This window comes from Perissodus microlepis, chromosome 3, assembly GCF_051167445.1.
Source record: "Perissodus microlepis isolate ML-2025 ecotype Zambia chromosome 3, ASM5116744v1, whole genome shotgun sequence".
Lineage (NCBI taxonomy): Eukaryota > Metazoa > Chordata > Actinopteri > Cichliformes > Cichlidae > Perissodus > Perissodus microlepis.
Window position 1 is genome coordinate 34,753,299 of NC_140463.1, and position 72,089 is coordinate 34,825,387.

A 72,089-nucleotide genomic window follows, 5' to 3' on the forward strand; every position below is an offset into this window, starting at 1 on the left:
CGTCAGTCCCCTGACCGTGGTCGGGAGACGCGAGGGGAGATGCTTCCTCCAGGGCCGAAGTTTGTCCTCCTTCGGGGTTAACTCCCTTCACTTTTGTGGAGTAGTGAGGCAGACAGAAATCAGCCGAGGCACCGGAGAGTACTGAAGAGATGAGGCTTTAATAACAGTACTGCACACTTCGAAAAACACACTGCCTAGGCTGTAGCCCGTTAGAACGCTGCTCCCGGTCGCCTTCTCTACCCATGACACACTCTCTCTCTCTTTTTCCTTCTTCGCTCCCCGCGTTTTCTTCACGCGCATGCTCACACACATCACATACACTCCTTACTGCACCCAGTCACACACAAGACGGCAATTCCCGCAACACGAATAATGCAGAAAACAGATTTTTAGACGGGAAACTGTTCTTGAAGTACGGAGAAAGAGAGAGAGAGAGAGCTGTACATGAAGTGTGATTTTATTGTGGTGGAAGCAAAACAGTAAACGTCAGAGGGAATACATGACGATGTTTATGTGAAGCTCAGTTTGGATCTTCTTTTGCTGCTGGTTCGGTCAATATTGTTTGGAGAGAGATAAAACTAACAGCTTTAGAATCGGCGCAAAAACGGCGTGAAAACAAAGCCGTACCCTCGACAGATCAGAATCAGCTAGCTGTCGGCTTTCAGCCCCGACCGTTTCCGTGCCGTCGGGGGAGAAAGGCGACATCTCACTGATTCTGATCCGCGGGTCCGCGCTGTGTGTTTACGTCTTTGTGCAGAATCCGTGTACCTGCTCTCATTTACTGTCTTAGCTGTTTGGTGGTTGTTGAAATTTTGTGAGGTTTCACCTGAGATTCTGGCATTTCGGGCAAAATAAATTTATATTAAAAAAATCGATTCAGGATTTTAATGAATCGATTTCACGTTATCCAAGCTAGAATCGATTTTAATCGATTATAAAAACCCACCCCTAACTAGCAGGTTGCTGAGTAGACATCTGTGTAGTGGTTTGTTTGAAATCTACCACTTTTTCCTTCAGTTTCCTTGTCAAGAATTAACTTCCTGTTCAACTGAAATGCCTTCCTGTTTAACTGAAACGCCTTCCTGTTCAACTGAAACGCCTTCCTGTTTAACTGAAATGCCTTGGTTTTTCAGTAGTGTGTGTGAGAGCGTTTCAGTAGTGTGTGTGAGAGCGTTTCAGTAGTGTGCGTGAGAGCGTTTCAGTTGTGTGTGTGAGAGCTAAAATTTCAGTAGTGTGTGTGAGAGCTAAAATTTCAGTAGTGTGTGTGAGAGCGTTTCAGTAGTGTGCGTGAGAGCTAAAATTTCAGTAGTGTGTGTGAGAGCTAAAATTTCAGTAGTGTGTGTGAGAGCGTTTCAGTAGTGTGTGTGAGAGCGTTTCAGTAGTGTGCGTGAGAGCGTTTCAGTTGTGTGTGTGAGAGCTAAAATTTCAGTAGTGTGTGTGAGAGCGTTTCAGTTGTGTGTGTGAGAGCTAAAATTTCAGTAGTGTGTGTGAGAGCGTTTCAGTAGTGTGCGTGAGAGCGTTTCAATTGTGTGTCTGAGAGCTAAAATTTCAGTAGTGTGTGTGAGAGCGTTTCAGTAGTGTGCGTGAGAGCGTTTCAGTTGTGTGTGTGAGAGCTAAAATTTCAGTAGTGTGTGTGAGAGCGTTTCAGTAGTGTGTGTGAGAGCGTTTCAGTTGTGTGCGTGAGAGCGTTTCAGTTGTGTGCGTGAGAGCGTTTCAGTTGTGTGCGTGAGAGCTAAAATTTCAGTAGTGTGTGTGAGAGCGTTTCAGTAGTGTGTGTGAGAGCGTTTCAGTAGTGTATGTGAGAGCGTTTCAGTAGTGTGTGTGAGAGCGTTTCAGTAGTGTATGTGAGAGCGTTTCAGTAGTGTGTGTGAGAGCGTTTCCGTAATAATGTCCCTTACGGCACCTCATATAATGCGCTCAAAAAATAACTCTTTGAATGAACATAAAAAAGATCATTCCACGTAATTAAATTGCTTTATTTTAGCGTTATGCAATTCTGTTATTCCAACTTAATGTGCTTGAGTTGGACTAACTTGATTAATTAATGATGAATTAACTGTTTTACTACAGTTGAGTCCAACTTAATTTAATTGAGTTGATCCAAACCATGCAAATTACGTTAGTGTGACAAAAAAGCTTAATCGTAATAGAAAGCCACGTGGAAATCCTTTCCATGATTATTTAAAGAGTTATTTTTTTTGGAGTGTTCAACAAAGTCTAGAGTCTGGTTAACATAAAATGTTAATGGATTTATAATAATTTCCAGAATATTCATCCTCTTATCTTTACCAGGGTTGCAGGGGCCTATCCCAAATGTGATAGGGTGAGAGCCAGAGTACTGGACAGGTCGCCAGTCTATCCCAGAGAGACAGACAACTTGCAGACATTGGCACTCATAGATATTCTGGAAACACCTATTAACCTAACCCTAATTACTGCATGACTTTTAACTGACTAGAGTACCCACAGAGAACCCACTGCAAACTTGGCCAGATTGGAGATTTGAACCCAAGACCTTCTTGCTGCGAGGCAACAGTGCTAACCACTGTGCCACCGAGCTGTCAATCTAGACTCCAAAAAAAAATGCAACTAACTACTCTTACTAGATTGTATCATGTCATCTCAACAAGAATAAATGAAGTTTCTGATTTTCATGAAGATCCTACATGATTTAATTACGTTCACCACAGAAACATGAAATTATTTTGTTCACGTTACAAGTTTGAATTTTGTAAATGTAACAACCACCCAATTTCATTTTTGAGTGTGCTAGAAGCTATAAGAAGTTATCTGTTCTAAAGGAGGAATAAATAGAGTAAGAGGGCAACAACGTGTATTTTAATTCATTCTTGGCCTAAGGAGCAGGAGTTATACAACTCAAGGTCCTCCCACAAACCTTTTTTTTATATTTTTATCTTTACCCATCCATAAATAGTCTGTATATAAGTAATGATTAAAACAGAAGGCATTAAAACTTATTATTGAGCTGTACATGAAAAATTATGTTTAGTACTGTAGGAGAGCAGTTTAACGGTGACCAAGTTCCCTGAAGATAAATTGTATAATGACACAGAAATTTTTTAAACACAACAAAAATGCATTTCTTTATTTCCTTACATGTTCAAACTGCTCACTTTATACAAGGGTCCGAATAGCTTAATCCTGTTGTTGCTCCACTGGTGAACTATGTGAATTATGTGAAATGTGTAAACAAACGGCCTTTCTTTGTTACGCTGAAGCGTAAAACTGATACTCTGCTACTTCACATATTTATATGTTTCTTATAGCTAAAGTAGTTTGTACGACGTCCATCAGCTCTGATTAATGAACTTAGAGATGGTGAAAGCAAACGACAGGACAGAGGGGAACACATTATCAGATAAAATGACTCGCCGTGCCCGAAATCTAGGGCAGAGAGAAGCGGCTGCATATCTTTGCCTAAGCCAACAACTTTCCCCGTGTTTCTCTCATGCTTTATTCATCGTGGCATCGTGGGACTCAATGTAATGCAACATCTCTGAGAGTGAACAGAAGCAAAAGTGAACCATATTGGACTGTGATGCTGACAGCTGTCACGGCGATGACTTCTTTTGTGTGTCTGTTTCCATTTTAGAAAGAAAACAAACCTTTCTACATGTTATTCTTCAAGTTTTCTTTTAAATAGAAGGTGTTTTTATACTATTATTTTTTCAGTATATATGAGCTTGTTTACGGCTCAGTCACACTTGAGTAAAAATAGGATGGTGACCAACTTGCAACAAGAGGAAAAAAATAAATAAATCAGTGGTTGCCTGGCGAAGGCATTTTTGACTTTGGTGATTTCAAGTAGCTGGATAAGTAACTGGTTTCCCAGCGATTGAGCATCCAGCCCTCTCAGTCTCTGTTTGACTGTTTCCATCTCCACACAGTCATGCTCTGATTTGGACTGACCTCAGTCGCTGTCGGACAGATTGTGACAATAAAAGCATATTTAATTTTACCAGAAGCTGCTCTAAACAGATAAATTGTCATTATACATGCACAAAATCACATATATATATATTAGTAAAACTTTGAAACTCACAATAATTTTCACTTACTAATGAATTGCATGGGATACAACAATGCTATATTCTTTGATTTGAGGCTTTACCTGACTTTGTTTCGTGTCTCAGACACATCTGGCTTCACCTGGACTTTTTCAACAGGCAGTTGAAAAGGTAAATATTTGCATCTGTTTCATATTTTCCAAACAGCAGCTCTTACTTTTAGTCTTGTTAAAGAAACAGCTTTTTAATACCCACAACCTTGAAATAGCTGTTAGTCAATAATAACTGCTGTAGGTTGTACAAATGAGTCACGTGACACACTAATGTGTGCATCCTACATTAGAGAAGACTCTATTTGTGTTACAGCTGTTTATGTATTACACCTTACAGAAGCTTTACTAGTAGCTTACAACCCCACCTGTTTTTCTTTAATGGATGGATTTAATGAATTAAACAAACATCAAATCTAAAGCTATTATTTGTTGAGTGGCTCCATTAATATTCTTTCATACTGAATTTCTTGGATGACTAAGTCGCCTGGCTCATCCCAGAAAAATGCAGACTTGTGAGTTTAAATTAACAAGATATCAGTGAGTCACTGGGTGATTCGTTGTGGTGATGTCATGTCATGTGTAATAATGTGTTGAAACCGAGGAATGCCACAAGGTATTTTTTCACACTCTGCTTTCATGGTTCGGTTGTGTTTTCCTCCACGTTCTTTCATTCTCAGTTCTTCTGGTTGTGTTTGTGATCTTGTCAGGGTGCTCGGTCTCTGACGCAGCATTTTGAGTTTATTTTTGAAGTCATGGTTTTTTCCTTTACTTTTGAAGTTGATTTAACTTCAAGTCTTGAGTTTGGTTCTCTTTATGTCTTTGAGTTTATTTGTATTTCTGGTTCATGGCTTCTTGTCTTTGTCTTATCCCTGTGTCTCTCATGTGCGAGTCTGTGTTTATTTGCTCTGTTTATTCCCTCTCCGTCTCACATTTCTTTTCCTGTTTGTGTCTCCCTTACCTGTTTCCTTGTTCCTCCTCAACCTGTTGTGTTTGCTTATTCCCATCCTAGTGTCAGTGCACGTGTTTGTGTTACTTCCCGCTTTATTTTGTTATCCTTGTCTCATGTGCATTGTGTCCAGTTTCGCTTCCCCTGTCATGTTATGCCTGATTTGTCCCTCCGGTGTTCTCATGCATCTCCACTTTCCATGCATGTCTCCTCATGTGTATATATTGTGTCTGTTCCCCTTTGTCCCTTGCCAGATCTTCTGTTTGTCTCCATCCTCCATGCTCTCTCTGTGCTAGTTTGAGATTTTCAGATTAGCTTCTTATAAGTGATCATCCAGTCTCCTTTTGCTTTTGTTTTGCATTTCCATGCAGCCCTAATAAACAGCTAGCTTTTTGTTAAAAAAAAATAATTTTTTGGATCCTCTCTGCAAACAGACGATCTGTGCCTGCAGATCTTGACAAGTCCAGAAAGAACATCAGAGCAAAACAAAATGACTAATGACCATCCAGCCAATGATTCTCTGAATTCAGCATCTTTTAGACGAGTGATTCTAGATACTGATTCTAAGCAAACTGGCAAATTCACTGAGGGGTGAGTTAAAATAAACAGCATAGTCAAACAACAGGTCTGATTCCCCTTGAAATTTTTTGTCAAACCTTGCTGCTGATAAGCTACAGCAGTAAAAGACCACACTGGGTGGCACTTTTGTCAGCCAGAACAGGAAACTGAGGCTTACAATTCAAACGGGCTCTGCAAAACTGGACATCAGTAGATGGAAAAATGCTGCCTGGTCTGGATGAGTCTCGATGTTGTCTTTGGTGTAGACACCGGGAAAACATGGATCAATCATGCTTTGAATCAGTGGCTCAGACTGGTGTAATTGTGTGGGGGATATTTGCTTGTACCCATCTTCTAATGGCTGCTTCCAACAGGATAACACAATCAAATAAAACAATTCAAACAGGCCCTCAAACAACCCTTAGTTATAAACAGACCCAATTATATACATAAAAAGGGGGTCTAACTCCCATAAACTGGCCTCTGTCACTATATTCTGTAACTGTTATCTTTGTCCAAACAGAGTAGAAAGTATAAATAAAAAGTACATTCCAAAATCTGAAGCATTTCCTGTTTAAGTTTAGTATAGAAAAAAGTTCCTAGGAGGATTTTCCAACAGGAAATCTCTCAAAATCTCTGCCACTTGAGCTTTCATGAATTGATCCAGGCACTCGATCAATATCTCAAAGCTACCGAGTGAATGGCCACGGTAGATGACTCAGATGCCGCTGTACACCTGAAGGAAACACTCCCACCTGCCTCAATTGTCCTCATCACATGAGCGGCACTCAGAGGCTTACCAATTCATACCTGGTGCTTCCTCAGTTTGGCATCGTGTAAACCTTCCTGCACCCCCACAGACAGAAAGAAATATGGAGGGAGGGTTTGTTTGGTAATATTTCCACATTCAACACGTTCTTTGTTTGAAATTCAAAAAGTTTCGCTTCGTGCCATCACCAGTGGAGAGCTGCCAAGCGCGGATGGCGCTTCTTCTCAACGCGGAGCTGGAAATACACAATAGACACATGGGCTGTGCAGTGGCATCTACCCAATTCACTCAGATTAACATGCAGTTAAAATTAGTACACTGTTTCCCTGCAGATACAAGGCTGCTGGATCCCATCCATATCAGTCCATCAGTTCATCACATTTATCACATCCAAACTGCTGAACAGAAGAAGAATATAAATATATATTGCATTACTTTAGATGAAGTGTTAATCTTATACTGGTTTCATCACAAAATGTGAAGCCTCACAGAGTGTGAATTCCCACTCTCTTGGTCCTTTCCTTCTCCCTTCGCTACTCATCAGATAAAAATATACATTTTCTTGCTTCCACATTGCATTTAAGTCACCTAATTTTGTGCAACTGAAACATCTTTTAGCGATTATATGAAACAGGCCAAGGCGTCATGACAGTCAGATGGTTTCTTTGCTGGTTTAGCTTCAGTGTCACAACAACAACACCAGGATTAAATAATCGGAGACTTGCTGCTGCTTTCACTCAGAATGCATCATGTTGTCACACGCCCACAGGTTCTGCGTCTCCAGGTTTTTGGTTAAAATTTATTTATTTTTTAATAAAGTCACCGCTTTAAAGTCAGTGGTGACAGCAGATGGGTACAGATACATGTAAAAAAATCCAGAATTTAATTTAAAATCCTTTTCCTCACATACAAGGCTTTGAATGTACAGGCCTTATCTTTTCTTAAAGGCCTTATAGTACCATAATATCACTTCAAGGAATGGGAGGCAGAGCCTTCAGCTTTCAGGTCTCTCTAGGATGGAACCAACTTTTAGTTTAGATTCACGAAACAGCCCCTCCTTTGGTGTACATACCTACCTATCCCTACCTCCTGATTTAAGAAATATCTCTTCCTTCTCTCTCTTTAAGTCCCAACTCAAAACTCACTTGTTCAAAATAGCTTATCCCACATAAACTCTCCACTCTGCTATTTTAAATTTGTTTTATGTCTTTTATGATTGTGTAAACTGCTTGCTTTTATGTTGCTACTGTGTACAGTGTCCTTGAGTGTTCTGAAAGGCGCTTTCAAATAAAATGTATTATTATCATTATTACATAAAATAGAATAGAATAGAATTCAACTTTATTGTCATTGCACATGTCACAGGTACAGGGCAACGAAATGCAGTATTAAATGTACACCGTACCCTCTACTTTTATGATCAGGCTCAGAAATATACTTTCTCATAAAGCCTTATAGTTAGGGATGGTTTCTTCCTGTTAAAAGGGAGTTTTTCCTTCTCACTGTCGCCAAGTGTTTGGGGGTTGTCTGATTGTTGGCGTTCTCTCTGTATTATTGTACGGTCTTTACCTTAGAATTAGTGCTGTCAGCGTTAATCTCGTTAAAATGACTTTAACTGGTTAACGTCAACGTGTTAGCACGGTTAGCTCGTTAATGTGTTAGCACCGTCCAGCCCCATGCGCAGGGCGATCCGCGTTAACTCGTTAACGGAGATTTGCCGCGTTAATGCAGTTATGGCGTTAACGTCATGTTAACGAGATTAACGCTGACAGCACAACTTACAATATAAAGCTCACAGAGGTGACTGTTGTTGTGATTTGGTGCTATATGAATCATGAAATGAGTTTTTTGCTTATGTTGAAATCCTCTCGTTTTATCATAAATTAACAATATTCTCTTTTGCCAAATACAAAGTGACATTTGGAAAACTTGATTTATAGCATACATTGTTGCTTGTTGTTGTTGTTTTTTTATGCTGTTCAAGCTTCAGCATATTTGTGTTAATTTATCAATTTCCCTTGAGTCTTTTAATCAGAATAAAATGTATTGGATCATCTACCCTCTGCTGTGGAAGTGCAACAATTCCCACAGGATAAACACACATCCAGTTTTCCTTTTCATTTACAGCAAACATGATGCAATGCACCATCAGAACCCCCCCCCCCCATTCTTTTGCTTTTAGTTTGACATCACACCTTTAGCTGATGATCACATGAAGGATGTTAAAGTGCTGTGAAAATCCACTATCCATTAGGTAAGTCTTCACAAACCTGCTAAAATGAAAAAAAAAGAAAAGAAAATGCATCTGACCAACATAAGAGCAGTGCAACGGCTCTGATGTGAAGTGAAAATGGGGTTACCACGGAGGCAGACCAGGGAGGGGGTGTTGTTACCATGGGCGACGGGCCTATGTGACCCAGATGGCACAAAAGCAGCTGAGACTATTGGACCACTGTGACAGCTACACCTAGTCTGTCTGCAGTGATTTAGAAAAGCCACCGATGCTACATTATCCACAACTTCAAATAAGGTCACACGTCTGAGTGAAGAGAAAGGCAGCATCCTTCTTTACTCATTTCCTGCTCCTGGATAATGGACTGTCAATAGTTTAATCAACAGCCATGAGTAAATGAAGATTTTAGACAAAAATAATTAAATAGATAAATGAAACCCATCAGTAGCGTGCTTTCATCAGTCACAGCTTTTCAAATACAGCTCATGTGTTTGCTTGAAGGTAGGTGGCCCTGGCAGCCAATGAGGAAAAGCCGACAGGTGATCAAATCCCACGGGTCTCTCAGGGTAGGCAAACATTGTCAAAATACAGCCTTCTGCTGTCCTGTTCAATTTATGAAAGCTGACCAACGTAGCATGTGCTTTATATGGATTTTATATCATCTATTTGTAAAAATTTAAGGGGAATAGTTATTGACAGAATTACAGGTTTAAGCTAATTTCCAAGAGGTAGCAATTGGGATAAGCTGGAGATATGTAGCTTGTCTTTGTCTGGAGCTATAAAGATTATAAAGATTATGCACCAAAACAAGTCAATTCTCTAAAGCTTTGACTCGCCATTTGTTTAAATGCTACTATTGCATGTCACTAAATTGTGTCTCATCTCCTACAGTGAGTATTTTCATTCCATCTGGCTTTGTTCTCCTTTTCCTCGTTCCCCTCACCCCCAACCCTTTGGTGCAGATTCCCCCTGTCACCAAGTACTTGTTTATAGAAGGTTATTTATATAAAAAAGCTGGAACAACTGATTGGATTAATCTTTTTTGTACTCATGCATTTCTTTTTAAAATGTAAAACTGACAGTTATTGTGGCTAACAACAGAGCGCCCTGCAGTTGCTCACCACAGTTTGCTGTTGATTTCCTGAAACTGTTAATTCACTGAGTACACATACTTGAGCTTGGAGTGGTATAACAGCCATTTAACATATTCTGTCATATGAATGTTTGGCAACATAGCTTTACCACATACTTTACCTCCTATGTCTGTCTGAATTTTAGCACATTTCCTACAAATACACATACAAGTAGCTTAACAAAATTGATTAGTGACTGAAAGCTAACACATTTGCCATATTTTCTGCACTCCTGTTGCTGCCCAGGCTGCTTGTTCAAGATCAGTTTTGGATTCAGGAAGTTATCATTTGTAGGTTTAGTAGCTCTGCTGTTTGTTTTTGAGCCTCCACACTGGTGAGACGAGAAAGTGGTACTCATTTTCACTGGGTGCTACACCTCAGTAAGGTTTCCAGAAGTTGACCTATCAGAGGAAAGTGGACTTTGTAGGGAAGTGGGAAGCTTAAAAGGACAGAAGGTAATATGGCCTCTTTCAAGCACATGCTCAACCGAGGTGCTGCAAAACAGGTGATATTAAATAAAGGGTTTAATAAGTATTTATTAAATGTTAAATGTGCACAGCTGTCTTAATGGAGTGCCTAATTGGAAATATAGAGCATATTAGATCCACTTTATATTTGGGTAGCGCCATGTTCATTCTCCTTACCTCTGCTGCCTGTATGCTAAACCAAATTACCTGCCTCCTGAGTCTTGCTCCTCACTTATTGAACTGATTTGAGATCGATCTTCTCATTTAACTCTTGGTTAGAAAGCCCATTTCCCAAAATCCCCAGCCAATCCTTTAGTGGTCACTCCATGCTGGTGCTTGATATTGGGCTTATAATACCACTAGCATTATTCCATAAGCCTATAGCTGATGCACACTCAGTATTTTCTAAATGATAGCAAATTTGGTGATAGAAATGGCCAGGAGATGGCTTCCAGCTACTTGAAGTAAGACCAGCTCCAGCTGAAATGGGCATCTTGTGATGTACAGTCCTAAAATATTCAGTGGTTATTCATTATTGTCTTCATCATGTCACAGTGAGAAATGCTGATATGCAATGACATTTCACTTGTTCTGGGTTCTTAGTGCACAATGTAAGCTTGATGGCAGGGCCAACATCAAGTGCCAAAGCACATGAATTATGAATCAAGAAGACTTTCTGTTCCGATAGGACGATCTGACATCTCTAATCATATTCCCTGAATCTCTAGAATGATATCAAGCACAAGAAGTCACATGCTGCAGACACCATGATTATTTTACAGCATTCATGTCACAATTCAAACAGACATATGCTTTGAAGTGGCCTTCCTCAATCCAATCACTCTTTGACAGGACTGTTGGGTAGCCTCTTCTTCGCTTTTAAAGGCTTCCCCTACCTCCCCAGAGAGGGGAGGAGTGGGCGACGCTGGCTAAAAATAGATCTCGTTGAGAAAGGATGAATCAACACTGCACCTTATGCTTAATTAAAGATTAAAGAGAAAGTGCTTGCTGGCGTGGAGGTTTCTCAAAGCTTCACTTTACTTCTCTGATTAAGGTTATGTAACACTTGTTAATAGTGCATGGGCCATACTAAAAAAAGCGATGACATATGCCAGTGAGGCAAAATCAATCCTGTGATGACAGGTTACAGAAGGTTTTGTATTAATTTGCTGCTCACAGCTCCTAAATCACTTAAATCATCCTGATTTGTGCAAAATGTATCTGAATTAATAATGAACCCGACATGAGAATGCCCGAGGATCTGGCCTAAATTTGTCATGTATCTGAAGCACTGAGAAATGGACTAACTTGCTCTACAGAATGATCCCAACACCTCACCGGTTAACATGAAGACGTGGTATGTTTTCAGCACAATACCTGTTGATGTGATGTTGGCTTCCTGTCGAGCTGTTTCCTGTTTTATTTTGTTGTTGCTGGCCTTTGTGTATTCTTGTAACTTCCTGTCTGTTTCAGTGTAAGCCCTGCCTTGATTCAATTTGCCCATCACAGTGTAAATACTTGTAGTTATTCACTTATCTACATGTCTATTTGGGGATTCTTCAAATCTCCTCACGATACCGGAGTTTTGGTCATTTAGTACCAGAGCCAAATTAGAGCAATTTTAATCCTCTAATGGAAAACAGTAGTTACTAAAAAAGTTAAAGGTTAACCTTTATTGAAATCTGCAAACATACATGGACTCTGGGGAATCCATGACTTCTGGCCCAGTGTGTTTCTCTATCCAGGTATGATTTTTACTGCTTTGGCAGTTTGGGCATCAGAGCAAACAACGAAGCTGATGCCAGTCAGATGTTTTCCAGGTGGCACTGATTGGTGGATCTAAATCTGGTGGTATTTTTCTGCATTCATAATTGTATAAATTTTGACAACCTCTCCAACACCACTGGCTGAAAACATGGCAGACCCCTCAACATGTTTTAGAGATGTCTGTAGACAATCCCTGTTGTACTTTTCTGCTTTCCTCCTGTGCACATACTGATGACCATTTGAACCAAAAATGTCAAAATAAGATTTATTACTTCATAAGACCTGTTGCTACTGATTTACAATCCAGTCTGTTTCCTTCTTTAAGAAAGTTTTCTTGACAGCTACGCTCCAGTGAGGCCATTTCTGATGAGGCTTCAGTGAACAGTAGATGGACCAGCTGAAGGGCCAGATGCATCTCTGAGGTCCTGTGTCTTTGCTGGATTTTGTTTAAGGCCATGGCTTTCTGATGCTGTTCATCTGCTGTAGATAGTTTCTTGGGCCCGACACCGACCACTTTCAAAAATCACTCTATAGAATCAAAATGTAAAGAAAATAGTGGAACTTTTTTGGGACAGTACATACCAGAGAACGTTATTTACAGTTCAACAACAGGTGGTAGCATTTTGTTTTTGGTCATTTTCTTCTGGTAAGTAAATTTTAGTTTAGCAGCTGGCCATTAGCTGATAACTCGTCAGGTCATTGATTCAAGTTTATCCAATTAAAACAACAATAACAGCAAAACAAAAAACAAACACAAAAACCAATGGTGATTGTTAGATGGTTACAGAGATTAAGATTAAGAGTAGTAGTCCTTGAACTTTTGGTTGACTTAACGATGGCTAGGCTAGTCTTTTTATAGTCAGAGCTTGCTATGTCTGTGAAGGTTCTCAGTCATCCAGGTCATCGTAGTCTAAGAAGCTTGAAAAGAAAATTATCTGGACTTCTTTAAGTTTGAAGACGTTTCACCTGTCATCCTAGAATCTTCTTTAGTTCTAAGAGCAATTGGTGGAGAGTCTCAGATTTTTAAGCGGAGCTAAAAAGAAAAAAAGCTAAGCTAGCTAGTTAGACCCCAACCTTTAAAGGTTAGGGTTTCTTAAGGGTTAGGGTTTCAGACAATCTGAGTTTGGTCAGCTGTAATATATCCAATTTATGCAGCAGATGACAAACAAGGGGGAGATGATCCAGAGGTAGCTGAAGCCAAAATCAAAATCACAGCTCCTCCATCTTGCTAAACTTAAGGCAAATACAGCATCCATTAGTTGGTGTTTATCTGGCCCCAGCTATGCAATTTCCCCTCAAATCTCATTTTTATACAAGAATCCTGAATGGCGATTAGGTGTAATGGGGTGCTGGCTGCCACACTCCCCTTTGTATCTTTAACTTTTTTCCGCTTTACTTTACCTTTGACAAAAACTGTGCAGAAATGAGGCATAAATAAATAAATAAAACAACCGACAAAACCATTTTCTATGAAAAATGTGACAGAATGATTGTTTGTCTGGATTTGATCTGAGGTGTCTCACCCACCACTTCTGCCTCGACTCCCTCCTGACCCGGAGCGTCCCCCTCGCTCCCTCTCCTTGTTTGTCTGTCTGTGTCGTGTCCTGATTATACGAGTGGGATCAGGTGCACAGGAGATGAGCAGCCGGCTGCCAATCATCTCCAATCATCTCTGCCATAAACCACACTGCCACATCATAGACTGGGATTCACAGTTAGCCTTGTTCTAGCCATTCTTTGAACACCGTTGCTTGTTAGCGCTTTTTGCCTACTCTGCTTTGCATCTGCGAGCTCTTCCTCCCCCTGCCCGACTCCTGCCAGTGCCAGAACAGTAGGGAAGTGGCACAGCCTCTGACCTGTTCTGCCATTTCCTCAAGCACGACTCGGCTCAGCTCCTAAAGCCTCTGGCCCTGCTGCTTCCTTCTTACAACTCAATTTGTTACTACATATATCCTTGCTCACCTGTGATTGTCTGTCAGGATTTTGGCTTCACGAAACAAGCACCATGACATAAAGCTGAAAGGATCTTTTATGGATCTATGTCGTCCGATTAGATTGCAGATAATGACTATTTTACAGCATAAATAATGCAGGCCGAACTTGGAGCTTGGACTATGGTTTTTAATAGATTTTGCAAAATGCACTTTTTCTACAGTTTGCATTAAAATATAGATGACTTCATTTCAGCGAGGAGCAGCTGGAGCTTATCACATCCTCCTTTAGGCAGAGCCCAAGCAATTACTCAACCGTAAACTTCACCCGTGTCTGCTGCTCTCCTCGGGTCATCAGGTGGATAAATGGAATAAAAGTTGCTTCATGAGAAAGCAGAGGAGATTAGCATGGATATTAACTATAATAAGTTGTAGAGAGTACAGGATTCTCAATGCTTTTCTCTGTTTGCTTTCTTCTCATCTCCAACAGTCTCTCTGTCATAAATGCGAGGTCTTCAAAGTCCTCCAGCTTTTACTCTAGGCTGTCTTTATACATGTGTTGTGGTTTTCAGTCCTTCCAGATGTCTATTGTTTTGGTGTGTGTGTGTGTGTGTGTGTTACAGGCAAGTCTTTGCATTTTTTTTTAACCCAAAAGAGGTGCCTGAATTAAGGCAATAACACTTTTTTAAGCATCCTTTCTCCCCAACTTTCTCCATGGCATCTAAAAAAAAAAAGAGGCTAACCCCCCCCCCCCTGCACAGTAGGCTTTAATGAAAAATTATATAATCTTCTTTCACCTAGATTGGCATCTTCATCTTCAGCTTTATTAAAAAACACAGTCTTATTCATGAACCCAGCCAGTGGGAGTAGTTGTTGAGCAAGGAAAAATTGCACACATACACCCACTTGGGAGCCACCTAGTACAAATACAATCTTGTACTTGTGGCAAGCGAGCCGTGAAGCCTGCTCACCGGTGCAGTCACAGTCGTTTTTGGAAAAGGGAAGCACATTTCCTTTTAGCGGTGCTAGACAGAGTCTCCTATAACTGAAGTTATTGCTGTCCACTCCTGTAAACCTGTTTAGCCTCCACTCCAAATATCACATCTCAGTGTACCCCTGCTGTGACAGGAAGTGTAAGGTGGATGTCCTGACCTTAAGCTTGGTGTGTAGTGACTCATGCACCTTATTTAGATGAGTCATGTGTACTAGAGTCCACACCTTTTCAGATCACTCAAGCCTAGAAAATACCTTGAAGCAGATGTTTTTAGAAACAGCCTGTTCTGGGGGCGGCTTGTCCTTACGGCCAATGGGCTGCAGTAAAGGTTAGGTGAGGATGAGTAAGAACCGAGGACTCGGCTTTGGATCTTGGTGTGTGCAGGGAGAGAGAAGAAAATGGGCACAGAAATGAGTGAGTCAGTGCTTGGACTGTGTGTATAACAAAAGGCTGGAGCACAAGGAGACAGCTGGTGAAATTATAGATCTCATAATATACTCACTTGCTGTGCAGAAAATGTAAAATCTCCAGAAGCCTCATGCTGCTGTAGCTGTTGGTTTCCACGAGCTATGAAAGAAAAGCTCAATGTGCAAAGATGAGCTTTGCTTTACTCTTGGATGATCAGGAAGCTCCTGAACAGCATTATGTTGTGATATTTGATAGTGAAGGCCGCAGCGAGTCCCTCCTTAGCCCAGTTGTGCATTCACCAAGCCCTGGCCCTCTCAGTATAGTTTGGCTTTCTTTTTAATAATAATATCTAAATATTTTTAGTGATGAGCCAGTAATTGAAATCAATTTTTACTATGTAAAGTGGATATGAAATGTTTTTAATACCTGTAAAAATGCTAAAATTCAGGTTTCAAGTTTTTATTTGTCATATACAGGTAACAATGGCTCATTACTACCTGCAATGAAATTCTTAGGCTCAGTGTCTCCTCAATCTTGAACAATGAAAGGTAAAATTGCACTTAGATGAAAAAAACTGTATAAATAAAGAAGATATATATTTATAAAAAAAAGAATAGAATAAATAAATATAGAGTATTAAATGGACTGTAGCTGTCACGATCCTGGGTGTTTTGAGTCCTTCAGGTTTTCTAAGTTCATTTCTATTATGCCTATAGTTCTTTGTTATTAGATTTCCCTTGTGTCCTCAACCATGTCATGTCTGCCTCTCACTATGTTTCCTGTTTTATTTTGAAGAGTTCTTGCGTTCCTACGTTCAGTGTGTTTGGTTTTACTCTCCCCCGTGACGTCGTTATGTTCATTCAGATCATCTGTTTCCCCCTGATCACCTCATGTGTGCATTTACTCTGTGTGTTTCCAGTCATTCGTCGTCAGGTTCACGTCATGTTTCCAGGTATTCACGTATTCTTGTCAGGTTTCCATGTTTAGGGTTTTTTCATGTTATTTTCTAGTTTCCTCCCAGTTTAGGGTTTTGTTTAGCATTGGCATTGATTTCGCCTTTTGTTTTGTACTTATTCATCATCCACAATAAAAATACCGCTTTGTGTTACAAGTCCAATTTTCGTTTTGCTTGTCTGCATTTGGGTCCTCTTCCTCACTCCATACAGTCTCAGCCAGACTGTGAATGTAGCAGCTGTAGTGCAGAGGCAGTGCTGTGTTGATTGTGATGTAACTATAACCTGCACATTTCAATGTGTACATACCTTCCTATTGAGGCTTTGCAGACGCAAAACTGCTGACTCTGTGACATTAGGCTGTCGGCCTTTTTGGATGTGCGACCGTCATGGTGACAGTGCAGGGTCGAGTGAATAAGGCCTCAGTTACACAAGAGACCATCTGGCAACCACTGGTTTTGAGGCAAAAACATAAATTGATTGATGGATTAATGGAAGTTTGCTAAAGTCCCAGTCGCACAAGGATACAGAGGGTCAGTGACTCCTGGCCACCACCTGTCGCTAGGGGAAAAAATGTGCATTCCCTAGCCTGTTGGGAAAAACCTCCTTGTGATTCCTTTAGCCGCTAGCATATTGCTGTCCATATTGATGGACTTGAGTGCAAACACAGTCCAGCTGCTCTCTGAGTTGTTGTGAAACTGTGAAGTCCAACACAAACTGGAAAAAGGCAACGGTTCAATCACAAAGTAAAAGATGTGCTTAATGAATCATGCTGGCTGCAGTGCTGCCAACATGTTACTTTAAAGGTGAATTGTCTTCATTTCCAGATTGTGTTGCACTTTTCACAGTTTCATGACAGCTCGGAGAGTAGCTGGACAGTGTTTGCACTCAAGTCCATCACTTTACACGTTTCCCTAGCAACCAGTGGTTGTATTACATCCGATATGGCAGGGAAATTGTGAGCAAAGTGTGTATTATGTGGCCAACCTCCATACTAAGTTGCATCTTACAGCAAAGAGTTTACAAAGCATCAAAAGGTCTCAGTCAGGAGAAGGGTACAAAAGGGCATTAAATGTCCTGTGGAACACAGTGTAGCCAGTAAATATGGCACAAGAGTGGCATCACCAAGAACTGGATGTCCCTCTAAAATTGCTGAAAAAACACAAAGAAACCTCATCATGGAGGCTGCAACAGTCCCGCTGTATCATTAAGGAGCTCCAGGAATTCACACAGTTACTGTTTACTACATGGCTATGGGGGAGTTAAAAAAGGGCTAAATTAGCACCAACATACAACAACATACTGCACATCAACCCTCCTGAAAGCAAGTGGGTAAATTTGTTCTGTCCTGTGAGACTGAGTTTCAGCTTCTTAGTCATAACACCTACAGAGATGTTTGTCACAAAAACAGAACTGCATACAGTACTTATGGTGAAGCATGGTGGTGGCAGCATCCTGGGATGAGTTTCTTCACCTGGTGCTGGATTTTTGTTTAAGGTGGAAGAAATGATCAGCAGTTCCAAATACTTATCAATTTAGACACAAACCTTCAGGGATCTACTAGAAAGTTGAAGATGAAGAGGAATTCCACATTTAAGCACGACAATGGCGGATTAACACAAACCACAGGTAACAGTCAAAGTGGGAAAAGTTCTAAAATGATTTATCTGGGACTAATTTCTTTAAAACACATTTTAGTGAGGCATGTGCAGACTTTTTATATCCACTATTCTTACCCAAGACTGTAAAAGATGGAAAAGGCATCTTGATGTTAGCCATCATGGAAAATCTGAACTCCACCTTTGGAAGCCTCAACTTTAGCTTTATGGCTGCTGCCATTGTGGAACCACAGGTGACAATATTTGAACAAAAGGGTGAAGATGTCATCAGGAGTAAGCACCACCCAATTTTATGTGTGCGGTGTACTGAGATGGATAACTGGTAATAAGTGCTAAGTGCCTGGCTAAGAAAATAACAGCTCACAATTCCATTTAAAAGCTCACACACTGCAGAGAGCTCCAGTGCAGTAACCTGCGTCGGCACATCTGCATCCATGCACCCAATTTTCAGTCTTGCCAAAAGGTTCAGTTGTTATGATGGAGGAAAATATCTGAAGAGATTAAGACTATTTTCTTATATGCGCTTATAAACACAAGAGTGTTATGGCTGAACTTGGCCATTTTACTTCACTTGTGGAGACAGCCTCAAGTGGTCACTAGAGGAACTGCAGTTTTTCAGACCTGTTCCTGTCCTTATTTAAACCAAATTTACATTTTCCACCCGCATTGCTTTATATTCATTTTAAAGTTTCTTCTAAAAAGTAAAATTGCAGAATTTATTCCAATTTTAACCTGATCCAGGAATGCATAGGACGCATGAAAGTATGATCATGTTTGACAAGAAAATGAGAGATGTGCTTGAAGGTTGTGCCAAATTATCATTTAAGTGCTTTTTAATTAAAGTACATGTCAAGACTGAGAAGGCTTTTGAGATTTTTGTGTATTTTCTTAAGCGAAAATCCAATTATTTGTTTTGTTCAGAAATAACTCACAGCCTCCTCAAAGAGCTCGGTTTTCATGAAATGACAGAGGGCGCTTTGATCGTGTTTAATAGGTAATGTTACGACAGCAAAAAGTGATGACAAATCCCCTGAAATAGGTTTTAAAAATGAAAAACAAATGCCCCAATTTCAAAGATTAGCAGGGACAAACCAATATCACAGATTTTTCTTAGCACCTTTCTCTCTTTTCAAATTATTTTCACGCAGCTATCAAATCAGCTTAAATGCGTGTCCACTGTATGTCACTGTTAAAGTCAAAGCTTTCACATGCAGTGGCACATGAATCTTAGAGAGCAGTTCTGGTGTCTGCACATCATCATTTCTAAAGGCCGGAGCTGTTCATTAAAGCCTGCCTGTACAAAGCAGTGTTTTCTTCATCAGTGGGCTGGCATGTTTTAAGAGGCTCTTTTCATAGTTGGCTGCAGAAGCTGTAATGCACCATCACGTGCCTGCTGGCCTGGTCTGCCTGCCCACTGGCTTCAAAGCGCTGCTGTCGCCTAATGGTAATGAATGCAGTGTGTCTGCTCGCTGTGCTTGCGAGCTCACTGTTAATCCAGTCAGACTCAGGTTACAGTCTGCTGTTGCTCTGCTCCCCATGCAAGAGAAGCTGCCAAGAAAGTCAGTTTTCCTGGTTCAGCAGCCTGTTGGCTGCGCTGAATCTCTGGTCACGAACCCTCTGCCATAACAATGTGTTTGTTACCCTGGTCCGTACCAAAGGAATGCCTTTTTAAATCCAAGACAAACACTCCGGCCAGCAGTTAGAAACAGAGCTGAACTCGCTGTGTTATTCTTCCACAGATCTTTGCGACACCATCCAGGATGCCTGTGGATCATATGGAATATATACAGTTCCACAAAGAAAATCTTTAACCACGTAAAAAAGGACATAAAGACATCAATACATGAGTAGGCCATTTCCTGCTGGGTCATTAATAAACCACTAAAGGAGTCCTTTCAAAAGTGGCTTTGTGTGGTCTGTCCTCATTGGGTCAAAGCAATCTATTTATGCTTCGTCCTCACCCCTGCTATCTCCTTTAGGTCTCCAGATAAAAGAGGGCTCATTGTGAACAAAGCAACTGCTTTGACAGAGCTTTGGGCACCTGCAGCGGATCAAACCGTTCTGTGCGCTCAGGTTCGATAAAACGGGGACTGCGTGATGGTGGGGGAGGCCACTGTGCCTACACGTTAGGAAGTCTATCAGCTGTACATGCGTCCTTTGATATGCAATTAAAAAACAAACAAACAAAAAAGCGACAGCAGACAATGGAGACCTCGTAATCTCCATTAATGACAACAGCAGCCTCCACGTAAAAGATATTTACATCCACAACGAGAGCATGTGCTGCCAGAGATGGTGCGATAACTTCTCCGAATGAGGCGTTGCTATGGGAATATGACTCACCACAAGTCTTCCTGCCTTACCTGTGGCAGCTGCACAGCACTCATGAAAGCTATTTCATGCTCCTTTTGTTTGCCAACCAGCAATAACGTATCATTATCAGATGTCTGCGAAAACACAGTGAGACTAAAAGGTGTCTAAAAAAAGGCTACTCTCGCAAGTTTGTTTTTTTCCCCTTCTGAACATGTTTTACTGACTTGAGAGCGAGGCTGCGATTGTTTTATAATCAGGCAATCAAACGATGATGACGACATCCCTGATTGTGTAACGAGGGGCTGAAGAAACCGACATTTTCCTGTGTTTGCTTTGGTGCTGCATTTTGTAGAGACGTGATCATTTCTTCTGAATCAGTCAAAGTCTACCCTAGCAACACTCTCAAACTCTGTGAGGAGTCTAGTACAGCATCTGACTTTTATTTAGCTACTAAGGAGCTGAAAATAGAAATCTTAAACATAAATACAAATCTGGCTTAGAGGACATGATGACTGATTGACTAGATGGCTTCCAGTTGGACTCAGAGTTAATTACTTGTTCTTAATTGTTTTTATGATTGTTTTGTTAATTTTGAATCAGTAATGAGGTTCAGGAATTACACTGCAAGCTTGGAAATAATCACCATTTTTGACCTACGGGATCTGAAAATGACCTTCTGCTCTGTAAGAGCAAGCAAGTCCCATGGAGCTGAAAATATCTGTGCTTGATTAGTCAGGTCTTGTGCTCAGGGGTTGAGTTCTGTGTTCTGCTGCCTTTTAATGACTCCTTACAGGCACGCCATGTACCTCAGGTATGGAAAGCTGCTGTGGTGGTCTCTGTACTTAAATCCAGGTAAAACTCTAATTGATTTCAGGCCAGCCACCCTTAGATCAGGGACAGTGAAACTGATGAGGACAAACGGAGCATGTGCCTGAACCCATGCAGTTAGCTTCTAGACCACATAGCGGAGCAGAAGGTGCCACAGTGATCTTTTTGAGCCTGATTGTTAAACACTTTAAGGGAAAAGTTGCTCGTGTTCGATTACTGTTTGCTGATTTTTCTTCAGCCTTCAGCAAAACTGAGCCTCATATTTTAAACAGAAGGTTTTTGGAACATTTCAGCCTGAATAATGGATTTTTAATGAACAGGACTCACAAAATCCAGATTAACGGACTCCCATGCAATAGAGTCTGCACCTCGACTGGCTCCCAACAAGAAAGCGTGCTCTCGTCGTCGTTGTTTATCCACTACCCAAACACATGTAACAGCAGTTATGAAAATAGGATCATTTTAAAGTTTGCAGATGACTCTATTATTGTTCTGTTAGCCATGGTCCATTCCTCTGCAACTTTGTTAAATGGTGTGATGACTTCTATCTTCAATTACAAATCTGAGACCAAAGATGTGACGTCCATTAAGGATCAGACGAGGGAATCTGATCAGTCTTATAAATATCTTGGAGCTGTTATTAATTTAAAGTTGAACTTTGAGCCAAGTTGTGTGTAAGAAAAAAAAAGCCGCCAGTGTCTGAAGTTTGAAGAAACGTATTTATTTATTTTCAGACTGACAAAACCGCAACGATTTCTATTTTATTGTCCTTTTACTTGGTGTCATGGTTTTAATACTTACCCGTGAACAACAGAAACTCACTCAGCGGTGAGCAATAGCTGAACCCAGCATCTCTGTATACCACACAGTTACAGAGGTTGGCTGGTTCAATTCTACCAGACAGTTTTCAGCCTTTGCAGAGTGATTTTCTTAAAGACTTCACAAAGTGCACAACAACATACAAAACTGCATCGTTCCATCAGCCAAAACTCAGATGAACAAATTATTTTTGTTGTCTTACATGTTACAGTGTAAATTCTTTATCATAATTTATTCTATCTATTCTGTTTTCTATTGTAACTGCGTTTGTTTTGGAAATGTACTCGTGAGGATGGATGACTCATCTGCTGCAGACCAAATCTACATACAGGAACTAATAAAGTAACGTGAACCTGAACCTTTCAAAGTGGTTTTTATATTGATGTTTGACATAAATTTGTGTAACTTGATGATCATATGACATGATCACTGATCTTGATCAGTGATCTTAATGTATTGGTTAATGGGCTGATGTAATAGGAGCTTTGCAGTTGCTGAATGGAGTAAAATATACGACGAAGATTTATGTCATATACACCTACGTGTGAATGCAGTTAATAAATCACGTAATTTAAAAAGAATTTCAAAGGAAAATTAGTCATGAGGCTTTTAAGGTTTAATTATTGAGTCTGGCAAAAAAAATGAAACAAACACCAAGTGTGAACTGATCGGAATTTTAAAGTAAGATCTAGTAGCTGCAACTCCAGCAGAGTATTAAAAGAAGAAACATTTTCTGCAACCAGCTGAATGTATCCCAATACTAGCGTGATGAACAGTTTGCACTGCTGCAACTTTAAATACAGCAACTTTAGCAGTAAGCTCGTCAGGTTTCAAATGTAAGCCCAAGTCATCCCAACTGCAGCACAAGAATCTGTGAAAAAGTGGCACTTCCAGATAATTTTAACCCTTTCACGCAGAGTGGTCACTACAGTGGGCAGCTATTCAAAGGCTGTTTTCTTGTATTGGTGTCAGTGTTGATGGTATACTTGCACATAAACCATACATTAGACACTGATGTGGTGGTAGTTTAATGTTACTATAGATGTATGGCGTGTTTCATTGTAATTATTGTTATTTAACCCTGTCATGCATGACTTATAATTCATGCACGACAGGGTTAAAACAAAACTCTCAACATAACCTGCTCCGGATCATTTACCATGTTGATCTAGCCAGGTGAGATAGCCGCTTTCATTACACCTATAATTCTGACTTTAGGCTCAAATTATGTCGCTAACGCAGGGATCTCACTTCATTTCACGCCCCTCTGAACCTCTTCACTAATGTTTAAACTGCTGGTTCTTTTTTAACATCAGATTTATCTAAATTAAAAGCTGTGCAGGACGTCAAATTAATTCAGTATTTCTTTTGTAACTTAGCAGTCGTTAGCAAGGATCTGTGTCTATACAATATATGTATGCTAATATATGCTAACCAAGCTTGCTATCATCAGCTGATAAATTAGCGCTCCATCCTCCAAACATGTTTCCATAGCAGCCTGGAACTACCCAAAATATAAATGTCTGATCTAGAATCCAGTGGGTGATGTCAGGCTGTCTACTCCCATCCTTTTTTACAGTCTATGTTTTTATTTTTCTTTAAATATTTGTTTTCTGATCAATATTGCTGCTTTGTTTATCAAATTGCCACTGGCCTGCTGTCAAGTAAACCAAGTGTCTGTTTAAGTAAAGTCTTTAAAGCTGATTTTAAGTTTGGATTATTTGTATTGTGGCGATATAAACTGCATTTTAAGGCAAAATAAAGATGTATGCTTCTTCCACTGCAACTGCTAAGCTGATAAATATGAATTTATCAGCTTAGCATAATTAAATTAGATAAATATGATTTTTTTTTTATATAATTGAAGCTATATTTCATGCAAACTACTCCAGCAGGTAAAGTTACAAAATGAATGTATAAAAATACATAAAAATAAGAATATTATTCCAACAATAATAACAATAGAACAAAAGTTTTAATGTCATTTTTACAACATCTTTTCTGAAGGTGCAACACACTGTCTAACAGACAAACGCCGGTGCTTGTCACCATTAGATGTAGCGCAGAAATGAACGCACGCATGGCAGATGTTTGAGTTCGGTTTTGTTTCTGTGTGGCGCTTCAGGTATGTTGTCATACACTGAGAAGTGTGGAGGTGGCCCATCTGTCACAGCACTACTAACCCTGTAAACAAAAATCCCAAGCTGTCATTCACTGCACGCCCACGCTCTTTTATTCTCACTGGTTACTTCTCAGGCAGGCAGCGCCGATGAAGGTAAAAATAAAAACTCCCCCAAACATAAACAATTCTACGTTACATATACAATGTTGAACAAACTGTGGTTTGCAGAAGCTGTAAGAAGTGAAAGTCATAGTATGTCGCTCCAGGCAGGCATAAAGATTAATGAGCTGCTGGAGGCATGAAAAAAAAAAAATAAATGCAAATCTCAACATGAAATTGATTTGTAAATAATGAATCATTGGAGTATGAGCGTGATCTTCCTTTAAAGGTTAATAACTTCTGACCTTGTTTCTAACCAGCTGACCTATAGTCAAAGGAGCTTGCAAAGAAAAGCGTCTGGACTTCTTTAAGTTTACTTGAAGACGTTTCACCTCTCATCCGAGAAGCTTCTTCAGTTCTAAGGTCAAATGGTGGAGAGTCCCAGATATAAACCTAGTGGGAGTATCCCCCCACAGAGGGACAAAAGGACCCCCTGATGATCTTCTAATCGCCTGAGCCAAGGTGTGAAACTGGGTGTGGGTCCCAATCAGCCAGAGTGGGCCATCTGACCTCAGGAATTCGCATGATAAGGTGGGGCCAGGTTTCACAATGAACACACCCGAAACTCTGGCTGATTGGGACCCACACCCAGTTTCACACCTTGGCTCAGGCGATTAGAAGATCATCAGGGGGTCCTTTTGTCCCTCTGTGGGGGGATACTCCCACTAGGTTTATATCTGGGACTCTCCACCATTTGACCTTAGAACTGAAGAAGCTTCTCGGATGAGAGGTGAAACGTCTTCAAGTAAACTTAAAGAAGTCCAGACACTTTTCTTTGCAAGCTCCTTTGACTACGATGACCTGGATGACTGAGAACCTTCACAGACAGCTGACCTATAGTTAATATGAACACAAACAATTAGCTGGATATTTATTTATACTGATGTTATATCAATTTACTGTATACACACGCAGATGCTGAATAGGTGTGTATGAAATTAGGACCAATCAGGTAGTTATGCAAGTCCATTTTCCAAGCTGTTAAAAAAAGATTTTAGATTGATAACCATTCAGTGTCGCTATCATTTAGATTCACTGCACATTATACTATGCAAAAAACAATTCATCACTTCAAGTAACTAACATTGATTTGTTATAGTTAGCTATGGATTGCAGCTGCTAGCAGGAACTGTTCTGAGCAAGATTAGAGTTTAATGGTGCGTTCAAGTCCTGCAACCAAGAACTGCACATCCAATGTTAAAATATTAACATGGTTTCAATGCCTCCTTCAAGGATGTTATAGATTTTTATTGATTAGGATTACTCAAAAACTTGTGGTTGGTTTTCCAGGATTAGTTTTTAATCAGATGTTAGGAGTTAATCTAGGTCCAAGAACGTTTATTGCGAAAGTTATGACATGGTTATAACAACTAAACAAAATTGGACAATTTTGCATCCCATCTTCACAAACGCTTATCAAAGAGCAATAAGAAAAATCCAGGCAATCACTTGATGTTATCCCCGGGCCAAGATTTCCACTATCTGAAGGGACTTTTCAGCCCTGGCAGAGTCAAACTGCTCTTATTTCCAACTAGATTAAAACATTAAAACCAGGTTTTCAGTTTATATTTGCACTCCTTCCCAAGCTCACTGCCTCATAAACCTTATCAGCACAAATGCCACAATAGCAGTTTATTATTTTGGTTATGAATGAAGCCGTGTGTTCCCATTTTTAATAATACCAAAACTGACCAAAAGTTTACTCACTGTTCTGTCTTATCAAAGTAGCTGTGAGGAAAAAAAACCCCAGGATGTATCTTTAAAGTTTATGATTGTTGTACAAAGAAATTCAGTTTTTTTTAGTATGGTTAACATGAGAGCAACAACCAGTTCAATCTGTGAATATTTTAGCGGTTCAGTGGAACACAGTAAGGATCTGTGGACTGCTTGATCCTCTTTATTCCATGTACCTGTCCAAAAGCATCGTGTTACCCTCTACTGTATCTTGTGCTGTGCCTCCGAGACAAGACATACCAACTGCTGAGTTACCTAACGCATGACCTGAGATCCTCCCCCTCTTCCTTCCTGTCCTCAGGCGCTGCTCTGTGCTCTGGGGACGCTGTAAAGGCAGCATATTTAAAAAGGCGCAGCACAGCTACTGGATCCAAGTGACATCAGGTACTTGTAGGGCTGCAGGGGGATTTCATGACTGCACTGAGATCACACTTTTTCTGAACATGAAGCACTTCTACTGGCTTGAGGTGATCGTGATATAGGCCTTTATGAACGTCAGACAATGTTGCATAAGATCATTGGTTAATGGAAATCTGAAGAGTTCTCAGAGAGCTTTTTGTTATGAGGCTGAGGCTGTGCCATGCTCACAAAGAACCAATTTTGCTCTCAGTGAGCTCACTTTCAGTCTTGCCTACGCTGCGAAAATAGTCATTGTGTTGTTCTATATCGGCACTGAAAGCCCATCTTGGTGTAATTTAAGCCTTTAAACACCACATGTACCAAACAGCAGTATTACTTATTTGATATGAGGCTGTTTTGTCCAGATTTGATTTGACATCATATTTTTAATCTGCACATTTTCTTTTTCAATTAATCAATTTCTTTCATGCAAAAGAAAAATATGAAAGAGAAACCATCTCGCAATGGGTCCCAACAGTCAGACACTTGTTTGTGGATGTAACCTACTTACAGTATGCACTCACTGGACACTTTATTGGTTACACGTTTAACTGCTCCTTAATATAAATATCTAATCAGCAAATCACCTTTCAGTAATTCAAAGCAGTTAGTTATGTAGACACAATGAAGGTGACCTGCTAAGGTTCAAACTGAGCAGGGCTGGTCCCACACAACCATCTCTAGGGTTTAAAGAAAATGGTCTGAAACTGGAAAATATCCAGTAAGGGTTAAAATACCTTACTGGTGATTTCAGAGGAGAATGGACAGATTGCTTGGAACTGAGAGGAAGGCAAAGGTAACTAAAATAACCACACGTTACAACCGAGATACAGCCAACCAATACAAGACTGGAAAAACACTGCCTGGTGTGATGAGTCTCAGTTTCTGCTGTGACGTCTGGATGTTAGAGTCAGGATCTGGCATAAACAGCAAACATGGACTCATTCTGCCTTTTATCGATGCTTCAGGCTGCTGCTGGTGTAATGGTGTGGGGGATATCTTATTGCCACACTCGGCCACTTTGCACCAACTGAGCATCATTTAAACACCACAGCCATCCTGAGTGTTGTTGCTGACCATGCCCATCCTTTTATGACCACAGTGTACATATCTTCTGATGTCTGCTTCTAGCAGGATAACACAGCATGTCACAAAGCTCAGATCACCCTAAACTGGTTTCTTAAACATAACTTGAGTTCACTGTATTCAAATGTCCTCCACAGCCACCAGATCTCAGTCAAATAGAGCACCTTTGGGATGTGGTAGAACAGCAGATTTACATCATGGATGTGCAGCTGACCAATCTGCAGCTACTGTTTAATGCTATCATGACAATATGGACCAAAATCTGTGAGGAATGTTTCCAGCACCTTGTTGAACCTGTTCAGTAAAGAATTAAGGCTATATCTAATAAAGTGGCTGATGAGTGCAAGTGGTGGTTTCTGCCACAATAGCCTTATTTCCTTCAAGTTGTAAAACCCTAGCTCAGATGTGTTTCAGTAAGACTGATGCACATGTTCAAAACTTTCTTCATATTAAAAACACTTCACACACAAGTGTTTTGGGGATAACTTACATCTCAGCTGTGTGAAAGCTGTTGGAGCAATTCCTCACGGAGATGCATCGACCGTTTTTCTAAATACATTCGACTTGTTTAATGTCACTCGCACCTCCTCTGGTAATCAGTCGAATGTTTTATCCCATGTAATGAAGCAGGTGATGCCTCACGATGTCCTGACCCTCAGACTGGAAACTTTTACCCGCCCACGCTGAACATCAGAAGCACAGAATACCCTCCCACTCACTACACAGAAATGAAAAATAAGCTAAAGGACCAATCCTGTCCTCTTGATTCACCCACCTACATGTCCTCGGGTGTTTTTCTCATTTTACCTCTGCTTTTTCTATTTTCTGATTATTTGACGGTGAGCATCACACAGACCCACTGTTTGCATAGATCCTTGTTTCCAGTAGCCGATGCCTGGCACCTCCTGTAGCAGGTTGTGAAAGACAGCGGCGTAGGTGACCAGTCCACAGCCTGTTATGTGTCTCAGCTGAGTTACACTAAGAATTTATGACTGCAGAAGCCTAAGCTAACAGAGTGATCATCCTATCAAACAAAAATATTGTGTGTTTTTTTATTGTGTGTTTACTTATTGTTGTATCTGGAAGCAACAGTGCATATCCAGCCCATCCCATCTGCTCCCTTACATTTACCTTGTGGCTCATTCTGAGTCACACATTCAGAAATGAAAATTTACTGAATGTTGCCTAAACTCTCGGGGACCAGCGTCCTTTTTTATTGTGAAGTTGGATTTGTTTTACAGTTAGATGGTGGATAATTAGAAGATTTTTTCGCACTGTTTGAATGCCTTCTTCTAAACTGCTAAAAGGCCTTGAGGCATTTTGGAGGAGGGGACAAAAAACAGTAGTGGATGATTGCTTCATGTACATAAATGCATCTTCTCAAAGGAATGTCATTTGAGGCTCTAAAGCTGTTCAGGGCTTCCACTATGATGCATCAGTTGGGTAGTACAGCGGTGCAGAGAGTTATATTGGAGGTGACACCCGTCAGGGCTATAAATAGCTTTGCACTTTCCCCCCAGGAGCTCAGCTAGCGCTCTCCCAGGCATTTGATCACTTGTTTGTAGTGAACTGACATCACCCACTTCTGCCTTTTTCTCACTGACTTTCTGACTCCTGCATATAAACACAGGCACACATACACACGCATGCAAAATGCTGTAGCTTAATTATAGCTTGAATACAGTGCTCATGGAGACCTTCATCAGCTGCTGTGATGATGATGCCTTTGAGGGCAGATAGTTTGCTTCAGGGTTTCCCTAAACTACGCTACTACACTTACTGATGACTCACCTAACCGTGGGCACAGAGTAAAGTCAATTCTCAGATACAGCATCACTCTTTAATAAATAAACTGCTGCTCTTAATTGGAGGGGAAGGGGATTCGGGCACAAGCCTCATAACATGTGGGAGTATGAAGCGAGTGAAAACGAAAAAAGATACACAAAACCCCTGCAGGCTGTGTCTGACCCCGGTGAGTCACTGTCTACGCGAGCTTCTGCAGAACTGAACATGACTCAGTAACAAGCACGAACATTAGTGAAGTGCACTTCTATTGCTGGCTACCTTACTCCAGCTTGGAGTTTTATCTCATTTATTGGAACAGTGCTGCTTGTACAGTTTTTGCTTTTTGAAGTGCAATTCCCTTTTTCCTTTAGACAAAAATGCCTCACTGAGATGTTACAAAAACATCGAAAATTGCAGAATGTTTTGGAGACGGGGTGAGCATGATCTCTTAGCACTTAATCAATTTACACTTTAAGAATTTTTAAGGAAGAAATAAGTTTGTTAATGGTTAGTAAACTACTATGGTTATTGACCAATTTATGGGCAATTATAAAGTCTGAATTCATATAAAATAGACTGGTATTTAACTAACAACATGATGTAAACTGATTAAAACTTAATTTGATTAACATTTTATTCTTGTTTAAATGATTAATAATGGTTGTGAACCCAAACTTTGTTTTATTAACACCAGTTTTTAAATTGTCAGGCAGTGAAATGTTCCAAAAATTACACCCTTTGACATAATATTTAACCCTATAAGCATTTATAAAATACTATAATTTATAACTAATCGCTTTATTAAACAGAGCACTGTCGTACCGAGGTTTAAGGAAACCCCCTTGTACCTTGACATTAAGAAAGACTTATGGCTGTATATATAGCAAATGTTTCACTTACTAATGATTTAAAGCTCCACCTTCCAAAGTCATTAACATGAACAACTTCAGTGCGTCCAAACTAAATGGATTATATCACTATCTGCATCCATTGAAAGGTTTGCGAACTGACAGAAGGCTGACAGAGGGTGAAGAACTTATTTTCTTAATTAAAGACCTATTGCTTCTGTGGCCGATTAGAAGTCAGTAGATCCAGGATTATTTAACTTTGAGTTACATACGTTATTAACAAGATTATTGCCAAATGAATAAAAGGATATAACCACATGGACTCCCGAGAGACAGCTGGTGTTTGATCTGCAAAGCAAGGGCATTTCAGTGAGTCTTTCCAAGTCGGTGGGAGAGTGGGACCAAAAACACAGCAGGTTTAAACAAAAATAAAAAACACAGTTTTCAGGCTCAGTTAGAGGTTTGATTGTGTGAAAATTGGTGCTGTATAAGAATTTACACATATCTTTATTTTGGATTTAAAAAAAAAACAAATGACAAAAGTAAACGTTAATTTTTCTTATTCTATGTAGCTTAGCAGTCCACGGGTTGTGTAATCAAAATATATTTAAAATATATTTAAAGTGTCTAAAGTAAATGCAGGCATTATGTGATGCATGATATTGTATGTATCATATGCATGACGGTACTATGTCTGATGATTAATATGTGTATATTTTCTCTCTTGAATTTTGCACCTATTGATGTTTTTAAGTACTTATGTACTGCTGGTTAGCTTGAGCTGTCATAAAAACAAGTAACTATTTTAAAATTAATAGTATGGAATACAAAGTACAATAACTGCATCTTATAACATAGAAAAGAAAACTTTGCACTGTGGAGTAAAAGCAAAAAGCCGCATAACATGAACATATTTAAGCACAAGCACATAAACCTCAGTAAATTGCTTGAATGTGCTCGGTTACATTCTTACTGTACCTGTTTACGCTCCAATCCAATGGAGTTGACTTCTCTTAATCTTACAGTCCTTTAGTCCATCGTATCTGATCATGTTGTAATTTCTTTGATGTGTTACATAAATAGAAAGTGAATTCAAAAGAACATTTTTGGCACTTTTCAATGTCCCAAAAATGAATCAAATATAAATTAAATAAAAAATAAAATCGATTCAAGATAAAATTGTGTAAAGAAAAAGATATTTTACTGTTACTGCAGCAATTCGTGGCAAATAATTGTATCTTCGTATATTTAAGTCAAATTTTAGGCGAAATCCCGTTAAAAAGTGACATTCTCACAGTCCTTCCTTCAACCTATTTGTTTATTTTTGCATCTACAGAAAATATGACACGCCAAATCTACGCGCGTAATAAATAATTCATATGAGCAAAAGGGGGGCGTGTGCACCTTGTGCCATTTGATGACGGCTGAGCCGTTTCCCATTATTCAGAAACACATGCCGGAGTTTATCTGCGCCCTTTGCCTCCACATCCACGCTGATTGGGAGCAAAGGGCGATCAGTGTGAAACTCGACGGTGAATAACTGAAGCGTGACGACTTGTGTTTGTGCTCAAGTTTGCTCAAGGTGAGCCGAACGAGGCATCGACAAAACATGTAGGAAACGAGGTGAAGCTTGGGTTCATTTTTTCTGTGAACAGGTTTTTGTTCAGTCACTCATCAACTTGCTTTTCTCGGTGCCCCACAGATCGCTCTCTGCCTGATGGCTGTTCCGTTCGCGTGTTGTTCAAACTGTCGTGGCTGCTGAAAGACGTGACCCCCGCGCATCGCAGAGCGCCACACGCGCACCTGTCGGATGTAAGTGGGAAGCGGTCGGTGAGCTTATAGAGCGAGAGGGGGAGAGAGAGATGGTGACTGCTGGGTTCAGCACGCTGGATAGCGCTCGAGGAATTTGGAAAGTACGGCGGCGGCGGCGCGCGGACGCACGAGGATCTAAGTGAAACGAGTGCGTGGAACCGCCGGAGAGATGAGCGACCATGGTGGATTTGAAGTTCTCGTTTGCAACAACAGGCGCAGGTAACGTGCGAGTGGACTTTCTGGAGTGAGACATGGACTTTGCTGAAATCATTTTCGCTTTGTTCATCGTCGTGGTCGCGATCGTCTCGCTGTTGTCCAACTTGTTGGTGCTGCTATGTTTCGTCCACAGCACCGAGATACGCCGACAGGTGCCCGGTGTTTTCACCATGAACTTGTCTTTCTGCAACATACTCATCACTGTTTTGAACATGCCGGCCACTCTGGTGGGGATTATCAGAAAGCAGCAGCCCTTTGGAGATTGCGTTTGCCACACGGTGAGCTTTCTGGAGACTTTTCTCACCGCAAACACCATGCTGAGCATGGCGGCTCTCAGCATAGATCGGTGGATAGCGGTCGTCTTCCCGCTCAGTTACTCCACCAAAATGCGCTACAAGGACGCACTGATCATGGTGTGCTACTCCTGGCTGCACTCCTTTACCTTCTCCCTGACGGCGCTGCTCTTCTCCTGGGTCGACTACAGCGACGTTTACGCGTCCTGCACCTTGCAGCCGAGCGAGGAAGGCAGCGACAGGATTAAGTTTACAATCTTCACTATCGTTTTCCACGCCACCAGTTTCATTCTGTCCCTGCTCATCTTGTGTTTCACCTATTTGAAGGTGTTGAAGGTCGCTAGGTTTCACTGCAAGAGGATTGACATTATCACCATGCAGACTCTGTTCCTGCTGGTCGATATTCACCCAAGGTAGTTCACCTCGTGTTTTGTGAGCATGATTTCTCCCGGTCTGTTTTGACAGTGGCCTTGTGGCAAAAAAGTCTAAATGTTCTTTGCTGTTTTCAGCGTGAAACAAAGATGCTTAGCAGAGCAAAAGAGGAGAAAGCAGAGAGCCACGAAGAAGATCAGCATCTTCATCGGCTCATTTATCATCTGCTTTGCTCCTTATGTAATCACAAGGTGAGTCAACTCATACATAATTCAACTTACTGCAAAACAACTGCTTAAGAAATAACTGACCCCACACATTTGTAAAATAATACATCTTCGACGGCATTTGACTATGTAAAAAATACATTTAGCCAGCATGTTGAGATCTGCATCCACACTGATCAGCTTTGCAGACCTGTTTTCTTCACATGCTAATGCAGTACAAACTCACAATGTCAGATCAGATACAAGCAAACAGTTTATTCCAAGCTGACAGCACACCGCTCATAATTTCAATGATCATTTCCTTAAACTGTGATATGGCTCATTAGCCACCTGTGCTGCGCTGTACATAAACATGGCAGGCTACTTCCAGTGAAAGACACGCATTAGAGTCTACAATAGATACAGTTCAAACAACCAAAGAGGCTCCCAGAGAAGCGTGGAAATGCTTTAGTGGGCCACAAATCGCCCAGATGCGGTGCTGATGATCCATCAATTTGACATTTGTGGTGTGCTCATATATGGAAGGGAAGAAGGAGGACAAATTAGCAAAGAGCAGCGTTTGAGGTGGAGTAACCCCCCACTGACCGTGCCTGCCCACAGGAAGTGTCTAGTGTGACAGTTGGCACCTAAGCATCCAATTATGATAATTCATACATATATTTTATCTTTTGTACTTGTAAAGTAGTCTTTGCCTCTGTGGTATTTTGGTGGTCCTGTTTGATTTCACTGTTCCACATCCCCCCCTGACCAGAAGAATACAGGAGACTGTGTTAGAAATGTGGAGAGGCGCTCAGCTGTGTGGTTTAAGTTGAAAAAGGCAAAACCCTACGCTGTGTTTCAAATACTTTAACTGATAATATAGTTAGTAAGTAAGTAAATAAATAAATAAGAAAATGTAATCTCCACTAGACAGAAAAAACTAAAGAAAAAACTTTTTTATTGGATAATTTGAAGCGCCTTAATAAAATCTACACAATATCTATGGTCATATGTAATGCCTTTAAAAATGATAATTTCTCCACCTTTTTTAATGTTTTGATTTGATGTTAACGTGGCACTGAAAATTCTTTAGCATTTAATTCAGTAACCAACATAGTGATTTGGAAACTATCTAAATATCTGTGTAGGTTCTCAGTAATCTGGGTCATAGTAGTCTAAGGAGCTTAAAGAAGGTGATGGGACTTGTTTAACTGAAGAAGATTCTTAGATGAGACGTGAAACATCGTCAAAAACTTAAAGTCCAGGCATCTTCTTTTTTAAGCTTCTTAGACAACTATCTAAACTATTTTTTTAAAGAAAATGTGTCAAATGAGACCATGTTTTGAAATCTATCTGTTCATTTTTAATTTGATGGGATCAATATGTTTAAAAAAAAAGTTAACTGGTGAGACAGGGACACGTCTGTCCCTGTGCTGCTTCAGAGTTTCTTCTACATGCTGAAGTTTTCAAATGTATTTTTTCACCTGCTCAGCAGAGTATCCTTGACTAGGATTTTTAGATCAAGTCTCCCCTGTGAGAGTTAAACCTCACAATCCCTTAAACACGATGAGAGTCTTCATGGCCTTTTTTGGGTATCTGTCTATATTTTGCTTTTGTTTACTGGCCTCTTCAGCCAAAAAAGCTGAATTTTAGGTTATTAGAAAGTAACTTATCTAAAATATAAAAATGCATTCAGTAGGGGGACAGCTTACTGGGGCAATTGGGAGGTTTTTCTTGGTATAGTATGACAAATACGCCACAGTAAATAAGCCTACTGACGTTTTCTTTCTTGACTTAGGAAACTTGGTTCTGTCAAAATTTATAGTAACATTCACATTTTGGCTTTTTTTTTTTCTAACTTTAATCATAAAAATAAAGGGTGGTTGGTCTGCAGGGTAGCCAATCTATCATCAGGACCCCCTTACTGCAGAGTCATACTGTTAGATTACATACACAACACAATTTTGGTGTTGTCTTGGTGTTATAATAGGTTACACTTTCCCTGAAAAGGACATTGTCTGTGTGGCAGCATATGTCACTTCGAAACCTGCATACATTATTCAGCATTAATGGGTCATCATAAATGTGCATAGTACTCATGTAGTGTGCACTAATGCACCTTCACACTGTCAGAGACGACAGCTTTTGAAGTGCGCTCTGATAACAGAAAGCAATGATCCTGTCATAGTTCTGAGACTTAAAGACACAAATATACATAAACTGAGGCTCAGTGGAAGGAGAGGGCTATTTATACACATGGGGTAAACAGGGAAGTGGAAACAGCTGGATGAAATGAAACAGGTGAAAACAATCAAGACAACCAGAGGGAGGGAGTAAAATTCAGATACAGGAGACATGTTTCAAAGAAAAAAGAAAGAAATAGCAAAAGCTCCAACCAAAAACAGGAACAAAAAATACAATAACAAAAAATCTGAACGGGATTTTACAGGGAAAATTCAAATCCACATACTTTTACTAAGCAAACTGAAAACAGGGCCAAACCCAGGGACCACAGCAGGTCTTCTTTAATCCAGAGGACACAGCATCTGTGATTTAAAAAAAAAAGTCAGACTGAAATAAAACAAGAAAAATGATCAGTTTTATCAGCTAATATTTTGTCTGTGTGTTGTTTTTTAGTTAAAAATAGCTTTTGATTATTAGTTTTTGTTAATGTTTCACACAGCCTCCCAACTTTGGTTGAAATGGAGTTCTTTGTTTGGTTTGTTTTTCATTTAGGCATTTAAAAATCTGCCACACAGTTCCTTTTGATCATTAATAACACGAGTGGTTTGAACATAAAAATCCGAGGTGAAAAAATGATAAAAGATCTCCTTCTTTTGAAAGGTCAGAGTTATAAAAAAAATTTCACCACGTTACACCTACCTTTGCAAAAGAAAAAGAAAAAGAGCACACAATTGCATTTCCGAGCCACTTTTATGATCATTACAGAGTACCTAATGTGTTAAAGGTTTTATGGTCAGTCTTACCTAATCATCTGACATAACATCAGGACAAATCTCTGAGCGGCACCTTCACTAAAATGCACTCTGTTTAGTCATGTTTCTCCTGACGCCCCTTCAGGTTGGCTGAGCTTCTCCCGTTCGTGGACGTCAACCGCCACTGGGGAATCATCAGTAAGTGCCTGACATATAGCAAGGCTGCGTCTGACCCCTTTGCCTACTCTCTCCTACGTCAGCAGTACAAGAAAGTCCTGGTCACAGTCGTCAACAGGCTACTCCGACGTGACCTGTACCCTTCGTCTGGCCATAACAGCTCTTTAGACACAGAGAACGACTACTGTCTCCAGAGGATCAGTTAATGGCAAATGCAGGACGTGACATATGCACACGCTACAGTGCAGGCCAAAAATAAAGGTTGCCTCTTGCAGAAAAAAAAGGTGGGTGGAGAGAAAAAAAGAACAGGAGAGAGAAAGAGAGGACATGTTATTGTTAGAAAGAGAAAAGAGAGTCGAAAGATGGGACAAGGAAGTGGGTGGAAGGTGAAGAAGAGAGCAAAAAAAAAAAAACCATAAGGAAGACGGTGGGCGGACAGGAATGAAAAGGTGGTGATGTGGGGGAGGATGAATGGGCAAAAAGATAAAGAAGAGATGGGTAAGACGACAGATAGGGTGGAGACGTTGGGGAGTGACGGCAAACAAGGGATCTGTGATTCATCAGGAACAGCATTCCCCAGAAACCACACAGCCAGTCTATTTCACTGAATAAGTCATTGGCTCATCTAAAACTGAGGGGACGCACAGCTGGAGATGAGGTCCCTTCTTCACTCTGAGCGACATGTAAAAGGTGGCCTTCCTCTACTCCAACAACTTTAGAATCATTTCAAACCTGTTCTTGCCCCACTTAACATCGCACACACGGAAGCTGGTGGTCGATAAGCAGCCGAGCGACGACGGGCAAAGAGGGAAAGACTTTTGTTGCTCCTGCTTCTGTATAATGTCCTGTCAGTGAATGGATGCAGACTTAAATGTGGAGGCTCAGCTGCTGCACATTATTGCCATGTTCTGTATTGACTGTGTTAGACTACTTTGCAGTGTCATGTCAGTCACTTAATATTGATGCACTTTGTCTAATTCTCTCAGAGATGCTATACCTAAAGGAGCCAAAGGCATTTGACATTTACACCCTAATCTTAAAGGATGAGTCTGGTGAGAGGCTTTATTCTTTGTTACTGTCACCAAAATCAATTAGTTGGTCGGTTTCTCAGTATTTTCCAACTTCCCAAGCATCCATGTTCTTTGAATTTCTCAAGTATAGACAGCAATTAATGTGCATGTTTAGACTATTTCCATTAATACACAGGTCAGTCTTTAAAAGCTTTATTTATTTTTTTTAAATAATTGAAAGTTATATTTTGTATACATCACACGTACAATGAAATATGCCAAGGCTTTGTTTGTTTTAGTTTTTCTAATTATGTTTTATAGCTCATGAAAATCACACATCCAGTACAACATTCACTAACGTCAATCATAGAATTATCTATGATGGAGAGATGCCCGACTTTTTAAAAGTATGCAGAGGTGATCTGTGGCTCTGCTGAGGTTGTTATTGAAGCGGGGCAGGTGCAGGAAAAAGAAATCAGGATCTCCATAAGGCTCGCCAGCAGATGAAAGCATGACACGCTCTGAAACCTCCTGGTAGATGCTCCTTTTACTTTGGACTTCATAAAACACAGTGGACCAACCGTTAATAACAGCAACCCAGTTCATCAAGGACTGCAGAAGCTTCACACTGGACTTTAAACACTCCACTCCACTCTCCTCCAGGCACTAGGACTGAGACTTTCAAATAACATATAAAAACATATAAAATTTTGGGACATTTCTTTCCCAGGTAAGATACTTCTGACATCTCTGGTTCAGAAGTGGCTTGATATTAGGAATCAAAGTGGTAAATGGTAATGGACTGGTTCTTGTACAGCACTATTCTACTCGACTTGAACACTCAAAGCTCTCTGATCTAACATGCCTAATTCAACCATTCACACCCATTCATACAAGCGCTTTTTTTCTACACCTAAGTGCTTTCTGTGTAACATTCACATACATTCACACTCTGATGGATACATTGGAGAGCAACTTGGGGTTCAGTATTTTTCCCAAGGATACTTGCACACTTGCACACAGACCAGAGCAGCCAAGGATCAAATCACTAACCTTCTGGCCACATCCAGCTGACATTTGCACGCGGTGGCCCTTGATGCCAAGTCACCAGCCTCAGTCCACTTCTTGTGAAGCTCTCACAGTTTCTTGAATCGACTTTTTGGCAGTCCTCTCAAGGCTACAATTATTCCTGCTGCTCATGCACTTTTCCTACCACACGTTTCCCTTCAAGTCAACTGTCCATTAACATGCTTCAATTCAGCTCTCAGTGAAAACAGTCAGTCTTTTCAGTTGAGACTGTCGGTGGTTTACTCTGTTTGTGGAGGGTGTTGGTGATCGACATCTGGACAGTCGTCAAGTCAGCAGTCTTCCTGTTGATCGTGGTTGCGAGGCCTGAAATAGACTCAGAGAAATACAGTATTTGTGACGTGTGAATAGTAATTTACTCAAACTGAGAATGAAATCATAAGATAACGAGATACCGGATTTCTGATTTTCATGACCTATCATCAAAGTTACAGAAAAAAATTTGACAGAAATATTTCACATTGCATGCAATGAATACAATGAATGCAATGAATATTTCAATGAAATTGAAAATAAATGAACCTTTTCACAATATTGCAGCTGTCAGGACACACTTGTAGACGGCAGAAAGAAGATAAAAAACTACTTGACCGCAAAGCATCCATCACTGAATACTTGGCTTTCTTGGTTTTCCCAAATTTTATGTTAGTATGCATTTGAGTCATTATCTAATTAAATATGCACCAGTCTGCAGGTTGAATCCGGTCGTTAAGTCTGACGTCACTAGCCGTGTCTGGTCCTAAACTCCGCTGCAGGTCCATATATCAAACGATCACTATGGCATTGCTGAGAGTTGAAAAACTGTCTAAAGTCTTTCATCTTTAATAAAATGATCAGCGTTCTGCTCTACCGGGTGTAACAATTGAGTTTAACATCCAGGCATCCATGAAAACGGAATTTATGACATTTAACGGAGTTAGAAGTTAGCAGGAAGTTAGCTCGCTAGCTTCTATCTAAATACAATATAGCATGTCCTGACTGCGGGGTTTTGGAAACAAATTAAAACGTACAGCTCTGTTATCACTTCCAACATAAATGAAGACAGAAAACTAAACAGCAGTGACGTTTGTAGGGTTACTGAAGTTTGGCTAGCTGGTATATAATGATGTGCTACGTGACCGCTAGCGACACAGCTATGCTAGCATAATATAAACAAGCTAACTTTTTTTCCACTCGATAAAAGTTAACGTGAGTGTTCTCGGTGGTCAGGAACAAATGTAATCGCATGGCAGGATGCTGTAAAAGGACCAAACTTCAGCCAGGAGAACAACTGAGATAAATAATGTTAACAACACAAAAGCCATATTAAACGCAGACTACTTTAGGCCCAGAAGTAGGATTCGTCACGTCATCACTTAACGACCGGATAAAGCTAGGTTGTGTGAGCATATCCCAACAAATTGAGAAATGTTCCTTTGATCAGTCCATACTTTTAGAATGCCATTTTAGCTTGGAGAGTTAATAAGAGGAGGGAGAACACTTTTTTTTTTTTTTTTTCATTTTGTGGATTTGTTGACAGTAAGAAAAAATATGGCAAATTACCAGATTTATACTTTTAAGTTAGAGTTTTTAACTGAATGTACCTGAACGCCCACTTTTAACTGAAACGCGTTTGTATAATTGTGTTTTGTTTTGCCAGCTGACTGGAGAAGTCGTTTCTATGGATATTTACATAATGATATTACATATTTTGCACTGTACAGGAACAACTTTTTGTCTAGATAAATGGGGAGCAACGTGATGTAGCATAGGAGTGTTTTCAAAGTGCTTTAAAACACACTGCTCTGTGTTTGTGCCAGATTTAAATATGTGATTTTTTTCCAGCTGTTCCACACAAGAACCAGAATAGCTGCTTTATTATAATAACAGTTATTATTATTACTAAAATAAAAATCTGGTTATTTGGATGTATCTTACTCACATGTATTTTTTCCTCCTGTGAGCCACTTGCTGTTCTTTGGCAGTGTGATTAGCTATTAGTGGAATATGTGCAATAATAAAAAGCTGTCAATTATAAAATATGAATATGAATGTTTTCACTGCAACGTTGCTGAACGTACACAAATGTCCTTTAATTACATCATATTTCATCTCCAGATTTGATTTGCCAGTTTTTATATTGAATTCAGCCCATGGACACGACAGGCCGGCACACTGAAAGACAAATAGCATGTCTTTTATTTAAATTTGGACTCATTAATTTCAGATTTTACAGTCTTAAATAAATAAAGATGAAACAGATGCATTTGAAAAGGCTTACACGGGGAAGTTATTCTCTGAATAATAAAAAGCTTTCCGGGTCGCACCTGTTTCTGCCTCACAGCCCTGATTGTGGCGCAGATAGCATGCAACATAAAAAATGACTCTGGTGTCACATGGAGAACTTCTCTTGCAATATCGGCAAGTATGATTAAAGAGAGGAGTTCATCTTTGTCAATTAATATATTCAAACTCAGTAATGAATCTCTTTTAATCTGATGCGTGGAAAAAGACCAGCAGTAATTACTGGCAACATTAAAATTAGAAATCCCCATTTTTGGTGGCTCGCTCAACCTCTGAATTCACAGGCAGTTAACGCTTAAAGCAGCTCAGGCTTGTGCAGAAGCCAGAGCTCGGCTATTTTTGCACCTCTTAATTAACCCCAATCACCAGAACCTGATAAAAGAGAAACTGGTAATTAAAACTGCTCAAATAGAAAATGTATGCATGGCACAATATGTGTCACAGCTGCTCGAGTTTAAAAGTACGGAATCGACTGAGCGGGTTTGCAGACTGTCGGGCCTCTCTTGAAAATATGCTTTCTACATGGCTATTAATACATGACTCCTCTCACACTCTAGAGCAGCCTGAGGAGGATTTAAAGATAGCAGCATTGTCTGCATCAGTGGTAAATATCTTAACCTCCTTCCACACTTCAGTCCACCTACATATGGTGATAAAGCAGATGAAACGATAAGCTTGTAATTAAAATAAGGAAGAAAAAAATCCAAGATAAACTGAATTAGAAGAGTCTGATTTCCATATAAGCAGCTTGTTTTCTATTATTATTATAGAGTGTTGATGGAGAAGGAAGGAGAAGGTCATAGGAGAGGGCGCCACGAGAGGAACTGTGGTGCTGCATGAGGAAGTCAGGAGCGGCAGAGACATGTATGAAGGTGGTGCATGACATGTATGAGGACAGTGAGACAGGGTTGAGGCGTGCAGCAGGAGTGATAGATGGGTTCAATGTGGGAGTGGGACTACATCGGCTGTGAACATCTTCTTGTTCGCAAAGGTCAGGCAGTTGTCTCTGTGGGCTATGACGTTTGCAGAAGGCTTTGTGGTGTGTAGGGAGAGCGGAGAACATGTGGAGGAGAGCCTGGAGAGGTGGAGGTATGCTCTGAAGAGAAGAGGAACGAAAGACAGAATATATGTGTGGGAATAAGAGGGACACAGGTGTAACAGTGAAGTGCAGGGAGCAGAGGTAGTGAAGGTGGATGAGTTCTTGTGAACCATCCACACCGTGCAAGAGGGGTGAAGATAAGAGTGCAGGCAGGGTGGAATGGGTGGGGATGAGTGTCAGGGGTGATTTGTGAGAGAAGGATAACAGCAAGAGTGAAAGGGAAGGTTTACAAGATGGTAGTGAGACCTGCTGTGATGTATGGTTTGGAGGCGGTGGCACTGACAGAAGGAGGCCGAGCTGAAGATGCTCAGATTTTCATTGGGAGTGAGCACGCACATATATTTGTATGTATATATATATATATATATATATATATATATATATATACGCACATATATATAGTTTGTTCTTTAAAAGCTGTTCTAAACACTTTAAAACACTTGTCCGTTGCTACAGATCCACCCCTTTTTTTCTCCAGCAGTTTCCCACAGAGACACTTGATCAAAATCACAATTTACAAGTTTGTGCGTGTTTTCCGTAGAGGGTCACGTCTCCCACGAGGCTCTTTTTCCATTCAGTTTCTGGGGCATGTAGTAATTTGCATAATACATGAACGTGTTAAGGATCTAATCAATATTCCTGGTTTAGCTGAAGGATGTAGTAGTATTTTTACTTTACCTCCACACCATCCTCCACCCGCCTGCATGACGAATACCCAGGCTTCCGGTTATGCAAATTCAACTCTGCCCAGCTTGAAGAAGAAAGGACTCTAATACTGGCTCAATAAGAAAAACAGATCACCTTCAAAATGGTATTTACTACTAATAATATTTTTTTGTCTAATAATGATTAAGATTTCTGCAGTATTTTATGTGATTTAGCCTTCTGAGCATCACAGTAAAAGCTGCTACACATCCACTTTGATTGACTGGAAGAAAATTAAGTCTCAGGTTTTGCACTATCCTGGCAGCAAGTTTGAGGATTTTAAATTGTAAATGTTTCTTGGTTGCTAGGTTTATTTAATCACAGCCAACTGATTGTTGCTCCAACCTTGTGAGTTGGACTCAGGCTTACAAATATTCTTAAAAAGTCTTAAAAAGCTTAATTAAAAATGACATGTTGTCCTATTAGTGCAAACATTAAATACTAATGGAGGCAATTTTTAACAAAGAAAAGCAAAACTGACACCAAAGAGAGAAGGCAAGAATAGATCAAAAGATATCAAGTACTCTAAGTATTTGCCAGATGTACAGCTACATCAGGTGTGTTATCAGGTGTGCTGGCCACTTTGTTAGGTACAACACTTCACCTGCCCATTAATGCAAATGTCCAATCAGCCAGTCACATGGCAGCAATTTGATGCATTTAGGTATGTAGACACAGTCTGAAGTTCAAACTGAGTATCAGAATAAAGAGGAAAGGTGACTTTGAATGCAGCATGGCTGTTGGTGTTACATTGTCTGAGTATTTCAGAAACTGCTGATCTGCTGGATTTTCACACACATCCATCGCTGGGGTTTACAGAGACTGTTCTGAAAAATAGAAAAATATCCAATAAGCAGCAGTTCTCTGGATTAAAATGCCTTGTTGATGTCAGAGGTCAGAGGAGAATAGCCAGACTGCATTGAGCTCACAGGAATGCAACAATAACTCTGGTAACCAGGAGAAGAGCATCTCTGAATGCACATGTTGAACCTTGAAGCAGATGGGATAATGATGGGCAGATGGGCAGTAGCAGCAAGAGAGAGGCAAAAAACAAAGGCTGAGAAACCTTTATAACCTTTCAATACACAAATTGACCAATACAGGAAAAATAAAAACACAAGTCACATAAAGACTTCACTAAAACGAGCAACTCTGGTACTAAGTACTTGCAACATACGTTATTATTATTATTATTATTATTATTATTATTATTATTATTATTATTATATGTAAGTTCTGACTGTGACTTACTCACACACTGAAAGCAGCATTAGGTGCTTGTACTCCCTTTCTCTGTGGGCACGTGACTGGTTTGGGGGGATTTTTGTGGATTAGACCGCTTTAAGTGTTTAGAACAGACAAATAAAACTAGAATAGTGTGTAGCACAAAGCTTCCCACAGGAAGGGGGATACAGAATGAAATGATAATCTGTGGCTTCATGACTACAAGCAAGCTCACACTGACATTTAATATGATGTTATAATTTTACAGCCAGTTTTAAGCAAGAAGAAGCACCGACCCAAACTATAAATTATTATTCTTCAGAATGAGGATTCATGTGAAGTGAAAATGTGAGGTTATTAGTCTAAATACGCAGAGCCAGTTTTGAGTTTCGAGTTAAACCCAGCAGCAGGCCCGGGAAACAGCCACCAGCCGTACTGAAAAACGAAGACGCAGCAAAATGTGAGCGAAAATTTGCCCATCCTTTCATGCACTTATCCCCGTTTTACCTCAGAGCCATTTCCTCTGTAACTCGATAGGAAACCGTAATGCTTGTAATAAAGTCGCTCACACAGTTGCTCGGAGGAAAGTTTTGCAGACTTGGGACACTCCAACGCGCACACTCACGCCCTCTGGCTCAGTGTGTGAGGTGCCACATCGAAACGGAACATAAGTGTCGGAAAGTGCGCATCATGCTGCTGATCCTGCTGCAGTTGTTGGTTTTTGCGTCTTGTGCTCCTCCGCGATGCGACCCGAAGTTTCGAGGTAAACTTTCTGCACTTTTTGCGATAACAAACTTTATGCTGATGTGCGCATCTGGACCTGCCGCGCAAAAACTGGACAGGACGTCACGTGCAGGCTGTGGACTATTCTTGATTCAGAAGCTCATTTTTGTTCAATTAGACTTGTGAAAAATTCTTGTATGTAACTTTTAAAAAACCTAAAGCTACAGGATGAGTGAGCTGAATTAGATGGTGACAGATCTAAAGTCTGACAGATGGTGTTAATGTTTTAGATGGAAGCAAGTTTAATGAATACGATTTATAGTCGTGGAAAATGTGATCCTCGAGGGACTTAATGATTCTTTGTACACTGACTGGCTTTATAGAGAGTTGTTGAAGCAAGCACAGTGTTCTGTAGGCCCCACTGTAGCATTTACAAAAACCACCCTGCCATCTAGTGTCTACTCAGTGTCAGCTAATGGCATGCTGGTATGTCTTGCAGGACAGTGCAAGCCAATAATAGAAGAAAAACGTAAGTACCCATGGACTTAAAGCAAGAAAAGTGTCATGCATGTGCTGTTTGCTATCTTGCTTTTCTGTACACTTTCTAATTTCTAACCAATCAGTCTTTTGTGCCTCTAACACTGGACAAAATCAAGCCTCAAAGTCCCCCTTCTCCCCCCCTTAAAATGCCAAGTGACTGCAACAGGACTGTTTTTCACAACAAACAGGAGGAGATTATAAATGATAGTGGGTGTAGTTTTAGTGGAATCTGTCCCCAAAGCCATAAAATCATTGAGTATTTTTAGATGATCGATGGCAGCATGAAATATTCAAATTCTAATTTCCAGAGATAATAGAAATATTTAGGACTAGACGATTGAGGACGGCACAGTGAAGCTCATGATTAAGCGCTGCAACAGATGGAGATACACGTCTTGATCTGTTACTTTTTAAGCTGATCCCTGATCTGTCTTCATTGTGGAATTTTTCTACTCAGCCAAATGCACAGATCTAATGCTGTCCTACTGCGATGACATGCCCTACGCTCAAACCATGTTCCCAAACATCCTCGGTCACAAGACCCGCGAGGATGCTGAAGCTGGCGCTGAGTACCTCCTCATCAGCGTGGCTGAATCTCTGCTGGGCGGAGATTGTAACCCAGAGATTCGCATGCTGGGCTGCTCGGTGTTGGCCCCACGTTGTGAGAAGGAGAAGGTGCTGAAGCCGTGCCGCAGCACGTGTGAAGCCGTGCGCAGAAGATGCAGTCGCACGTTTGACAAGATACAGATGGCCTGGCCCTACTTCCTCGACTGCGATCGCTTCTTTGTCAGCGACCAAGAGGGATGTTATGACCCCCTGGAGGGCCTCAGAGGTGAGATATAATCACAGCATACTGTCATTATGTTGACCTTTGTTGACCTGAATCGGCCTTAGTCTTGGCTGTGGCTGATGACATCCGTGTAAATGTTTTAAATACTGACATTAGCTTCTTTTTTCCACCTGAAAAAACCCCCAACTCAAATAAAAAGCAGGCATGAAAATTTCAGCAGTGCACTCCTTCTCCTAAACACATTTTCTGAAGGCATCTGGTTTGCAGACATGCTTATGTGGCTCACTTTAAGATATAGCCTAACTGGAACGCCTTACTTCCCCTATAAACTGTCACTAATGCTTGATCCTGTGGTTATCTTCTGGTGTTTTTTTTGGCAGTGGCTTTATAAACAACCCACAGTGAACCACAGAAAGGCACACATTGCTAAATCATATCTTGCCCAAATAGCTGAAAAGTCTTTATAGTAAAAAACAAAACACAAAAACAATAACAGACCTAAATATGTATTGTGCTACCACTCGTTGCAGCTCCATGTGTGAACCAGATGAGCGCGTGAACAGCAGCAACTTCTGCACAGACACATGGAACCAATTTGAGTAGTTAAGTTGTGTCATTTCAACATTTATAGACAGTATAATGTGTACATTTCATGGAGTGTATGCAGGTAGTGCTTTTTAAATTGTTCCAAAACTTTCATGATACACAGTCTGGTAGCAGGTTAACCTGATATCAGTATAAGAACTCCAGCTGTTCTTCTTTCACTGTGTATCATATTAGGACAGTAACATTCACGAGGGCGACTAAAGGCCTGCGTTAACAGTGTTCTCCTGAATGCACCCTTATAAACATAACTATATCATCTTAAATAATAAAACAACAGACACTACAAGCTGTAGCAGATACTACAATACATTCTTAAGTTTGGACTCCCCTCACGGGCCTCTCAGTTCTTTGGTCTGCTGCCTGACATTGTCTTACTCCTTTATTTTGCAGCAGTGAAGCTAACTTCTATCACTCAGCACAATAAAACTTAATGTTTGTAGGCAGACTGAGTCAGTGTTTGTGGCGCAATGTGATAGGTTGATTTCCTCATGTGTCATTTCAAAAATCCTGATAATATTAAATCTTCCCATTTAGAAACATTACATAAATGTAAAAACATAATTCGGGTGCGGTATACTAGGGACTGATATTGGCTCATATCAGTATTTATAAAGGCCGATAAATAAAAATTTTGAAAAAGTGGAAACAAGAGAAACAATCAACCACAACATGATGTTACATAATTTATCCACCAGAGGGCACTCAAATGCAACAACGAGCTGATCCAAGCAGAGGCATTAGGTAGTGCTAGCACAAAGCTTAAGTGAAATAATTCGCAAACCTCAACTCTACTAATTTATTTTGCCAACCTTCATCAGAGGCTCAAACACAATGGAGGTCATACTATTTATACACAGAGGTGCATCTTCTTCAGATTGAATGAAAGAATGAAAGAAGACTACATTGTCAACAAGGATTCTTAAATAACTACAGATAACAAACATGATGGAAATCTGTTTGGGTTTTTGAAATCACTAAATATCTGCATCAGCCTTAAAATGTAAAATTTCCATATAGGCCAAGCATACACTATGTATGTATGTGATTTCCACCCTTTAAATTGTATCTATGCAAAGACATATTAGGGAAAAAGAAAGGGCCTCAGAGGTGTGAGTGCATGTACCATTTGGGATGATTTCTCCACAATATGAGTGTTTACATAAACCATCTGTTGCTGATAATGTAGCCAGCAGCTCTGTGTTGCAGTCATAGATGTTAAAGTTTTTGTATAATACAGTTTTACACTGCATAAATCATGGTTTTTAAACCAGTAGTGAAAGGTTTCACAGCCTTTCTAGGTCTGGTCTCAGCTGGTGTCAGAAATAAGTGTGAATCCTAAAATCAGGGCAGACTTGTACAGACTTTGGGGGAGGGGCGGGGTGGCAGTTGAAATAAACACTTCTAACTAATTATAGATTTGAAGTGCTTCAACTTTTTCTCCTTTAGATTTCTGTTGTAAACTGCAATATTTATACCCTGGAAAACCTTACACAAATAAGGATCGTACTTCCATTTGAGGTAGGTGAGATAGAACAAGTCATTGTTCAACCAGCTTCACCTAACAGCCCCTAAAAAGAGGGTGTTAAAACCCACTGTGATAATATAGTGTGTCTGTTTTGGGACCTTACTCTGTGTGCATACATGAAAAGCTGGTTGTGGGATGAGCAACAGAACTGGCATTGATTGAAAAGATGAGCTGGAGTGGTGAAGGGTTGCAAAGCAGCTTGCAGAGCAGCTTGCAGATTTCCTGTAACTATGTTTGTCTCTACAGGGCAGGAGGAAGAAGAAGCTGCTGATGCCCTGGATATTCTACTCACTGCGGACTCCCCTGACACTTTGCAGTTCACCTATCATTCCAACACTGACCTGATCAGTGTCTTAAAGAAGACCGAGGAGCAGTGCTCCGGCATAGCCCGGACCTACAGCATAGGCCGCAGTATGGAGGGCAGAGAGCTGCTTGTGATCGAGTTCTCTAACAATCCCGGAGAGCATGAACTACGTAAGTCAAGCTCCTCAGTCTTCATAAGGTCTGCTTTCTTTTCTCTTACAAATGTAGGTAAAACTTAAACGTGGCTCTCTACAGTTGAGCCGGAGGTAAAGTATATTGGGAACATGCACGGAAATGAAGTCCTTGGCCGCCAACTACTCATCTACTTGGTTCAGCACATGTGCTCAGAGTATTTGCTCGGCAACGAGCGGATTCAGACTCTAATCAACACCACCCGCATCCACATTCTGCCCTCCATGAACCCCGATGGGTATGAGTTGGCTGTTTCCGGAGTCAGTGACAATAACTACGATTTTGAGCAGGTGAGCTATTTACAGTTACAAGCAGTAAATATATTGATGTGCAGTTTGAGTCAATAGTTAAGTAATTAGTAATGCATGATTCCCTGCACAGTGCAGCAGAACATCAGCTCTTTAAATTGATGCCCATGAGCACAAAGCCAAACGCTCACCTTACAGAATATATTGTAGTCTGTTATAGTTGATTGGCAATTTCTGTATGACTCATACTGCTACTATCTAAAACACATATTATTAATAAGGCAATAATACTTAATCCTCAGGAGGATCAAAGATATGATTCTTGGAACATCGGCCGAAATAACGCCCAGAACATCGACCTGAACAGAAACTTCCCCGACCTGACGTCCGTCGTTTACAGCAGACGCAGACAAAAGGGCTACCGCACCGACCACATCCTAATCCCAGACTATTACTGGTTTGGTAAGGTACAGTATAAATCCTTATCCATATATAGTGAATGACACTGCACATACTTTATGAAATAATGAGCTGTGATGTTGCAAACTTTGCCTCTTTACAATAAACTGACTTAATCAGTTAGACCAATAAGAAGTGTTAATGCTAAAATCCAGGTTGCACCGGAGACCTACGCTGTCATGAAGTGGGTCCGCTCCATCCCGTTTGTGCTCTCCGCTAACTTCCATGGGGGAGACTTGGTGGTGTCTTACCCTTACGATCTGTCCAAACACCCATTGGGACGTGAAATGTTCTGCCCAACCCCAGATGATAAGGTAAAAAGGGTTCTTTGGGAAACTTATAGAGTTAAAGAATAGTTTGGAATAATCAAAAACAAAGTGAAACCTAAACAAACCCTAAAAACCAGAAAATATAAAGGACCTCAATTATTACTGTCATCAGTACAGGTATGAATATGTAGTATATGTTTAGAGGAAGCTGGAAAAAGAATAGACTGTTGACTGTAACCACAGACATTCTGGTTATTTGATTTGCCTTTTTAATCTCTTAACATCTACCAGGTAAATGGTGGGTCAACCAATGCTAAACAAGCATAAACTACAAGATGAAGAGCGTGTCTCTTAAACGTATTACAGTTTCACATAAATGGTTGGACGTGTTAGATGTGAACCTAACCTTAATTTAATTGCATGTTTAGTCCAGTTCTCAGTGTATATATTCCCCTCTTTCTCATGCAAAATTGGGCATCCTTGACTCCTCTCATTGCATCCTAGGCCTCCCAACTCACAAGCAAATAAAAGAGGTGAGGATTCCCGTGGAGCGAGGAGCCGGGGCAACAGGGATTTTTAAAAAAAGGAGAAAGCCATTTTAAAGCAGTGTTAATTAAATGATACCTGACATGACTGTATGATAAATATACAGGGAGTGCAGAATTATTAGGCAAATGAGTATTTTGTCCACATCATCCTCTTCATGCATGTTGTCTTACTCCAAGCTGTATAGGCTCGAAAGCCTACTACCAATTAAGCATATTAGGTGATGTGCATCTCTGTAATGAGAAGGGGTGTGGTCTAATGACATCAACACCCTATATCAGGTGTGCATAATTATTAGGCAACGTCCTTTCCTTTGGCAAAATGGGTCAAAAGAAGGACTTGACAGGCTCAGAAAAGTCAAAAATAGTGAGATATCTTGCAGAGGGATGCAGCAGTCTCAAAATTGCAAAGCTTCTGAAGCGTGATCATCGAACAATCAAGCGTTTCATTCAAAATAGTCAACAGGGTCGCAAGAAGCATATGGAAAAACCAAGGCGCAAAATAACTGCCCATGAACTGAGAAAAGTCAAGCGTGCAGCTGCCAAGATGCCACTTGCCACCAGTTTAGCCATATTTCAGAGCTGCAACATCACTGGAGTGCCCAAAAGCACAAGGTGTGCAATACTCAGAGACATGGCCAAGGTAAGAAAGGCTGAAAGACGACCACCACTGAACAAGACACACAAGCTGAAACGTTAAGACTGGGCCAAGAAATATCTCAAGACTGGTTTTTCTAAGGTTTTATAGACTGATGAAATGAGAGTGAGTCTTGATGGGCCAGATGGATGGGCCCGTGGCTGGATTGGTAAAGGGCAGAGAGCTCCAGTCCGACTCAGATGCCAGCAAGGTGGAGGTGGAGTACTGGTTTGGGCTGGTATCATCAAAGATGAGCTTGTGGGGCCTTTTCGGGTTGAGGATGGAGTCAAGCTCAACTCCCAGTCCTACTGCCAGTTTCTGGAAGACACCTTCTTCAAGCAGTGGTACAGGAAGAAGTCTGCATCCTTCAAGAAAAACATGATTTTCATGCAGGACAATGCTCCATCACACGCGTCCAAGTACTCCACAGCGTGGCTGGCAAGAAAGGGTATAAAAGAAGAAAAACTAATGACATGGCCTCCTTGTTCACCTGATCTGAACCCCATTGAGAACCTGTGGTCCATCATCAAATGTGAGATTTACAAGGAGGGAAAACAGTACACCTCTCTGAACAGTGTCTGGGAGGCTGTGGTTGCTGCTGCACGCAATGTTGATGGTGAACAGATCAAAACACTGACAGAATCCATGGATGGCAGGCTTTTGAGTGTCCTTGCAAAGAAAGGTGGCTATATTGGTCGCTGATTTGTTTTTGTTTTGTTTTTGAATGTCAGAAATGTATATTTGTGAATGTGGAGATGTTATATTGGTTTCACTGGTAAAAATAAATAATTGAAATGGGTATATATTTGTTTTTTGTTAAGTTGCCTAATAATTATGCACAGTAATAGTCACCTGCACACACAGATATCCCCCTAAAATAGCTAAAACTAAAAACAAACTAAAAACTACTTCCAAAAACATTCAGCTTTGATATTAATGAGTTTTTTGGGTTCATTGAGAACATGGTTGTTGTTCAATAATAAAATTATTCCTCAAAAATACAACTTGCCTAATAATTCTGCACTCCCTGTAAACACAAAAGATACACCAGTGCATCCTTTGTGACCGAGTGTGCATCCTCCAGGAGTGCACACCGCTCTATGCTTTTTCCTACAGTCACTGGTCAGTTCTGAAAACCTTCTACACCCTTATATTCTTACTTTATGCAATATATCAGTCATGTTTCAATGAGTTAAAGGCTATAAAGTGAAGGACCTATGATGGTGTAGACTACAGCTACTACAACTGTAACGGGACTGGTAAGTAAGGTGTAATATTGAATATTATTTGCAGTGTGCTCCCATAAAACACTTCATGCAGTGACATGCCTGTTTACTGCTCTTTGAGGCAAGGTGGAAGCAATGAGTCATCGCTAACAACAGAAAACAGATGGCAAAAAAATAGGACAAAACATTATCAAGATCAGCAGACTCTGATTTTTTATTTATGTTTGTTGCCCCGGTAAAACCGTGTGAACATGTGGTTTAAATCAGTGGTCATTTTTTCATCTGAACAAAGGGAGAAACAGTTAACCAGTTTTACATTTTGCAGGTTTTCAAATTTATCGCAGCAACTTATGCAAATGCCCATGAAACCATGTCCAATGACAACGCACGCTGTGGATCGTCTCGTACTCACAGCCAGAAAGGGATCGTTAATGGAGCTCAGTGGTCCAGCTTGGCAGGCGGTGAGTTGGGGGGGGGGGACGGGACACAAATCCAGAGAAGTAAAATAGATTTCTGAGTCAGGAAGGAAAGTGCTGTTGTCTGCTGAGTCTACTAGAGGGTGCTGTAAGACCAGTTATGAACCTGTGAGTGTGTTTTTGGATTTTTGTTTTTTTGTGGTCAGGAATGCAAGACTTCAACTATCTCCACACCAACTGCTTTGAGGTGACTGTGAATGTGGGATGTGATAGATTTCCCCCTGAAGAGGAACTGGCCTTTGCCTGGCATGAAAACCAAGAATCTTTGCTCTCATTTATGGAGGCAGTAAGACTCTTTTAGCAGATATCCTGATTTTTGTTGGCCTGGCAGTTCAGCACATGTTAGCAATAGCATACTGAATCTCAAATGATCTATTTGTAAACAACTTTCTTGGGTGTTGGTCCTCAGGCCCATCGTGGCATCAAAGGGATTGTAAAAGATGAAGAGGGAAATGCTATAAAAGGTGCCAGGATATCTGTCAGAGGGATACAGCACGACATTACAACAGGTAATAACTATCACCTGCTAACAAAACATACGCCTTTACAAAAGTTCATTTAGTTATGACATTAGTTTTGTCTCTTAGTCAATTTTTAAGCTCTATACGGCCAACATGATTTTTATTCAGTAATTCAGACATGTAGCATCTTAAATATTAAAAAGATATGAGCTATAAAGGCAAAAAAGGCATTTTGAGGTAGTTGTCCAGTATAAGTACAACTTCCTGTGTCAGGTTTTTCATAAAACCTATATTAAGCTCATAACAAAGCTCAATAACATCATTATTTATTCTGATCACAACCTTCCAACCACCCTTCAACCATGTTATGAGTGTTACTGTTGCACAGTAAGGCACTCTACAACTTCCCTTAGGGTAAGATGCGTTTGGCCACAAATTCAATAACCAAGTGAGAATCTGAGAAGCATCGTATGTAAACACCTTGTTGTGACAGTAAAACAAGATTCAGCATCAAGTAGTCACTAACAGCAGCACAAAACTTTGAAAATAATTGACAAATCTCAACTTTTTTGTCATATTATCTGAGTAATCTGTTTATTTTAGTTTATTTCTTGTGTTGAGAAAGGTAAAAAATATCTGATATATATCGGCACTGGTGTCTGTATTAAAAATCCTATCTAGGTTCTCGAGGTGGAAGTACCTGGAAACCAAATAAATATCTTACTTCAACTAAAGTTATTAAGGTCACTGCAGTTCTACCAAACACCTACTCCCACAGTTTGTATAACAGGGTTTCTGCAAGTTGTGTAAACACATCTTGATGTGTAAAATGAACATTTCTCTACAAATATATTCGTACTCATGTACTGTGTATTCATGTCAATTATAAGCCCAATTAAAAGCCCAAATACTCAGCCTTTCTGTCCCTGCCCCAGCTGAAAATGGAGACTACTGGCGGCTCCTCACTCCTGGCATCCACATAGTCTCCGCCTCTGCGCAAGGCTACACCAGAGCCACCAAGAAAATCCAGCTGCCCTCTCGCATGAAGACTGCAGGCCGGGTGGACTTTGTGTTGCCGAAAGCGCCTGTGGACTATGACGCGCAGGAAGAGGACGACGCCATCTCATCCATGGGCACCTACGACAAGTTTGACCCTTACAACCAGTACCAGCGCTACACCCAGATGGCTGATTTGAGCCAGAACCAAGAGGAGAGAGCAGAGAAGCCCTGGTGGTGGAATTACTTTGCTTTGCCTGGAGTACCTTCCCCCACCTGGCTGCTGAAGCAATATTAGAGCTTTAACAAGAGAAGCAAGAAATGAGTCTGTCTTTCTACATTATGCAGAAAAACATGGAAGTGTTACTTTTTACTGATGCTACTCCCGCTTCACAATTTTGCCTTTATGTGCTGTGTCTGGTCCGAAGCCCAAACCTGAATTATAATGTAAGCGCCTTACAAGCTTTTGCCTGGACAGTAACATAACTTTAGTTAATGGCCACGATTGAATAAAAAACACGTTAAAAGATTTGACCTGCAGTTTTATAGCACTATTTCACCTGAACTGTCGATATTTTTCATGAATTATTGGCGTATTTAGACCTGACCCCTGACTACTTACAATTACCAAACACAAGGTTTCTGATGGCCACTAGGGGGCAAGCTAAACCAACATCTGGCTGAAGTTGCTCCAAACGGTGGTTACTCCTCAACACAGTGTGCAATTTGTGAAATTGGCGTAAATAGACATGTCATTGAGAATAAATAGTTTTGCATTCATTTCTCTCATTAGTGAGCGTAAGGAAGAATTTGGTTTGTGATATAATCTGTTATTTAAGCGATTATAAAAAGAAGTTAAAGGTTTTACATTGACTATAAAACAACAATTTACTCACTATACACAACTCTCATGTGTCCAGGATTCTGAAAGTGTTCTAATATACAGCGCAGAATAGTAATTTTCAACTTTTATCATTTTTTTTATGCTATTTAGATTTCATGAGTCATGATTCAAATTCAAAAAACACTTTATTTATTCCCCAAGAGGCAATTAAAAACACACCAACAGAACATCAAACAAACATAAACATGAAAGCATCAGTATAACTGACCGATCACAGTTCAGGTACACTGAGCAGGTCAATTATAAAATATAATATTTTATAATTATATTATTACTGTATTACTCCTAAAATGCATTTTTAACCTAAAACCCCTCCACGTGTAGACATGCTGTCCTGCAATAATCTGTATGTCGTTCCACTAAAGAGTGACTGGCCTTCATTGCTGAATAATTGTTAGACACTTGATGAAGTTTTATATTCTCCACTTTTCCCACAGAAAATAAACCACACTTCTTGGAGGGATCCTGACCTCTTGTATAGTTTATTTACAACCAAGCCCGGGGTAATCAGCTGAAACTTCTGTCAGTGTGTAGGGTGTATTGCATGTCGACCTTCCTTAGAGGACGAGCGTTCGGTCAAATTAGACCTCATTTCTTTTGGAGTCCATAAATAGTGGCAGACAATAAAGTGCATTACGTAGACTTGTCTACAAACAACAATGGAGGAATAAGCAAGAAGTGCTAAGAAGATAAAGATATATCTTTATCTTCTTAGAAGGCAAATTTGTTACAGTTAAAGAAAAAACAAAACATCCACAACAACAGAATTTCACAGAGAAAAGCACCAAATGGACACTAGATCCCGATAATGAAAAGTAGCCCAACCAGAGTAAGGCATGCATTCGCATTGGCAGCCCTGGGGTCCAGTGAAGTCCCAAATCCTATAAACAAAACAGCTCTTAAGAATTTTTTTATGAAAGGTCATGAAAGAAGCATGGGAAAAGCAAATTACCCCCAGATAAAGGTCGAGGAATAGTATTATAAAATCATAGTGAAAAGTCTGCTTAGAGAACTACTTGACCCATGACAAGTCAGTGAAAAAAACACCGGGCTTCTCAGGGGATTTATAAAACACAAACACATGATTTGGCACCAAACTCGGTCAGCCAAACAACAGAGACCTCCATCTACAGGAGAATAGGAAAATACTCCACACTCTCCCAGGATCACATAACCCTGTGGGCAGGGCTTTCAGCACACTGTCAGAGGGCATCAGGATGCCTGTGGGTCCATGCAGGATGTTACAAATACTGGATTTCATTATGTACCGCACTGGCACTGCAGTACCTCTAACGGTATTGTTTACAGTGATATTGCAATGGTACCTGCAGCAACATCTATACCACCATATTCATGGTCACATATATCAAAGTAGTGGGCTTTAAGCTGCAAGCATTGATAACGTAAACATATATGAAGCTGCTACACTAACATACCATAAATCTGAGGAGCTAATGAAGCTGCAAACTTGTCATAACAAGGTTCACTCACTGTTTCAGCAGATTTAATTACAATATTTTGGCCGTCAGTTGTTCAGTTGTGGCGAAGATGGTTAAGAGTGTTATCATGTGACCTTTACAATCACTTAACTGTCATCACTTGTTGCATTAGACCGAAAGCTGCGGAAGCTAATAAGTGGATCTTAGGTTGACAAGGTCAAGAGTGAAAGTTCAAGCTTGACTGAGATAAAGTAGCTCTACAGGTGAACACTGCAGGTAAGGTTTAAAAGGTCTCAATGGAAATTTGACATTGTGTGACATTTTAAGTGCAATAACTGACAGTGTGGCATACAAAATCCAACTGTTTATCCAATGAGCCATCATCCATTGATGAATCTAAGGGAGGGGTGGGCAACTCCAGGCCTCGAGGGCCGGTGTCCCTGCAGGTTTTAGATGTGTCCTTGAACCAACACAGCTGATTTAAATGGCTAAATTAGCTCCTCAACATGCCCCGAAGTTCTCCAGAGTCCTGCTAATGAACTAATCATGTGATTCAGGTGTGTTGACCCAAGGTGAGATCTAAAACCTGCAGGACACCGGCCCTCGAGGCCTGGAATTGCCCACCCCTGATCTAAGGGATATGTCCATAATGTGACTTTTTTCACTCTAGTATTTATAGACTGACCTTGTATACAGCAAGGCATTAGGCCACACCTCTTAATTCTTTGAATTCAGGTGTTTTCAGGCCCACAGGTATATAAAATCTAGTCACGCAGTCTGCCTTTTGCGAAAGAATGAGTCGTTCTAATGAGCCCACTGAATTCAGGTTTGGTGGTTGGTAACAGGATATCACCATTGCAATGAGTCAGTTTATAAAATTACTGTCCACTTAGATATTCTTAGTGGTATTATTACAAAGTGGAAGTATTTAGGAACCACAGCGACTCAGCTGCCAGTCGCAGACCATGTAACTACAGAACTCCTAATATCCTCTGGCATTAACATCAGCACAAATCCTGTCCACTGGGAGCTTCATGGGATGGGGATCAATACCCGAGCAGCTCCTGTAGGTTTAATGTGTAGGTGGTCCAGTAAAGTACTCGACCACCTACCTTTCCATATGTTATTGATGGCTGGGTTTTAAGGATAGTGTATCATATTTTTTCCTTTTTCATCTCTATTTGCCCTTTTTTCCTGTAATTTTATGAATGAGCTGATCAATTTTCACTTGTTTTTCAGTTTCTTTTTTATTTTTGTTTTAGTTAAACCATGTGCCATTCAAACTGTTTTTGCTGCGCTTTGCAGTTCTTGGAATTACAGTTAAAACACCAGACATATCAACATGTGAATGTAATATAAGAAACTTTAGATAATTTATCGACAAATGTCCTTGATTTAATGGCGCTGCAGTCTTTTGCAAAATGTGCAAAATCCCACGAAACAAGGTCCCATGCAGAATTGAACCCGTTTGCTTTTCTGAGCCCGCTTCCTTGAGCCTACGATGTCAGGTGGGGTGCCAGATCACCAATTACTTGGTAAGGCTGAGAAAGTTGCAAAGAGCTGCCCTGAGCTGCCATGTTGTGTTAGCATCATGCTGCTGGCAAGTAGGTAAGTAACGCCTCATTTCAGTTCAGTGAACCTGCTCTCTTTTCTCAGAGGACTTTTAATACGCTTATGTCCCACCTCGAGACCAGTTTGTTAACTATGACTATTTATGAATGCTTAGTCCACCATGTGGATACAGTGCCACCAGGTGCCAGCATTGAAGCAGGGGGTACTTTCATTTAATACTCTCATTAACTCATTTTAGTATGAGACTGACAAGTCTGCTGCACGTCAGACAAAGTGCTGTTATCTGTGTAAATGTATATTAATATAATACGCAGACATACTTTTATCATGCTGCGCTTTTCAAAACAGAAGTCTCTTAAAAAAGAATAAATTGTGACGATTGAGACACAGAGAGAAATAAGAAGCAATAGGTAAATTGCAATATACAGGGAGTGCAGAATTATTAGGCAAGTTGTATTTTTGAGGAATAATTTTATTATTGAACAACAACCATGTTTTCAATGAACCCACAAAACTCATTAATATCAAAGCTGAATGTTTTTGGAAGTAGTTTTTAGTTTGTTTTTAGTTTTAGCTATTTTAGGGGGATATCTGTGTGTGCAGGTGACTATTACTGTGCATAATTATTAGGCAACTTAACAAAAAACAAATATATACCCATTTCAATTATTTATTTTTACCAGTGACACCAATATAACATCTCCACATTCACAAATATACATTTCTGGCATTCAAAAACAAAACAAAAACAAATCAGCGACCAATATAGCCACCTTTCTTTGCAAGGACACTCAAAAGCCTGCCATCCATGGATTCTGTCAGTGTTTTGATCTGTTCACCATCAACATTGCGTGCAGCAGCAACCACAGCCTCCCAGACACTGTTCAGAGAGGTGTACTGTTTTCCCTCCTTGTAAATCTCACATTTGATGATGGACCACAGGTTCTCAATGGGGTTCAGATCAGGTGAACAAGGAGGCCATGTCATTAGTTTTTCTTCTTTTATACCCTTTCTTGCCAGCCACGCTGTGGAGTACTTGGACGCGTGTGATGGAGCATTGTCCTGCATGAAAATCATGTTTTTCTTGAAGGATGCAGACTTCTTCCTGTACCACTGCTTGAAGAAGGTGTCTTCCAGAAACTGGCAGTAGGACTGGGAGTTGAGCTTGACTCCATCCTCAACCCGAAAAGGCCCCACAAGCTCATCTTTGATGATACCAGTCCAAACCAGTACTCCACCTCCACCTTGCTGGCGTCTGAGTCGGACTGGAGCTCTCTGCCCTTTACCAATCCAGCCACGGGCCCATCCATCTGGCCCATCAAGACTCACTCTCATTTCATCAGTCCATAAAACCTTAGAAAAACCAGTCTTGAGATATTTCTTGGCCCAGTCTTGACGTTTCAGCTTGTGTGTCTTGTTCAGTCGTGGTCGTCTTTCAGCCTTTCTTACCTTGGCCATGTCTCTGAGTATTGCACACCTTGTGCTTTTGGGCACTCCAGTGATGTTGCAGCTCTGAAATATGGCCAAACTGGTGGCAAGTGGCATTTTGGCAGCTGCACGCTTGACTTTTCTCAGTTCATGGGCAGTTATTTGGCGCCTTGGTTTTTCCACACGCTTCTTGCAACCCTGTTGACTATTTTGAATGAAACGCTTGATTGTTCGATGATCACGCTTCAGAAGCTTTGCAATTTTGAGACTGCTGCATCCCTCTGCAAGATATCTCACTATTTTTGACTTTTCTGAGCCTGTCAAGTCCTTCTTTTGACCCATTTTGCCAAAGGAAAGGACGTTGCCTAATAATTATGCACACCTGATATAGGGTGTTGATGTCATTAGACCACACCCCTTCTCACTACAGAGATGCACATCACCTAATATGCTTAATTGGTAGTAGGCTTTCGAGCCTATACAGCTTGGAGTAAGACAACATGCATGAAGAGGATGATGTGGACAAAATACTCATTTGCCTAATAATTCTGCACTCCCTGTATATATAATATATAACTTCACAATAGGCTAGGTGCTTTTATTTGTGGGTTAATTGTTGGTTAAACATTTCTTTCATATATCATTTGAGAAAATGTTCTAGGACATTAGAAGTTACAACAAAAATTGGAAATGCCATCCACCATGGTGAAAAGAAAGTACACCCACTTTAAATTCTGAGGTTTTATGTATTAGAATATTATAACAATTACCCATCCTTAGCAGGTCTAAATTTAAATAAGCACAACCTATAATGAACCACAAAACCTGACTTTTTTACACAGCGTCATTATGAAATTGAACAAAAGCTAAATCAAAAAGCAGAAATGGTGTGTGAAAAACAAAACACACCGCTACTGATACCAAATGAATTAAGACGTAAAGGTTTTGGCAGTTTGCAGGTCTGTAGCGTTCAGGTGTGTGCTAACATAATCACACAATCTTCCCAGCAAATTCATCCTGTGGTCAGACCATGCACAAGAGCTACATCTCAGACTCCACAGGCCTCAGTTGTCATGTTAAATGTTAATGTTCACAATAGTACAAAAGACTGTCCTTTTGCACAGATAAGGCCAAAGTGTTGATGTTTGGCCATAATGTGCAGAACCACAATCGAAGAAAACCAAGTACAGCATATCAGCACAAACACCTCACCTCAACTGTGAGGCACGGTGATGGAGGGGTGATGATTTGGGCTTGTTTTGCAGCCACAGGACTTGTGCACATTACAGTAACTGAATGGACCATGAACTCCTCTGTTTAACACAGTATTCTAGAGTCAAATATGTCTGTCTAACAGATTGGTTGAAATTAGTTCATTCTACAGGACAATGATCCCAGGCACAGCAGCAAATCTAGTCCAGATCTCAACCTGATTGAAATATCCTTGAATGCTTGCAAATGTCAGTGAACTCAAACAATGCTGCTGCAAAGAGTTTGAATTGGAGATTATGTACCGGAATTTCAGGAGCAGGACCACGCCTCCAAACACGCTCCTTCCGGTTCTCATCTATATAGGTTCCCCCACTTCAGGCTGTTCATTCTCGTTTACGTGCCCCACCCTCCCTCCCTCCTTGTTCTCAATTCTTTAACTTCTTCACTTCTATTTAGTACACGGGGATCTGCCACCAGTCCCCTTCGAGGCCTTCCCCAAACCGCAGCTCAATCCATGTCCAAGCATTTACCTTTACCTACTAAAACGCTGTCAAACCTAAAATGAGGACATGGGCCCAGCTAGTGAAATGATGATAACTGGACAGAAAATAAGTAAATGTATTAATAGCTTCTTTCACTTCTTGTTTTTGCTTATTTGTTCTTTTGGGTTTTTTTAATGGTACAATAAGTTGAGTGGTATTAGAGGTCAAAGACACAATCAAGGTGAAGTGTTCCCTTTCCTGAGCCTTTTTCCGAATTTGCAGTGAGTGTGTAATGCAGGGGTGTCCAATTCCAGACCTCGAGGAACGGTGTCCTGCAGGTTTTAGATGTGTCCTTGATCCAACACAGCTGATTTAAATGGCTAAATGACCTCCTCAACATGCCCTGAAGTTCTCCAGACTAACTAATCATTTGATTCAGGTGTGTCGACCCAGGGTGATGTGTAAAACCTGCAGGACATCGGCCCTCAAGGCCTGGAGTTGGACATCCCTGGCATAATGTCAAGGTCTCACCTTTTTGTTTGTTTCTTCATGACAGGAACAAGAACTGACTCCTCTGTAATAGGTGTCTGCTTTTGAAATGTTAGCACGTCTTGCAATACAAGCACTGCTGTATAGCTGTATGGAACCACATCAAGTCTAGTCATTGAGGGGTAGTCATAGAAAATCTACTCACCACAGGAAGTACTAATACCAGGGAGAAATAGAGTTTAGTGGATGTCAAACTCAACTTTCATTCATAACTTTCAACCAGTTGTGTTGCTTACAGTGAAAATCATGCCTCCGACGTCAGACTGCCACTGCCTCTCCGTGACTGTAACTCTCTTTTCATAATCCTTACAGGGGAGAGTCACTGGGCCCTGCCAAACTTCCATAATTGGAAAAACAGCATTTCATTTCCTAATAATGGCTCAATGTCAAGTCCAATTCAGTCCGCTTGTTAAGCGGCAGCAATTACTGAATGGTACATGTGCAGACAACTCCTCCAGTGGGTGATAATAAGCCACTTTCTTTGTTACAGACCCTGAACAAACTCGTAGGGGAACACGTGAAGCAAAGATAATGCGACCAGTCGAGCGAGAGTGTAGACAAAACCCCACCAATCATTCTTGTAGAAAACCCCTCAGCTATGACAAAAGCAGGTCCAACTGGGTTAAGGTGATTCCACTTTAATAGTGTTGGGATCCGCAGCCACAACACCACATAACAATAGAACATACAGCTGCTCGTTTGTGGAAGTCACTTACTTTTGGGAATAAAAGGCTGCGTCCGGGTTGACTAGCTGCTTATGTATATGAACTTGGGAGGTACGCTGCGAATCTGAGAGTTTCTTTGTGGACTTCTTCTGTTGGTTTGTTTGGGGTTTCTCCTTCAGCGTGACAGTCAGAGGTCATCATCCAACAAAGCCACACAGGCTCCAGAGTGACCTGCAGGCTCAGATGAAGAATCATGTTTGTTGACATGTTCCCATTGTGTTCATTTATTTTGATTTATTTCTGCAACGCTCTGATACTCTCTTATAGAGGGGGATCAAAGTGAGGATCTTGTGTTCTGGTTCAGTTACAGGGCTTTGCCTGTTGGCACAGGAGCAGTGCAGACCATTTCATTTTAACTGAATCTGTCAAATCATTTTGTTGTAGCAAAAGTAAATGTTAGAGATTTCTTTTCAAAGTTAAATACTTTTTTTATTCATTGTTGGGTAAGAAATATCTTTGAATAAGCCATACAAAAAGAAAAAAAAGTTATGTGAGCTACAGATGCATGATGGACAGAATCACGTTGCTAGTATGGCTAAAGTATTGTTAGCCTTCTACATTAGGGCTGACAAAGGAAATACCCATCCATCAATCCATCCATCAATCCATCCATCCATCCATCCATCCATCCATCCATCAAATCCATCAATCCATCAATCCATCAAATCCATCTGCTTATCGGGGTTGCAGTTGGATTGGAGCCTATCCCAGCTGTTATAGGGGAAGAGGTGGGGTACACCCTGGACAGGTTGTCAGTCTATTGCAGGGCTAAAAAAAAGATGAATACCAAATTCAACGCAGAAAGAGAGCCTACATTTAAACAAAAACATGTGGCCAAAACCAACTAATCAAGGGTTTGTGAACTCTTTGGTGCAATCTACTTTCTTTTGAAGGAAGTACTGGGACAGTTTCACATTATTCAGCACAAATACCCAGCAGCAAAGTAAACACTTCCTCCAGATAAACAATATTTATTTATTTATTTATTTAGGACAGTGCATGTTAATGAACATAAATGTAAAAAAAAAAATTACATGAATGTAAACATGCCAGATTATAGCCAAAGGCTAATTTCCATACAACTTCTAGTGGTACTAACTTTAGTAAATAACTCAACGTTTCTTTAAACCAGCCATCTCTTCTAAAGATTTAAACGCACCGTATGAACTATTATTTGTGTAATCAGTATTTTCAGATCCTGTATACTCTGTAGTATCAAGCACGTCTTCCCTGTTAGACAAGATGATCTTTTGTTCCAGGAATGTCTTGCAGTATGTTCGATAAGTGGCACAAAAAGGGATTAAGGGTAATTGGCGATTTGTATCAAAACAACACACTGATGAACTTTGAGCAATTGCAGTCAAATTTTAATATTCCTAGAGACCACTTTTTTGGCTTTCTCCAGGTTCGTAACTTTGTTCATTCTAAAATTCCACAGTCTTCAGAAATAGTTATATATGATGATATTGAGACATTTCTTATTAAGCGAAAAGACAGAACTCATTTTATCTCAGCTTTTTATTCTCTCCTATATACTCTCGGTAGCAACACATTGAGCGCTATTCATAAATGGGAGAGAGATCTTAATAATCAATATACCGAAGAGGAGTGGAAAGGAGCCATTAACATGGGTAGTTCCACTTTTACTTGCAACCGCTTGCGAGAAACCCAATACAAAATCATACATCGCCTTTATATGTCTCGCATAAGATTGCACCTCATATTTCCCATTTTTGTAGTAAATGTCAAAAAGAAACCGGCACTTGTTTTCATTACTTTTGGGAATGTAAATTAATCAAAAGACTTTGGAGCTTCATATCTCAAGAACTAAGTAATATTTTTAACAATCTGATTCAAAGGGACCCCGGGTATTTTCTTCTTGGCCTACCCTCAAAAGAAGTAACATTGAATCACTTGCAGCGCAAATTATGTGACAAACTATTGCTGGTAGCTAGGAAATGTATTCTCATTAATTGGGTTAAGGATAAACCCCCCTCTGTGACGTTGTGGTACAGAGAATTATTTAAAGTTATTCCTCACGAAAGAACTGCTGCTATTTTAGGAGGAAATGAGGGTCTCTTTCTCAATGTTTGGTCCCCTTTGCTTTCTTATTTGCCAAATGATTTGTCCCAACTGTTGGGGGGGGGGGGGGGGGGGGGGGGGGGGGGTTGGTTGCGATTAAGATGTTCTCAGTTAAATAGGAAGTAAGTGTAAAGGACAACAATTCATTCTTGGAGTTTATCTTTTTCTCTTTCTAAATCTGTGGGTAATTGAGTGAAAATATGTGGGGTTTTTTTGTGTGTGTGTTTTTGTTTTTTTCTCTCTCTCCTCTTTACCCCATATGTGTATTTGTACAGGTATATAATGACTTTAATATATTCCCTTTGGGGTTTTTTTTTTCTTTTCTTTTTTTTTCTTTCTTTTTTGTTTGCTTGTTATGTTTTATGCTTTTCTTGATAATGAATAAAAACTGTTTAAGTAAAAAAAAAAGACAAGATGATCTATTAGCTGTGGTTAACGTGACAGTGATTTATTGCAAGGTTTAAATTCACCACTCTGTCAAGCCTAATTCTCCCAGACTGAACAGAAACAGACCGAGTTCACGCAATAGAAATGCATTCTGACAGCTACTGAAACATGAGAGTAACAAAATCTGGACAATGGGGATAAACAAAAATTTGCCATGACACTAAATTTTTCATGTCTAAATTTAGGAATATGTGGCTTTAGCAGAGAGTAATTGCACTGGACATTATTCTGTGTGGAGTTCTTCACAAACTACAGTTCCAAGCATGAATATCTGTGCCATACAAATAATGTCATTTTACATTATATCTATTATATATTCTATTTGTCTTTTGCTGCCCATTGGCAAATCAGTGTAAACACTGTGTTTAAAATGCACACTGATGATGATGATGAGACCACATTCATTGTCCCAACAGTTGTTTCTCCTTAGGCTTGCAGAGCACAATTACTGCGACGTCCCTTCTGAAGCAGCATTTTGAAGCAGCAAAAATATTAACTGGAAATGATTTGGACTTTACAGTGCTGTGTAAAAGTGTTGAGCACTAGACAAAGTGATCCTGTGCAATAGTTCTTCAAGTCTTCTGAAGCTTTTTCAAAGTTTTTCATGAACATTGGCTGCTTTGTCACTCATTTTCAGTCCAGGTCTTGGACTGAAGGGAAAGGAAACAGGTAGAAAAGGTTGAAGCATGCCAAATTACACAGAAACTGGACTGAAAATCAGTGGCAGCTGGTCTTATGGTGTGATGAATCCAAATTACAAGTTTCAATGGTTCAAGGTCAATATGTACAGAGGTCAACAGAGAGACACAACCCTGAGTGTCTACAGCCGTCTGTGGAGGCTCGGTCACGGTTTTGGGGCCGCATTTCAGCCAGTGGTGTTGAATTGAGTTGAACTGAATTGCCTTTATTATCATGCAACATACAAGATAGGACACTGACTAGAAGATGCAGTGTGGGATTATCTTGAGAGAGAAGAGATCAAAATGCAGCAAACATCTAAAGAAGAGCTTTTCTTCAGTCCTTCAAGAATCCTGGAGGACTATGGCAAGGAATGGTAAGAAAGCTTGCCTCAGAGACTTCTGCCTGTGTTGAAGAATAAAGGTGCTCATGCCAAATATTTACTTTCAAGCTTTCAAGTCAGATTTGTGCAAACTCAGTTTTTGCCTTATGAACTGCATTTTCATGTATGCTTGCTCATTTTCATAAATGACTGCATCTACTTCCTATTTTCCCAGCAGAATATAAAGAAATGAAAGGTCACTCACGACTTTTGCACAGTAAGTTTGACTTGCAGGATAAAAATTTGGAGTTTATGAAAAATACATAAGTGCTTCATTGTTAGAAGTTTATGTTTATTTCGACCTGGCCAGGAAGTGAGTGTTCCAGGAAAACAGGAAGATTTTATCCAGATAAGTTGTCCTGTTTCTGCGAATGTCTCACTTCACAGTCCTTCATCTTTGTTTTGTTAAAGAAAGTTTCCTCATATTTCGCCATCATGGGTGATTTTCTTAGTGCTAAAAAGCGCAGGAGTCTGTGTGGATGTCATTGTGTTCCACTGCTTTGTTGAGCTGCTCTTTCACTGCCTGGATGCTACGAAAAATAAATTGTGGTTTGGTGTCAGGCTGAATGATTGTGTATGTTCAAGACGAATAAAGGATATTTTACTTTTCTATGACGAAAGCATCAAACAGCATGTTTCTGTATTAAGTTTTGAAATCTCTTGGTTCCCAGGCTGTGAAACTGGGTGTGTGCGTAGGTAATGACAGTACCTGGAGGCTTTCCAGTGTATGAATATGAATAAAAAGACTTTCACATGGACTTAAATTCATTGTGTCAGAGAGAAGGAATATTTTGGCACGTTTTAAGGGGTTGCATTACATAGCTCTCATATTCTGTGTCTCATTTGGTCTTGCAGCCCTTGAACTTGTGTTTCTTATTATTGCACTGTCTCAGTAATCTCTGCACAAGGAAAATGACACTATACCTGAAACACTGTGAAACTCCATCTGTTAGAAGTGTAGCTTAATGAGCTGCCAGTGGTAAATGCTGCATAAACAAAACAATAAAGCATGCTTATTTCTTGCATATTAACGATTATAGAGTTTAGCATACATTGTATGGAACTGAGGCACAGAGAGTGGTTTGCTATGACTTGTTTCGTTCATTTTGATGAAAGGTCAGGTGAGAGTTTCACACAGATACATTTTAAATCACTTTGGTTGTTCATTGCAGTCACCAGTTTACCAGTTTGTGGATTTCTTTGGTCAGTTTGATGTATTAAAAAGTATTTTGGCTCACTATGAATGTGTTTCATTCTGGACCAGTTTAAAGAAACTGGTCAGTGTCTTTGTTGTTGTTGTTTTTTTTTAAGTCTTTGCTTCTTTCCCAAATATTTCATTTGATTTCTCCACCCTGATATCCTAATGCCAACCAGTATTTCCAGCTTTTGTTTCTTGATATCGTTTCTCTGGCATCCTGTTTTCTTGGTTTGTGCCACCCCCCTAAAAAAAAGTCCTTCCATCCATTTCCTGCCACTTATCCAGGTCTGGGTCAAAAGGCTGAAGTTTAAGCAGAGCTCTCACCCTCCACCCCATCCTCAACCATTTTCTAAAGCTCACCTAGGGGGATATCGAGGTTTTCCCAAGCCAGATGAGAGACATAATCTCTTCAGGTTTTCTTGAGTTGGCACCAAAGTTTCCATCTGGGGGACATGCCCAACTCAACTCAGCTAGGAGGCATCCAGGAGGCAGCATCGTCAAATTGCTGAACCACCTCTACTGGGACCTCTGCGGAGAAGAAGTGACTATAGTGAGTCCCTCATGAAAGATGAATCTCCTCACCCTGCCTCTAAGAGAGAGACCAGACACCCTAGATAGAAAGCTTATTTTGCTGCTATACTTTGGATTTTCTTGGAAAAAAAGTTTAAGTTTGCTCTCTTTGATCTTTTTGTATCACTTTTTATTACTTAACTCACCTTGGGTCGCCTTAGTATCTGACCGTTTCAGTGTCCTCCATTTGGGTTTGACAAAAAAACAAACATACATGTAGTTAGACACTGATGAACAATTCTTCTCTATAGTCATGTAATTAACATTAAAAGACTGTTTTTGCTTTGGGAAAGAAAGAAGTCATTCTTGGCAAAAAAAATAAAATAAATCCCTAACAATTTTCTAATGTTACATCCTTAGAGTCAACTTTCCTGCAACAGCAGGAGATTCTCCCATTTGAGCTATTCTGAGCAAAGCTCAGTCTAGACACTGCTAAATTTAAGGGCCGAATAAAACATAAAGCACAATTGAAATAAGTGTTCTTGATCTTAATGCACATTATCGCTGTGTCCCAGGGATAAAACACTTAAAATTCAGTCATGAGGAAGAGAAAGCCTGAGGGCTCTTTAGGCTGGGTACATGTCCGTGATGCACCCAGCTACTTTAGCTGTCATGCAGCAATATCTCAGAGTCTTCTCTGGGTGCACTGATGCTTGGCTTAAGCCATTTAGCAGCGCCCTGGTTAACTGAAACCGACAAAACTTCTGATTCCAGCCTGATCTTAGAATAACACCCCTGGCAATTGTGAAGCTGTCTTTGCCCATTTCATCCAGCGTGGTCCCACAACTGCATTTGTAGCTGACACAAATGCAGAAGAAGATGCTTCATGATGTTACAAATGTTTCCCAGAGAATTAAATCAAAAGTAAATCATTTAAAAGAGAAATAAGATCTGGTGGACTGTAGTGGAAGAAAAAAGGGGGCTTGAGCCTTGCTTTTGCTGGAAGAGAGTGTAAGACTAAAGGGTGCAAAAGTGCAGTAGCATAAATAAAACACGATGGCATTTGGCCACTTAAAGCCAACGGCTGGTCCAAAGGGTAAAACGATGGTTGATTCCAGTCTTATATTTGCCAAGAATTGCTCTTTGCACAAAGTAGTTGCCTGGAATCATGCAGAGCAACAACACTGGTGATGAGATGTTTACAGCTGAGTAGAAATGTTAACACCGAGCACACTAAAAGTCAAACTTACTCATAACAATGCAAAAAAATGCCACTATACATTACAAATTCCACTTTGGCAGCATGTGTGGTCTAAAAATGGCTGCCTGTCCAACACATCTTAAACTGACAGCAACTGAGCGTCTTTCTAAGCCCATCTTTGTTTTGTGTAAGGCTCATTTGGGCATTTAAGCAAGATTAAGCATCAATGTTAGCAAATCTTGTGCTAACATATAATGCTACATTAGCTGACACAACAAAAGCAGCAATTGGATAGTACTGTTGTTTTCAAGAAACATGCTGGCCTGTCTGCAAACTGGCTAACTACTAGCTGAACAGTAGGAAACCTTCAACAAGTGTGATGGAAAAGCAATGCATTTGACTTTTTAAATGTGTTGGCTTCAGTGGTGAAGCACAGTTTTAACTTTAAAGGCAGTCCATTTCCAGTCTGTGACTCATTTTTCACAGTTTCACTACTCTTCGGAGATTAGCTGGATATGATTTGCAGACAAGCTAGCATGTTGCATGCAAACTATTAGCGACTGCAGCAATGTGTTAGCAACTAAATCAACCACAAAGAAGTTTTTGTTAACTGGTCACGAAATGCTCTTTTTTTCTTTTTCTCATGACTGGTAGTTGTTGATGATCACTGACTTGTCTCTAGGACTGTGTGACTGGGGCCTTATTCACTTGATCCTACGTTGTCAGGATCACTCAAATGTTATTAGTGATCACGCTAAACCTCAATAGCCTACACCACTGGAATGACCAAAAACATTAACTTCTGTTGATTTTGTGTGTTTTATCAGATGGAGTTTTTTCAGCAAGGGGTCCAGCAAGGGCCTCTTGTGGTCCAGCAACAGCAAGGGTCCAGAGTTATGAAGTTATGAAGACCTGGACAGCCTGGTGTTGACCACGAGACCATCCCATACTTAAGTTAGTACTGTGATGCAAACTCTGAAGAATTCTATGAATCTGTCTTTGATGAATACTCAAGTCTTACCAAGAAGAAACACTTCCTCTTAATGCAACTGTATTGAATATATAATATTTATTTTTCTCTGATGTATCACACCCTTTTTTTGTGTCATGCAGCACACTTTAGCCACTAGTAAAGTGCAGCAGCCTGACAATTTGTAAAACAAATGCAGTCCATAAAGGCCAATGTTTCTGTCGCAGCATGCTCATGCTAACAAGTTAATTAGGCATAGTCCTCTGCACATGAACTTTAAGCTTGTATTAGTGGTCAAAAGAGATCTGTTGTAAGGTGCACTGAGCTAATTATGCGTTGAATCTCCTATTGCATGGGGTAATTTCTCTGTGCTCTTTAAAGATAGTAGAGGATATGGCAGATAACTGCTTGAAGCCTTTGCGAGTCAGCAGCAGCTAAGCTAAATGTGGCAGCAAGTGTCAGGCCAAATCAATACACGCTTCCCAGGATTCCTTTGGTGCCATAATCCAGGCTGTGGTGGGCACTGACCCTGGGGAGGCCTGGCCTCTTGTTTTCGTGCCCTGTTTTTTTCAAAAGCAGCTGCACTTATGGAGATGACAGCATTGAGCACAAGCTAATTACCTTAAAAAAGGAGCAGAACTTGTGCTGTAAACCACTTAGCTCACAGCTAAGATGTGCTGAAACCTCTCCTCCCAGTGCTGGGCAGGTAGATAGCGCTGGGGAACTGAACCGTGCAGAATTTAAACAAAGGTGTTTACAAAAATTGGCGGTGACTTCAGGGACATAAGCAATGCAATTTTTAGGAGCTGTGAAACTGGGCTGTTAATGTGTGCTGCATAGATGTTCCATGTGTCAAACATTCCTTTTGGACATGCACTTTTATTCAACTACTGCACTTCAGCATTTCATGATTTGACTGGTATGAGCTGCATTTTGAAGACTTTCCTTTGAGAGAGGCCCCTGGTGTCTTCCAGCTGATTTCACAGATCCCATTAAGTCATAATCTTGTGTTATTTGCCTTAAAATAACGAGAGATAATCCTGGCATCAAGCAAATCAGCCATAAAACTGAGGAATCTCTGACTGGATTACATGTCTGCAAGTTCACAGAAGCAATGTGCAGTAACAACACAAAAAGTATAGTTTTTCTCCAAATATATATATATATTATTCTTAATATTCACTGTACAAACTTTGTGAGTTCTGGCTTTTTTTGTTTGTTTTAACAGAAGTCCCAAAGGAGACCAGCCACCAGGAGAGATCATTTAATCCAGAACAAGGAGGTAGAAGGTGTGTGGAAGAAGATTTCCAGAACATCCTCGCTTGTAAGCTGTACTCACTTACTCAAGCCATCAGACAGTCATTAAAAATGTAAAATTAACGTTTTTAAAGTGGAACATGATTCTGTCCTGGGCTCAGGAGGCAGTGAAGCGCAGCACTTGCATATGAAATGCATTTGGTCATCCCCCTGGCAACAGGGAAGGAAGAGGTGCAGTGAGTGAAACAAGAGCAGATTGCTTTTATACTTTATTTAGAGAGTTATTCTTGACACTGAGCCACAGATGCCCCACCATTGTGAAAATCCTTCCTGCTCAATTGAGGTTGTTGAAAGAAAATGTTGGAGGCTTGGCTCTCTGTGGGGATGCATGGAAAAACAATCATGTATTTTTATTCATTTCAGTCATGTTTTCTTTTAAAATTGTAAATACTGCGTGTCACAGATATGAACGGCTGACATTACACCCCACCCCTCTTCACCCTAGACTATCAGGATGAACACTTACTTACTTTTTTCTTTTGACATTAAAAATAAAATGAGTGTGAAACAACTAGTAGAAGTGGGAGGTTTAATGTCAACAGGCAGGATGCTTTATGAAATGAGGTCCTCTTAACACTAATGTTTGGCCTGGAGCTGTGGCCACACACTTAAATGCACTTACATTAACGTGTTCCTGATGTGCTGAATGTAATGTGTTCCATATTGTTGATTTTCTGCAGAAACAGTGCATCCTTTAGAGCCTGCGCCACTTCACATCACCCTCTGTGTGTAGTAGAACTTATAATAAGTTGCAGAATTAACTCATGTTTCTCTTTTAAGTAACAAGATTGTGCAGTCCAGTAGAGCCAAAAAACAAAACTTTCATATAAAACACCACTGCAGAATATTAACTCCAGAGCACACAGTTTTTGACTTAATGCTTGTTATATTTTATTCTTAGGCTTTAATCACACAGGCTAAGATGGAGAAATGTGTATTTTCTGCCTGGACAGGGTAGTTGCTGTAGGATGCTGGCTGTCACTTGGTGAAATTGGTTGCAAAGAGGATTGTGTACCAAAAACCTCCTTGGGATTGCTTTGGTTGCTGGCCCATTGGTTAATATTAACTATGATTTGTCTGCAAACATACCATTTAGTCCACAAGCTGGAGTGAAACTTGAAGAAATGTGACACAAACTGTAAATGGAAAACATCCAACTTCAAAGTAAAAGTTGCTCCTGCATGAAACACAAAAATATACAGTTTTTACTTTGATGGTAAATGGTTTCGGTTTCTGGTTTGCAAGTACTTGGTTAGTGTGTGCAGACAGACTGGCATTTTCCATGTAAACTATGGGAAACTGCAGCAATTTTTTATTATTCTAGAAATTGTGACAGTAACTTGTAATAGATGACGACCTTTGTGCGTTAGGGACGGCACAGCAGGAGTTGCTTTATAGGAATTATATTTTGACTTCAGACATCAAAAGAGCAGCAGGGAATTTCTAGCAGAGTTTCCAGCATCCTTAACAATAACTTCCTGTTTCATATATGCACATGCGAAGCTTTAATTTTGAATTAATCAAACTTCTGAGTGCTGCAGTGGGAGGAGCTCCCATCACAATTCATACATCCTTAACTAACCATTTGACAAAAATGAGCTGGATGCTTGTGTTTTATGGGTAAAA

At 40.3% G+C, this 72,089-nt stretch overlaps 2 protein-coding genes across 3 annotated transcripts; both read left to right on the top strand.

Moving 5' to 3' along the window:
• The first annotated feature begins 31,365 nt into the window (after positions 1-31,365).
• Positions 31,366-37,196, top strand: gpr78b (G protein-coupled receptor 78b). 2 transcript variants are annotated; one of them, XM_084924200.1, is made up of 4 exons: positions 31,366-31,534; positions 31,655-32,686; positions 32,783-32,896; positions 35,933-37,196. In XM_084924200.1, the coding sequence occupies exons 2-4, from the start codon at positions 32,016-32,018 to the stop codon at positions 36,168-36,170; spliced, it is 1,023 nt and encodes a 340-aa protein (XP_084780326.1). In that variant the 5' UTR covers positions 31,366-31,534; positions 31,655-32,015; the 3' UTR covers positions 36,171-37,196. The 2 variants fall into 2 exon arrangements, with proteins under 2 accessions (XP_084780326.1, XP_084780325.1); XM_084924199.1 differs by having other exon boundaries at positions 31,366-32,686.
• Positions 37,197-43,983: 6,787 nt separating this feature from the next.
• On the top strand, positions 43,984-55,142 carry LOC146391323 (carboxypeptidase Z-like). Its single transcript, XM_084924201.1, has 11 exons — positions 43,984-44,134; positions 44,594-44,623; positions 45,092-45,466; positions 47,802-48,029; positions 48,114-48,340; positions 48,601-48,765; positions 48,913-49,071; positions 51,760-51,895; positions 52,057-52,196; positions 52,320-52,419; positions 53,307-55,142. Exons 1-11 carry the CDS (start codon positions 44,062-44,064, stop codon positions 53,663-53,665), a joined length of 1,992 nt encoding a protein of 663 aa, XP_084780327.1. The 5' UTR covers positions 43,984-44,061; the 3' UTR covers positions 53,666-55,142.
• The last annotated feature ends 16,947 nt before the right edge of the window (positions 55,143-72,089 follow it).

Bases quoted from the DNA above. Each gene is read 5' to 3' on its own strand.
- gpr78b (XM_084924199.1), top strand. From the start codon at position 32,016: ATGGACTTTGCTGAAATCATTTTCGCTTTGTTCATCGTCGTGGTCGCG. The intron at 32,687-32,782 runs GTAGTTCACCTC...TGCTGTTTTCAG, and splicing joins CTGGTCGATATTCACCCAAG to CGTGAAACAAAGATGCTTAG. The intron at 32,897-35,932 runs GTGAGTCAACTC...ACGCCCCTTCAG, and splicing joins GCTCCTTATGTAATCACAAG to GTTGGCTGAGCTTCTCCCGT.
- LOC146391323 (XM_084924201.1), top strand. From the start codon at position 44,062: ATGCTGCTGATCCTGCTGCAGTTGTTGGTTTTTGCGTCTTGTGCTCCT. The intron at 48,341-48,600 runs GTGAGCTATTTA...CTTAATCCTCAG, and splicing joins ATAACTACGATTTTGAGCAG to GAGGATCAAAGATATGATTC. The intron at 51,896-52,056 runs GTGAGTTGGGGG...TTTTGTGGTCAG, and splicing joins GTGGTCCAGCTTGGCAGGCG to GAATGCAAGACTTCAACTAT.